At 36.6% G+C, this 72089-nt stretch overlaps 2 protein-coding genes and 1 long non-coding RNA gene across 3 annotated transcripts; 1 reads left to right on the plus strand and 2 right to left on the minus strand.

The window, feature by feature from the left end:
* The first annotated feature begins 1083 nt into the window (after positions 1-1083).
* LOC147514295 (uncharacterized) lies at positions 1084-2222 on the plus strand. Its single transcript, XM_086586172.1, has 2 exons — positions 1084-1600; positions 1675-2222. The coding sequence occupies exons 1-2, from the start codon at positions 1084-1086 to the stop codon at positions 2220-2222; spliced, it is 1065 nt and encodes a 354-aa protein (XP_086442298.1).
* Positions 2223-30822: 28600 nt separating this feature from the next.
* On the minus strand, positions 30823-35626 carry LOC147514296 (uncharacterized). The gene is made up of 6 exons (XM_086586793.1): positions 34931-35626; positions 33369-34427; positions 32446-32641; positions 31891-32244; positions 31103-31644; positions 30823-30981 (listed from the first exon to the last, which is right to left on the minus strand). The coding sequence occupies exons 1-6, from the start codon at positions 35624-35626 to the stop codon at positions 30823-30825; spliced, it is 3006 nt and encodes a 1001-aa protein (XP_086442919.1).
* A 27162-nt stretch (positions 35627-62788) lies between these two features.
* On the minus strand, positions 62789-65385 carry LOC147514297 (uncharacterized). The gene is made up of 3 exons (XR_015213176.1): positions 64313-65385; positions 63996-64139; positions 62789-63139 (listed from the first exon to the last, which is right to left on the minus strand). It is a non-coding gene; the product is annotated as an uncharacterized LOC147514297 (long non-coding RNA).
* Between the last annotated feature and the right edge of the window lie 6704 nt (positions 65386-72089).

The raw sequence follows: 72089 nt of genomic DNA on the forward strand, positions 1-72089 counted from the left end.
GATAGGTTGAATCTTCAGCCACCTTGTGCCTTCCAGGTCTTACTTCAGTCACCACTGACAGACGCCGCTACAACTTGCCATCAGCTGATGAGATTGCTGTTATTTTACCCAGAGATGGCAGTGAGCGGGACAGTATGCGAGACATTGTGATTTATCTTAAAGGAGGAAATGAATTTGTTCATATCAGTGAATGTCATCCAGCTTACTTACCTTTTCACTATGTGTTAATGTTTCCTCGTGGAGAGCTTGGGTGGTCACCAGATCTGAGACGTTCGGACCCCTTAACTTCAACCACCACTGCTGACCGCCTCACACAGATGGACTTCTATTCTTATTCTTTATTGTTTTTAGCCCCAACGAATATTCTTCTATTCTGCGAGGGAAAAAACTGTTTCAGAAATTCTTAGTTGATGCATGGGCTGCCACTGAACAAAACAGATTATGGTACTACAGATTTAGGCAAGATGTACTTCGTGCTGAATTATATCAAAATCTCACTGATGTCCCAGCAGAAACCTTAGATCCAGATCAAGTTGGAAGGTGGGTAGTTCTACCAGCATCATACGTCGGCAGTCCAAGGCATATGTTTGAGATATTCTAGGACTCAATGGCTATAACTCGGTTCAACAACCATCCAGATATATTCCTCACCATGACTGCGAACCCGCATTGGGAGGAAGTTATTAAGGCCTTGCAGAAGAACGAAACTGCTACTGATCGACCGGAAGTGGTAGCCCGTGTGTTTGAACTAAAGCGAAAAGCCTTAATGAGAGAGATCAGAGACAAGGGTGTGCTTGGTATTGCTGTTGCACATGTTTACACAATCGAATTTCAGAAATGTGGTCTACCACATATGCACGCCCTTATATATCTTCGACATCAAGACAAAATTCGTGTGCCTACTCAGGTTGACCACATTGTTTGTGCTGAATTTCCTGATCCAGATACTGAACCTGAATTGTTCCACACTTTATCAAATGTATGGTTCATGGGCCGTGTGGCTTAAAAAATCCAAGTTGTCCATGTATGGTAAATAGGCGTTGCAAAAATCAGTATCCCCGTGCTTTCGAAAATGTTACGACCATGGATAAGACTGGATATCCTATCTACCGTCGTCGTGACACTGGCAAGAAATATAATGTTAGAGGGCATGAAGTTGATAATAGGGATGTTGTTCCATACAATCCTTATCTTTCTAAGATGTTTGATTGCCATATTAATGTCGAAGTTTGTGCCAGGATACGTTGTGTTAAATACATTCACAAGTACATATTCAAAGGACACGACAGGACAACAGTAGTGTTCAATGACTTGGATGAGATACCACAATATTTAGATGCACGATATATCGGGCCACCTAAAGCGGTTTGGAGGTTGTTCGGGTTTTCTCTTCACCAAGAGAAGCCGGCTGTTGTGAGATTAGCACTTCATCTCCCTGGAATGCACCGAGTGGTTTACAATCCTAATGAATCAACGGATGCTATTCTCTTAAGGGCTCAACAACAAAAGTCAACTCTAACTGCATTTTTCGAGCGGTGTGCTTCAGATCCTGATGCACGAGGGCTTACATATCAAGAATTTCCAGAACATTATGTTTGGAGTAATGTACTTTGCAAGTCCTAACTCTGGTGAGCGGTTTTATTTGCGGTTACTTCTAACTGTATGTTGTAAAAGGTCCGCAATCCTTTGATGATCTAAAGAGAATTGGGAATGTTCCTCCGCTTTGTACTTTCAAAGAAGCGTGTGTTATGCGTGGACTTCTTGAAGACGACAGTGAATGGGTGCAATGTTTACAAGAGGCTGCAATCATGCAAACTGGGTATCAACTTCGTCGACTTTTCTGTACTATTCTCACGGAGTGCAATCCGGTGCAACCCGAAGCCTTATGGAATGAATTTTGCAAAAGCATTTGTGATGACCTCCCATACAAGCTTCAAACCATGTTCTTCATTCCTCATCCTACAGATGCACAGGTACAAGATTATGGCTTATTTCTCCTAAATGATATTCTCTACGAGTCAGGTGGTAGAACTCTAGCTCATTTTCCTACAATGCCGCTCCCAATTAGAAATTGGAGCTTGGTTGTTGGGAACAGACTTATATGGGAGCAAAGGCAATTTCAATTTGATCCACACAATGAAGAGGCACACGCCAATGCCATCCACTTAAATGCTGAGCAACACTTTGCATATAGTGAAGTGAGTGATTCGATTAGCTCATAACAAATGGACTACTATTTTTTTCTTGAATGGAGCAGCCGGCACAGGAAAAACTTTTGTTTACAACACCATTGCTACTATGTGTCGTACTCAAGGACACATTGCAATTATGGTGGCTTCATCCGGAATAGCTTCTTTGCTATTGGTAGGTGGTCGGATTGCTCACTCAACCTTTTGCATCCCATTAGATATTATGGATAACTCTGTATGTGGGAAGCGTTCACCACAAGCTGAATTATTCAGACAAGCTAACCTAATCATATGGGATGAGGTCCCGATGCAAAACAAGTTCTGTTTGGAAGCTGTTGATCACACACTTTGTGATATTCGAGACAATGACAACCCATTCGGGGGGATTACTGTGGTTCTTGGTGGTGACTTCCGTCAATGCCTACCAGTTATACCCAGAGGGGCCCGAGAGCAAATTGTTCGTGCTTCCTTGCGATGCTTTTTTCTTTGGAATCACGTCAATGTTCTCACCACCGTACGAACATGAGATTAGAGCGTGGCACTTATGAGAATTTACTATTTGCAGAGTTCTTAACAAAGGTACAAACATTTCTTTCCTAATTTATAATATTCCTCTCTATTAGAATTCTCATAATATTCTATTTCACATTTTATGTCATCAGGTTGGAAACAATCCTGAAACGGTTATTGAGCTACCCTCAACGATCCATCATTGCACACATCTTCTTGGGACCTGATTTACTGCTACTTATCCTCATTTGGATGAAACTTCCATTTCACCCTACTATTTAATTGGACAATTCTTTCTGCGAGGAATGATGATGTCAATGCCATTAATGCGGCAGCTTTACGATGTTCCCGGGAGAAACTATGACTTTTCTAGTCACGACAAGTTGGATGAGGCGGATGCAAATAATCCAAGAAATATTAATCGATATCCAAATGAGTACCTAAACTCACTTGATCCCACGGTTACGCCACCACCATTTCGACTCAAGCTAAAAGAAGGTTGTCCAATAATGTTGCTGCGCAATATTGCCCCCAGAGATGGGTTATGCAATGGGACTCGCTTGATGGTGTTGCAATGTCAACCACACGTTATCTGGGCCAGAATTCTTACAGGTGAAAAATCGGGTAACCGTGTATTTATTCCAAGGATCTCTTTGTCACCATCCTCTTCAGATTTTCCTTTCAATATGACACGAAGACAATTTCCTATCCGTTTGGCTTATTCCATGACTATAAATAAATCACAAGGTCAATCTGTGAAGTTTGTGGGAATCGATCTTCAAACTGAAGTTTTCAGCCATGGCCAGTTATATGTGGCATTATCTAGGTGCACTTCCGTAGCCTAAATAAGTATTCTTTTACCTCCAAACGCTGAAAAACTTACTACAAATGTCGTATACCTTGAAGTCTTGCTTTAAGCATTTGTTAGGTCAGTGCATAAGTAGTTTCTTTTCCTTATTATTAGTTTTATTTTCTTTTCATGGTTGTTTACATTTACTTATTCAACAAGTCCATCTATTGGCACTCACTTTATTTAAAAACTTTACTTCCTGCAGTTGAATAGATATTCAATTTTTGTTCACACTAGCCAAGAGTCTTTCACAACCAGTTTTGCAACGTGGTCAGTTTCTATTTACTTTTACTATAACATCGCCTTCTGTCTTTGTTTCACTTTGAATATTTAGTTCCTATTTTCACTTTCTACTTACGCTCTTATTTAATGTTTTCCAAGTAGACATACAAGACAATTACTTAATTCTTCAATTAAGTGTTCTTCAGGCATGGGATTTACAACAGAGGTGCTGACCTTGGCAACTCAAATTAAGGTCCTCATGGGGTTTATGAACAAGTTTTGATCGTAAATAATGATATTTCTCCTCGGGGCATACTTTTTTGTGGGGTGCTCTTACGGCCCCTTTCTTTGTAATATTTTTTTGGCTTTCTCCTTAATGTACCCTCACTTTGGTGGAACATTGTTTTATCTATTACTCTATTATGCTTCTCATATCTTATTGATATATATGCTTGTATTAGTGTTGTTTTATGTTTAAGTACATTTAGAAGATGGACGAAATTTCGCATTTTCATATATCCATTTAATGCATTTATGGTGATACACTTGCTGGATTCAATCACGCGTTAATTGTATGCCCAGCCTTCTTCTGATATTCAAAATAGTGGGAGAGTCGCGATCGAGTCTCATGGCCCGTAGGCATGGGCATAACTGATAACTGATAACTAATAACATTGATTGATAGGTTCTATTTTCATTCATACCCACAATAGGTATGAACATTGATTGTTCATACCTACCCATGCTGAACATCAGCTATGAACATTGATTGTGGCTATGAAAACATGAACCCAAAACATATATGAACAATAACTGTTCATATCCCAAATTATGAACATTAGCTATGAACAATAGGTATGAACAAAACAGATATGAACAATAAATGTTCACACCCAAAACAGATATGAACATTGATTGTTCATACCCAAAACATATATGAACAATAAATGTTCATACCCAAAACATATATGAACAATAAATGTTCATACCCAAAACATATATGAACAATAAATGTTCATACCCAAAACATATAGCTTCCAGGATCTGCAAATTGGAGAGAGATGGTGACGTCGGGATACCACACCCAAAACACGCAGCCGCACAGGAACCATTGCCTTAGCTGTTGCACCACTGTCTAGCAGCTCTAAAACCGCGTCCTGACTTGTGCCTCCAGATATATTTTATTAACATCACTCAACGTCTCAACTGTCTGCTACTTCTTACGCTTGCAAACTTGACTTTCATTCACACTCTCTTTGGTTGCCCAAATGACAGTTGCAATCCCGTAATATAATGTTTACCTTGGTTGCTGGAGAGCATAATATCTTCCCTCTGTCATGGCGTATAGGTAAAAATTTTCAACTTTAACTTGCTCATCAAAGCCGTTCGAGTCAAAGGGCAAATTTTACTAGGAGTAGTACTCCGGAGTACACAAATTAAGTAACATTACAATCATGTGAGAAGGACAACAATATTGAGAATTTGACTTGTCTTTGGACCAAAAAGGTTCTTGTATTTTGAAAGGGATATTTTTTGAAATCTAAATGATACACTACTATCATAGTATCATCACGCGTAAATACGTGCTGTCAAACAATCAAAGTTTTATAAAACTTTTGCAGTGTTAGTGTGTTGCTCCGCCAGTCATTTGGGAAATTTATGCAATGATGATAATTAACCATGTTATCTTTTAGAATTTAGAGGATGTAACTACATTCAATCAACTAATTAAAACACTATACTGGCCTTAATATTGTGCACAAATATGAACATTGATTGTTCATACCCAAAACATATATGAACAATAAATGTTCATACCCAAAACAGACATGAACATTAATTGTTCATACCCAAAACATATATGAACAATAAATGTTCATACCCAAAATATATATGAACATTGATTGTTCATTTTTCGGGTCCGTAATGGTATGGGTTTTCAGAAATTCCAATATACATTACTGAATGTAGGATCTGAAGTCACTACTATTGACATTAAACATATACAATATGGTGCCTTCCCATAAACTCAATTTGACTAATGCAATTCTCCTTATCTTTAAAATGAATTTCAGTTTTCCACACTATGGTATATGGATATCATTATTCTAAAATAGCATTGAGATCTAATTGCTAACTTGGGTTTCAGGTTACCAACGCCATGCAGGCTCAACCAATGCTTCACGAAAATCTATCTGCTGTAGTTTCTCATTTTCTTAGTGTTGTCCAAACAATGCATCAACGTTGTGATTCATTGGTGGAGGTATTGTATCATTTGTATGTTAACTAAATAATCATCATTTGATTCTTTATTAATAGATTTAACATGCCGGTTCATAATTAATCAATCAGAGTTTGTTTCAATTCTGGATATACATAATTCATATTCTTCTGGAGGTCATGATGATCCCGGAGATGGTCAAATTCATCTTGGTTTGTTAGAGGTGAGTGAGTGTCTGCGGAGGCTGGGCATATGCTTCATTTTATACTGTAACATAATACTCTCTCTCCCTCTTTTCAGGTCATGGACTTCATTAATGATGCAGTTGCATCATTGAATGCTTTTGTTAACGCATACAACCCTGTAGCTGTATACTTTTCTTGTCCTGTTGAAATGAGGTAGCATGTTCATTTCCGAACCTTGGACATTGCATAATCTATTACTGCACTATAAATTCGGTAATCAATGAACCTCAAAAACACAGTATTAGGATAGTTTGCAAATAAAGTGCTCATATTTAACAAAAAGATAGCGATGTACCATGTCTTCATTCGGTTTCATCATTTGCCTTTTCCAATTTATTTTCTTTTTTTTAAGTATTGATCACTTAGCATTCTATGCATGTGTAATTAGACTTCTTCTTTTTTGGGTCATCCTCACAAGTTGGAAACATTTGCTTATTTTTTTTTATTATTGCCACAATTCCTTCTGTGTTTATCTCCTTAGTGCTTTAAACTGATAGACTATCTTTTCATGATGACTTTTATACTTACATGTGGCATAATGGTATTGCACTTAGTGTTATTTGTTTTGTTGTTGAAGCCATTGCAAAATTCTCTCTATTCTCTTTTTCTATTTTTTTTCCCTGGTTCATAATGACTAGTATGGAAGGGGTGACAAATATGCTTCTTTTTTTGTTCGCGATAAATGATCTAAAGTGGGCAATCGTGCCAAGGCATGGAGTTTGATCCAATCGGTGACACATACATTTTTGCCCATGGAATATGTCTACTGCCATGGTTGTCGAGGTGAAAACTAACACTTTACTGCTTTAGATCGTGAGATGACATCTTCTCGTCCATCACTCCCAGATTCACCGTCTTCATCCATGTTAGGTGCGTCATTGTTTTTGTGGATGGATACATGCTTAGCTACTTGGTTTGCTTCCTTGAACCATCATATACTTGCCTCCTTATTTACACTTCTGAAATTTTCACAGGCCAATGATTCCATTACTTGAGTCCAAAAATCATTTCAAGTTTCCATCAACAAAAATAATCAAGACTACCCACAACTCAAGATAAGTGATTAATGTCCACCAGCTAGAGGTTCATGCATGGATGGCTTGGTTGGGTTGTTGAAGAGGTTACTAATTGCATTCTTCACTCTCGATTTGGGAATAGTGTGTTCTCCGGTTCCAAGTTTCAACTCTCACGCCAATGTGCTTGAGATGGAAATTTCATCGCGAATGCTACAATCTCTTTATAGCCACATTTTGAATTTCTCATGATGATGATCCCGATGTCCCTTTGGTTTTGGTTCTTTGGATGTTAGAAGTCATTTTGTATGGTGCAATTTACCTGTATGGGAAATTTTCAGCGGATTGCTGCTTTGTCGTCATGAAAAGCTTCCTTAGTATTCATATTCACACATGCCTTAGTTTCCTTTGAAGAGGCACTATAATCTTTTATTATTTTTTTTTTATGGTGAAAAAAGCCTAGAATGAAGTTGGTTTTTGGTTTGAACTGTGAGACTTGACATGTTCTATTTTCATTCATACCCACAATAGGTATGAACAATCAGCTATGAACATTGATTGTGGCTATAAAAACATGAACCCAAAACAGATATGAACAATAACTGTTCATACCCCAAATTATGAACATTAGCTATGAACAATAGGTATGAACAAAATAGATATGAACAATAAACGTTCACACCCAAAATCAGATATATGAACATTGATTGTTTATACCTAAAACATATATGAACAATAAATGTTCATACCCAAAACAGACATGAACATTGATTGTTCATACCAAAAATACATATATGAACAATAAATATTCATACCCAAAATATATATAAACATTGATTGTTCATTTTTTGGGGTAGCGCCGCAGGCGCGTCGAGGTCTCGTGGGCCGTAGGCACGGGCATACCCTAGTGAGGAAACATGGGGGATCCCCTAGGGATGTAAAAAATAACTTTTCTTTCATGTTGCGAGCAAATGTGTTCTATAATGGGGCAGCAAGCCCAAGCCCTGTGTCTGTTACGATATCAGGAACACCACAAAAACTGAGACATGATCAGATTCCATCAAGGAATAGAGGCTCACCGGTGAAACGGAATTGGAATGGGACTGGGATCCTGGCGACACCACCAAGACGAAGAACACACGTGGAACAGTCCAATCGACAACGAGAACGATGGCAGGTGAGGAGATAGTCGAGGTTTGGCGATTGAAACGAGAATGGATATTTTCAAAAGGATGTGTCGGTGACCGTTGTTGGGTATGGGCAAGGGGCCCGATAATAAACAAGTCGGGGACATGGGCCAGACATTCAAGGCCCAACCCAAGAGGCACGAGAGGGACACATGGGCTCTACAAGTATGATAGGACCAAGCGAGGGGCCTTGGTGGTATGGAGCCCGAATATAGCAATCGAATCGGTCATGGATGTGGATGAGGTCATGGGTATAAAAAATGGTTCGATGGGAGACAAGATGGGTCTCCGGGTATGATCCGGCTTACGGAAGCAAGACATATAACCCAGACACGGAGTGTGTCTTGGGGAAAGTGGAAACAGGATACCTAGGCTTGGAGGATACTAGCTTGGGAAATGGAAAAGCTATAGGGAATGATTATACCTTGCCGAAAAATAGTTTTTCTTACCTTACCGAGGCAAATATCTCTCATCTTGATTATCAAAACTCAGATGGGACTAAGCGTGTTTTCAGCCAGTCTGGACCTGATAATCCTGGGTTTTGCTTCATTGGGCAACCAACACGAGGTAAAAGGGGTAGAGCTGTGGTGGCTCGAGGAGGAAAGCATAAAAGAGGTTTTTTCAGAGGTATTAGAAAAGAATCAAAAGAGGTTGGTGTGGGAAAGAAAAGGAAAAGAGTTTAGTGGTTCGAGAAACGACCAAAGAAAGAAAAAGGATGGGTGATAATGGATGGCGAAGGATCAGTTGGAGGCTGGCAGTACAGAAGTCCATGAGGGCAAAACTGGAAGCGGATGACCTCAGGGCTAGGGGTATGGGGAACTTGCTGATACCGGAGAATGCCCGAGTATACCCAATATCGAGTGGGTTTGTGGAGTCCAGTGTACCATCTGAAGGGTCGTTGGATTCTAGTGAGCCCTACGTGGATGAAGGAGGGATATCCCCACGAAGAAGGCATTCCCTCGGATGCTTTTACTGAGATGAAGAAGATGGGTATTCAACAAGTGAAGATGATGAAGTGGACCCATATAATGAAGAAGAGCAAGGTATGGTGGTGTATAATGGGAGCCATCAAGAGGGAGGTCTCCAGCGGCAATGCCCTCTCGTGATTTGGTCTATGAGTCGGGAGGATAGTGTCACACAACCCGACCTCGGCTTTTGATGATTCAACGGTGGGGGAATCTTCTCAACCCGACTTTTCGAAAGAGATGGAAAAGCAAGAAACCTAAGAAATCAAGGGGTGAGTGCAGTGGCTATGGTGGAAGTGCTAGAGTTAGAGGTAACAACAATGTGATTCAAACAACAGTGGGGGTCTGTGTAGTCCTCCCCCAGGGTTTGCGGCGGCTGTCCCCAAACAGCTGCCTCGACAGAAATGATAGAAGCCTGGAATTGCGGGGAATAGGTTCCTCCACGGCAATTCAAAATCTAAAGGATCTGGTGGTCTAGCTATGTTTTGGAAAGGAGTGCAGCTGGAGGTCCTTGGAGCCACGGCACACATCGGTTCTGAGGGAAACGAAGAACTGGCTGCTTTTGGGGCTTTGGCTTGGGATGGGGAAGGCAAGTTGGTGGAGGCAGCTACTCGTGATTTGAAATTTGCTAGTAGTAGTCTTGAGGAGGCTGAGTTGGTGGCAATGGAAGTGGCAGCAATGCTAGCAAGGACCACAGGCAGAACCTCTTTCCTTTTTGAAGGAGACTGTAGGCAGGTTGTGCAGTCTGCTTGAGAACTCCATGTAAATTAGAATACCTAAACTGGAAATTAGACTCTATTGATTGTATGATTTTGGGCTTGTGTCGACCTTTCACCTTTTGTAATTTTAATGCTCAAATGTTGAAGCTCATGATTTAGCTAGGTGGGCATCAAAGAACCTTGATGAGAGCCTGCTACGCTGAACATATGTTGAAATGTAGTACAATACCTTTGATGTATGAGTTATGGCATGTTTTCTACCGAAACAAAAAAAAAAATGATCACATTGCACTTTTTAGCTTTTTACTTTTTAGGATACACAAAAAGGCTCACACAAAAAAATCACACAAAATGATCACACATACTTTTTGGTTTTTTTGACGACTGTGATCTGATAGCCCATGCAACATGGTGGTTTGGATAGTAGTCACTATGGTTAATTCTCTAATTCATGTCTCTCTCTCTCTCGCTCGGAATGAAACGATTAACATCATGTTAGTTTAGATGGCGAGATTACTATTCTTAATCGTCGGATAGGCTCGGTCATAAATGAACAATATTTTTTGTCCTCCTTGTTGTATGTGATGGTGATGGTGATGGTGATGGTGTTGGTGGTGATACATGGTGTTAAACTAATAAAACAAGGCTAAATCATGGTGTTAAACTATGGTATGCTATCAAATCTGGGCCAAAACAAAAACAAATAATGCAAATAAAATAGATGGGATAACAAACAAATATGAGTAAACAAATAATAAATGAGGATAATAAATATAGAAAAATATAAGCTAAATATAAGCACTTAAGTTGGGAATGCGCAGTTAAATCGGTACTCGGTCACTACTCGTTTGAAGAGTGACTAGGTGTAATTGGTCGGGGATTAATCGACATTAATCGGGCGATTTTTCAAAACACTATATTTCTTTAACATCATAATGAAGCCAATTAAGAACTCAATCAATCAATAAACTGTTGGTTTTTTCCCTCACATGAGGAGGAAAGGAAAGGATTTCATTATGCGTGGAAATGTTTGAGCGCTACCCGCGCTCAGATTGGCCTTGACCAAGGCACGACCCGCGCCCATGCCGTGGAAGACTTCCAGTACTTTCAGCGCGACACGCGCTCAGTTTGTTCTTGCCCGAGGCGCGACCCGTGCCCAAGTCTATTTTCATAAGAAATTTGGGACTGCGAGTTTGCAATAAGAGTTAGAGTTTTTGGCAAAACCTAACACCAAGAAAACACAAAGTCGAGAAAAACAAAAAAGTCGAGAAAACCAATCTTGAAAGCTATCAAGATTGAGAAAGAACCTTTACAGAGAGACAACCCTGTAAAGAGATAAGAGTGATCTAGTAAGGTTAGAGACTGAAAGGAGAGATTGTAATCTTCCTTTCCACTTTATAAAGAACTAGCTCTTGTGGAAGTAGGCACCATTGGCCGAACCACGGTATATCTTTGTGTTGTGGTTTGCTTTTCTTTTACATTATTATTATTTGTTGTTAATAGTTGTTTTTTAGCGAAATTTGGGCATGTTAGTATAGGTTGTAGTTGATATTTAGAATTTGTCTGGAGTTGAATTGTGTTCAAATACAAGTTATCTGTGTAGTGGGGGAATCGATTGGTATTGGTATAAACCCCAACAAGTGGTATCAAAACACTCAATCAGCTAAAATAAATAAAGAGGACTGAAGTGTTGATTGATCGGCAAAATGTCGAGTTAGATGTTTAACAGGGGAATAGTCAAGTGAGCGGAGCGAACGATCTGGGCAGAAGGGGGGGTTATGCGGACAAAAATGAAATTGGTTGGTTTTTGTCTGTCTGTCCTCACCTATCCCTCTCTCTCTCTTCCTCTCCCTCTCCCTCTCAACCAAACCCTAACTCTCTCTCTCCCCCCCCATAAACCCATCTCTCCCTCTCTGTTCTCCACCCTCCGCTCACGCCCCAACTGCTTAGCAGTTATCTAGTTGAGTGAGCGGAGGCCGAAACGATCTTAGCGAAAGGAGGGTATCGCGGAAAAAACCAAATTGGTTGGTTTATGTGCAATGCAATGCATCCTCAACCTCTCTCTCATTTTTTCTTTCCCCCAATACCCTTTCTCTTCTTCTCCCCAATACCCTTTCTCCTTCCCCCCGACTCTCTCTCTCCCCAGCTCAGCTCCTCCCCCCATTGCCATGCGGTATACTAGTACAATTACTTTCGGCTAATTAGCACGTATTTAATCGGGAGTTGGAGACTTAGTCCAAACGGTGTGGCCATATTGTTGGGGATTTTTCTAAGTCCAAATCCCAAACGACATGGCCACATCGTTTTGGACTAGTCTAGACGGTGTGGCCATGTCGTTTGGGATTTGAACTTTGAAAAAATATAAAGTTCTGATTTTTGGGCTCTTGACCGGTGTGGGTACATCGTTTGGACTAAGTCCCAAACGGTGTGTCCAAGTCGTTTGGGACTTAGTCCAAATGACCTAGCCGGGTCGTTTAAATTTGGGGTTTTCGAATTCAACATTTTGGGACCAATGGCACACTTGTCGTCAGTGGCCGAGGCGAACGATTTTAGCTATCTTGAGACAAAAACCAACTTGGTTTGGTTTACGTTTCCTCAATCTTCTCTCTTATTTTTTTTTCCCAAATACCTTTCTCCTTCACCCATCTCTTCTCTCTCCCACCCCCCAACTCTCTCTCTCCTCCAACTTTTCCCCAACCCCACAGATATATAGGAATTGTTTTTTTTTTTTAATTTTTGGGACCAATGGCACACTTGTAATAATTGTTTTTTTTTTGCAATGACCACAATATAAGTCCGTCGATGCCAGGACCGAATGCATTACAACCAGCGTTCTCAAACTCAAATTCCCCTCGCTTTCGACTCAACTTTCCAAGAACTCCTCCCTCAACTACTCTCTCCCTAAACTATTCCAAGGTAACCCACAATTCTTTCTCGTTCTCCTCAATAATGATCCGCACACCGGTTGAAGTGCATTTTGACAAAGACAACTACCTTATCTCCACACTTCACTCCTCTCTTTCTTCTTGTCTCACTAGATAAAAACTAGATCTCTTTGAAGAAGAGCCTACGGTTCCTCCTCCTCAATGGTTGAATACCCCGAGTTGAAACTCCCCAAGGTATATATGCAATTTTAAAGTGAAAGTTTTAGTTTTTAGATTTTTTTGTGATTTGAGATGATGGAGTACAGATAATTTTGATTGTTAGCATTTACGGCGTGTCATTTGTCTAGGATCGATAATTAGTAATCCGTTGGTCATCAAATGTGAAAGGTAAAGAAAACTTGAATGGATTAATTTTCGAATGGATTAATTTTCCAATGGGCCGTTGGATGGTTTTTGCCATTAAATAAGCATATGAGTTTGTCGAATTACCCTACATCTCTACGCACCATAGATTTAGCCTAATTTTCCAACATATGGTTAAAACAAGCATGTTTTGAATTCATCGTGTTGCACAAACACAATTAAAATTTGAGTCTCGTGATGGTTCATCTAATTGTGTAATTTACTACAAGTGACTAATTGTATAATTTACTACAAGGTTAATGAATGTTTTACGCTTTCTATAGATATATTTGAAGTTTCTTGGTGCACACTACTTTCTTCTGATTACTCTGTCCAACTTATAATTGAGTTCAATGAAATATATACAAATTTATACACTAAGTTGTTCTGAACAATGTTTAGGTCCCCTTAAAGTATTAACCTCATTGAGACTAGATAAACAAAACTAAGGGACCCTTAAGGCCTTAAATGATGTTTGATGTATTTTGTCTCCTTCTCCTTCAAAAGGTTCTTGCGGCCATTCTTTGAGTCTCGTGATGGTTCATCTTCTTTGTATAATACCTTAGTTAGTATTTTAGATTCTCATCGCTCACCTGTCATGTGGAATGTAGTATGTACCTGACCTTGAAATAATTGGTGATCCTAATAAATGAGTGAAGTTCTTGGTACTATCTTGATGCGAAAGAGACAAGCGATTAATGCGTGGTAGGAGGAGCCATGTTACATACCAAGAACTTCACTCATTTATTAGGATCACCAATTATTATTCAAGGTCAGGTACATACTACATTCCTATTGATCGTTCATGAGACAAGCGATTAATGCGTGGTAGGAGCCATGTTACATGCCGGTTTGTAGTCGATGGATACAATATGTGTGTGTGCTTGAACAGACAAAAAGCTGTTAAATTTTGTAATCTCTATTGATGTAGGTGCTTGTTAAATCTCCATGGATAGAGTGCCAATAAATAGATCACATTTGTATATGCGGGGATGACCACATTTCTTCCTTACTCTTGGCTGGAGAGGTAACTATCCTCAAATAATTAATCTTATTATTAGTTTTTTAGTATTTTCAGATTGTTAATTTATTTTAGAATCAGTAACTCTTCTAATTGACTAACAACCTAGACCAATTGTGCGCACACACGACCACAATTTGAAACTAAAGCTATGGGAGCTGTCGAAGACCCAAGAGGAGATGATCGAAGATATGGGCTTCAAGCAGCTGAGGAACATTGGGCATTTTCAAGCAGATAAACACCTTGTATCTGCTTTAGTAGATCGTTGGAGGCGGAGACCAATTCTTTTCATTTTCCTGCTTTCGAGATGACCATTACGCTTGAAGATGTAGCGTATATACTGGGCTTAAATGTGTTTGGGAAAGCGGTGGTCGGAAATCAAATTATGCGCAAGTCGAGCATGTAAAAATATTTGGGTGCACAACCTCCAAAGACAATGATCATGAGGGAAGAGTGTTAAACTATGTTGGTTGACACAGACATTTTCCACAGTTCAAGCTGGTTTAAATGTTGACGAAAGACAACGCACAATAGCGTATGTGCTCTTCCTAATTGGAAGCACAGTTTTTTCAGAGCCCGGAGGCCATAATGTACAAACTAAGTACCTACCTCTCCTTGCAAATACGCTCAAGTGTGGTCAGTATGCTTGGGGCAGTGCTGTTCTTGCATTCCTATTCAACGCACTTTGGAGGGCGTCACTTTGTGAAACCAAACATGCATGGTCGAAGAAGTAATTGCATTGTTTCAAATCTGTGTGGCTCTTCTACTCTGTTGTCGGTAGGTATTTTTGGTTCCAAACTTAATCGTTTTAATTATTAACTGTGTATTGATGAATTGTTGTTCCCTAATGAAAATTTGGTTGTAGTCGTGGTTTTACGAGAGGTTTAGCAAATGGCAACCGAGGCGTCAACCAGCGATTGTATTCCCTGCTGCTTGCCGATGGAACAACTCCTTAAACCGACCTTGCAAGCACACATACGGATTTTTGAGTGAGGAGTTGGACAAACTTTGGGAAGATCAGGTTAGTTGTGTGTTTGATTCTCAATTCAACTTTTTAGTGGTCATGTGAAAAAGTAGTTAATAATACCAGTCATATTATATATATCTAACATGAAGCCATCCTTTATGATTATGAGTCGGGTATTCTTGAATTTGAAATAAATGTATACGTTAAATATAAACTAACGTGTATTTCATTAGGTAATTTGGCTGCCGTGGGATTCATGGGGGGATGCTCCTAAGTTAGCCCTGGATTCTTCTTGTATTCAACCCTTGTCTACATGGTTGATCCACTTTGACATCCTCGAGAGGTTTATGCCTGAGATGTTTTGAGGCGATATGGGTTACAACAACACATACCGCCTAGCCCACTTAGATGGAACCGGAAAGCAAAAGGAGCTGATATGACGGCCGCATGCACAGAGTGGGATCAGTGGCGGTTGTGGGACTGTGTCGAGGCGGAAGTAAGATTTTCTGCGGCAACACAGGCAGCGTATCTTGAATGGTATGAGATTCATAGTGTCACTCACATCAGACCATTGTCTAGTCGCGAGTCATTGCTAAAGGATAGACTAAACGAACAGGTGATACTTTTATAAATCTGCGAGTTTGTTTGCTTCCGGTACTTCTTTACTAATTTATTCAATAACTAATTGGTTATGCAAAATCGGCGCTTAATAGTACTTAATGTTGTGGTCAGTGCAAAATATCCATAGCATGTTCTGCTGTGTTCAAATTTGTAGAAGTAGTACATGTTGTGGAAATATATGCCTTTGTGAGCAATAGTAAATAATCTCTTAAAACCTCTGCACTTTGTGTTCATCGTCAAATTGAATGCCTCATGATTTATTCATTTGCCTTATTGCCCGCAGATCTATTGATTTTGTATTGATTGAATGCCATGATTTCTTTTACACGACCTCTGATTAATCAAACTTGATCATTCATGACTTAAGGGTTTAAGTCGTTGAGGGGTCAATTTATATATATATATATATATATATATATATATATTTTTATTATTTTTTTTTTTTATTTTTTTTTTTTATTTTTTTTTTAATTTTTATTTATGGTATTAACTTGATCATGCATACACATTATGGGCAATGGGCCTAGGCAGTAGGCCATATAATATGGCATAAATCAGGTTATATATGTAGTAATTGTGAATGCATAATGCCATGCTTTTGTGATTTTATAAAAAAAATTGGATTTTGTATCTTTATAAAGCTTGAACTTTGGCACTTTTATAGTTAACCTTAACTACTTATGTGAGTTTTTCTTGTCCTATGGTTTATACCTTGCATATGTGTCAAGTCCCAATATCTTTGTAACTAACACTACTTATGCTTTCTAATAGAGTAATCGTTGTTTTCGCCTAGCGAGAATGCTTGAACCTGTTTTTCAGCAAATCCCTGGTGTCATTATCCCTCAAGAGTTGAGAGACTTGCACAATGAAATATTAAGAGATGCGGCAGAAGGCGTGACGGTTGAAGAAAGTGGTTTGCAAACGGACCATCTGGAAGTGGATCCTTATGCGGCACCCACTTATTCCTCCCCAACTAGTGGTAGTGACACTGATGGATAGGCTGAAACCAACCGTCACCCAAAAACTTCCATGCGGTCACCACTTGAGCATGTCCATCTTCCTCAAGGTAAATGCAGTTGTGCATTAAACATGTTCTGTCCATTTCTAATGCATCTGATATTTTTGTGTAGATAGCAATAATAAAAACAAATCGATTGCAAGAGAAGCAGTTCAGGGGGATAGTGGAATGGGTTTGTTGAGTGAGCATGGTGCTAGAAGGTCATATAGTGGTAGAGACTCAGAAGAAGACACTGATGAAGCTGGAAATGGTCAGTATCACTTTTCAGTTGTCAATACTTGTGTATATAACATGTTTGTCTATAACAATCCCTTTTCTTATATAGATGTTCCATTGAAGAAAGGAACTACAAAAACCCAAAGTAGAGGTGATCCAGGAAAGATTGCCACCGTCGAGGGAAATGAAAGGCTCGGTGAGCAAAGTTTGGCTGCTTGTACTAAAGGTAAGTTTTTTTTTTTTACCTAATTCTTACTTTGTCAGTTGCATATTGTTTACTCTTTTTTTGTTGTATGCGTCACGGATGCAGTGTCGGGTTTGGTCACGGTATATAGGGAGTCATACGATGAGGTCGATCGTCTGAAATTGTTTCAAGGAGTGATTGTCATATAGATAGTCTTATCATATATATAGATAATGTCTTAAAAGATTGTTTTGGCGACACAATTTTGTTTCGACTCCTGACTCCTGAGGTTTTATTTCTTGCAGTTTTGCAATGTATATACTTGGGAAAACTGTCATACTCTTGTTTGTTATTGTTGGTTGTGTGTGCTGACTTCAAGTTGAACCCATATTGCTCAAGTCGAAATTCTTAAACCATGTTGAGTCATGTGGGGTTAGGATAGCTGTTATGAATTATGACCATGTTGAGGCTTACACAATTCTTTGGCATGGCGATCCAACTCATTGAGCGAATGGCGAACTATTTACTTTGAATGCAGTAAGAATGTAGTTAGTTAAATTTCTTATAAGTCTCACTCATAAGGAATTGTGTCATTGTGATTTTTTTTGTACGTCGTTTCATGGCTTATTTTATTAGTCTTTCTCCGCGGAAGTCCATCTATTGCGGGATCCTCACAAGAAGTAGTGCAAGAGCAACAACCATCGGACCTCTGATTGAAATTGGACCCACATTGAAGCCACCCGATGGCGGAGTAAGTAGTTGTAAAAAGCGGTCTTTGCTTGTTGCTTTAGAAGAAACCACGTCTATCTACTTCTTCACCAATTGTTGGCGAGAATAACCGGATCAAAGAAGGGTTTCTTCATGTATCCGGGTGAAGCGAGGGAGCAACAACGAAGTGGTAGGGGAGAAAAACAAGAAGAAAAGGATTTCTCTTGAGAAGAATAAGAAAGAGGTCAATGTTATTGATCTCGATGATTTCACTTTCGTTAGTCGGCGGGAAGTGAGGTTGAAAAAGCTAAAACGATCAAAATGCTTGAGATATATCGGGGGCGATGGCCAGAGAAAAGATTAACGCAATGCTATAAAAACATTTTCAAGAGCACAATATTATGGGAGGACAAAGAAGGAGAAAGTTGTTTGGCGGGAGTGGAGCTTGAGCGGTTCTTTGCATAGTAATATGCTCTCGAGCAACGTAAGTTATTACCTAAATTCTCAATCATACACTCTGTAATTCAACATTTTACTAAGTACACAACTTTTTCTTTTATTTTATTTTTTTTTCAGTTAGTCAATGAGATGCGGAAGTTATGTTGAAAATAACCCAAGAACCGAAATCAAATGCTCGTGTTTTAGTTCTTGGGCATTACGTAAGAACATCAAACTCAATTCCACATACTTATAGTTTATGAGGGCAATATATAGTCTATAACACCTGACATCTAATATTACAGTTTTTTTTTTTTTTCCCATAGAGATATATATCACACGGCGAAAGATCGAGAAGTTAAGAGAAAAGTGTTTTAAGCGCTTGGTGACGAGAAGGTTGGAAATGATGGCCAAAGACCATAGCGAGGTGCATCATGTGCTCTTCCCTATCGTTGTGGATAGCCACTTCACACTATTGGAGCTAGATTTGAGTCTAGCAATGAATTGGAAATTCTACAACTCCATCAAAGCAAGAGGAAATCCAAATAATTGCCCACAGTACAAAGTTTCACTGCAAATGGTAAACAATGAAAATAGAATAACACGTGTAATATGTCTTCCATAACCAAATTTATTAGTTAGCTCCTTCAATCTAATATTAAGCTTAATATTTATACGTGTATTTTCTCATTCAATAGAAGGCAAAGGTTTAGGAAGAAGTTGCAAACACTCAGTTGGAACCTCCACATCATGATCAGAATCTACGAAAAGCCATATCGATTGTTGATTGCCCACAACAACCTTCGGATTCGTAAGTACTAAGAACTATTTCATTTCATCCCAAGATATAAAGTTTTGTGCTGAATACTACTAGTATTTGGTTTGTTTGTGTTTTAGTCTAGTGGTACTTGTTGTGCAACGGAAGTCTAGTGGTACTTGTTGTACTAAAACAATGTTCCCTTATATAGTGTGGGTACATATGCGAGGTCTAAGTTTTGTCGACCATGACATTATAAAAGCCATACTTCAATGTTATGTCACTTCAGCAGGCCACTTTTCTCATTGGAACTGAAACACGAACAGGACATAATTCTGCATGTATGTTGCCAACATGTCATATTTTTCATTTGGATTTGTTAGGCTCTGTAATGCGAAACAGATTCAAACATATGTCGCCAACAAGTGGCATACTCTAACGATCTTGTGGTAAGGACTTACAAGATATTAAGATTCATAGTTATCAAATGTATATCATTATCATATATCGTTTTCCATTCTTAAATTTCTTAGCCTCATAATTATAATAGAAAAATCCAAATTTATCTTTGCTATAAAGTGTGACATACATCGGTTTGAATTCATTAACTTATTACTACGTGGCGGAAAAAGGTAAATAAGCGAATATTCAATAACGAGTTATATCATGCAAGTTATTGAACCTATTTTGTAACCTAGTTAGGAGCAAGGTTGAAGGAGGATCCTATTGGGGGCCTTGAGAATTGAGGTTCGAGTGGGTGCAACACGTGTGGTTGGTATACAAGGATCACGTAACTAAGTGTCAGCGACCTTTGTCAAAAATCGACAACGCCCCCTTAGTTTTTCTAGTATTAGTTTATTTTAATTTCTTACCAATTAATGTTGTCATGTAGTTCAGTAGTTAATAGTTTATCCCCTCAATAGTTTATATTTAATTATTTAGAAAATAAAATTAATGGTTATTTTGAGTTCTACTATTGGTAGGAAGTTGTTTTCTACCAGTTTACCTAGTTGAATTCAAGTCTTAGACAACACATTAAAAGGAGACTAAGCTTTGAAAACGTACACAATTTGTTGATCATTAATAGTATTTTTTGTGCCCCTCTCCCATTCAATTACCTTATTTAACTTAGTTGAAGTGTTCTTCACTTCTGCTATGTGAAATGACACCATTGCTCAAGGGTTGGTGGAGTTTCTCATGAAAATGGGCAACTAGGTAACTTTATGATCAAACCATTGAAGTTTAGGGGCCTGAATGGCATGTCATGGGCTCACCAAAGTTGTAGATCAAAAGTTGACATGGTAGAGTTGAATTCATTGCTTTTGAGATGCTTTCGGCAGGTTTAGGGGCCCAAATTGGTTAAGATGATTTTGATTATTCTTACGAGTCTAAAGTAAGAACTCTTTTCATATTTTAGAAGAATATATCATTTGATGAGTCATTTGTGGCTGTATATTAGTTTTTTTGTTATCGATTTGGACTATTGAAACTTTAGCTTCATCCATGGTGGCTTGGTCATGCAAGATAGAAGGAAACTTGAATGGTGATAGTCTTTATATATATATATTCTTTGTGTTTAGTTTGGCTTTTAGGTGGGATATTCTTATATCCTTTTATATTCTTATATCCTTTATATTATATGTATGCAGCGTGTATTAACTTGCATTTCAAATCAAGCGTGTGTATGTACATACACATGTCATATATTCTGAGTATCTTAGAGAATTTATTAGAAATCTTGAGTTTCTTCGATATTAGAAAATCTTGAGTATCCGCAGTATCTTAGAAATCGTCATAGTATCCGCGAGTATCGTCATAGTATCAGAAATTTATTAGAAAATCGTCATAGTATGACAAAGTATCTTCTACTAAAAATTCTCATAAATTCTCGAGAAGATATCGAGAAAGAAGCTTTCTAGTCAAGGATATTTTACTTTCGGGATGACTATATTCTTCAAAGTTACCCGTCCCCCAAATTGCATGTCAATACCGAAATTTCGATGGAATTAGCATGATGTCATCTGTAAGTTCTTACTTAATGTCATGACTATAATTTCCCAAGTTATGGAATGGTGCTTTCAGGTCTTGGTGGTAAACTATTTCTTGTCGACCAACTCTTGTAGGTGAACCTTATTTAGTTCGTTACCTTCTCTTCAAATGTAATCCTTTGGGCAATTTCGGTGGCAAACCAATTTCCGGGATCTTTATCAATACTCGGAAATTTCTTAAACAAGTGGAAATTATAAAGAGCTCAAGATTGGGTCATCCAAATTTCAAGTCTCATCGGGTTGAAGTGAATAAAATTGGTGCGCGCCACTTTCGAAATTGCTGAATGGATTACATTTGAAGAGAAGGTAATTGAGCGAAATAAGGTTCACCTACATGAGTTGGTCAACAAGAATTAAGAACCACCAAGACTTGAAAGCACCGTTGCATAACTTGAGAAATAATAGTCGATGACATTAAGTATGAACTTATAGATGACATAATGCTAATTCCATCGGGTTTGCATTTCGGTATCGATAGGCAATTTGGGGAACGGGTAACTTCCTCGAGAATATAACCATCATCGAGTAAAATATCCTTTACAAGATAGTTTTTTTTTTCTGGTTTCTTCCTAGTATCTTCTGAATTTCTGAGTAGATAATGTGTGATAGATAATGTACACATGTTCGATTTGAAATGCAAGTTAATACACTGCGTCGTGTATAATTCATGGTGGTTTGGTCAAGCAAGCTAGAAGGAATGGATGGTGATTGTCATCTTAGCTTTATATGGATCATACTGTTATTGTTAGAGATGTTTAAGAACTAGTTCATTTCATCGCATACAGATAAAGTTAGGATACTAATAATATTTTCCATGTAACGGGGGTGGGTATGGCGTATTTATTTGTGTGTAGGATTATTATCGCGAAAAATTGCCAATTGTAAAGAGCTCAATAAGAGTAGCTTCACTCCACAGAAAATGTTGAAACATCGTGCAAAGATGGCTATGAAGATTTTGAAATGTAATGAATCATTGTGGTGTTAAAATGAGTCTTTGATAGACATGATACTAAGATTTGGTGGAAGTATGGGTTCATGTAAGCTAAGAAGATTAAAGTGAATTATATGGTGTTGATGTGATGATAGTGGTGGCTGGGAGGGTGTTATCCTAATTGACTAGGTCTGATGTATTAGGCGGGGCTTGTAATCCCATGTGCGTGGTTAAACTAAAGCTGTCTGGATGATGGCTTGAATCCCTCAATGGATGTATGCAATCAAGGCTTCTTTTCATTTCATGTCTGATGCATGAGTCTCTGTTGGGTTTGGTTTTTTGGTAAATGGTGGTACAATTGATGTAGGGAGGATTGATTGCAGCGGTTTAGCATTAAGTTAACATAAAAGTCATATACATGATGATTGATTGATTATAGGTTTTCATGGATTTTCATGGCTTAGAACATGCGGAGATGTCTCAATAGTAACAGAATTGAATTTCAATTGGGACATATAGTTGCCATGGAATCTATTTGATTATGCATTGATTAAACATCTTTCTTTAGTTTCCAAGTCTTGAAGAAGCTTACAATCTTCTGGATTTGCATCGGCTACTTCAAACTCAGATTGTAACTTTGTCACCTGATTATTTACATTGCCAAAATACTTGATGAAGAGAAACACTCATCTGTTTATGAAGAGAAACACTACGCCAATGTAACATTGCTTTGGCGTAAAACTCCACAAATGTCAGCCTTCCAGACGCTTCATCGATCTTGTAATCCTGGCAACTTTAGGAGTGGAATTTGACTCTTCAACACCAAGCTTCTGCTTATTCTCCTTCTTTTGTTTGCCAACGTCAACTACATCTCTTTGTAGTTGCTGCACCAAGGGTCCTTCTTGCTGAAAATCTGATGCCCCTTACCTTTGTCGTTGCACTTTTGCTTGTGTTTCCTTGACAATTGTGGAATTAGGCAATGGAGTTTGGATGCCTCGAGAACATCGATATATGTGAAAAACAATAAAATACAATTAAGAACACTATATTGTCTTTAGATATATTGTCAAAATATATCGGATGTTCTCTAATATACGAAATAACAAATTGAACTATTTAAGTAAAGAACAAATTCACGATCAACCCGAATCTCAAGCGGCCGAAATATAGATATAGGGAAGGGATCGGTTTACTCACTTTTCGTTACTCTAAATAGGCGTGTCGGATCAATTAATCTAATGGCTAGTTTTTTGCTTAGGTGGACAGCCATGTACTTTGTTCAAAGGAATATGACTTTGAGCTTGAGTCGAGAACTCAAGAGCCGAAACTAGTAATGAGTTAAGGACAATCATGGGTCCCATTTCTTCTCTCTCCTTCCTTTCCTTTGTTGTTCATACTTTCAGTGTTCATAGTCCACTAGGAGTTTGAGCACTGAATGTTCATACTATTGTTGGACTATGAACATTCAGTGTTCATACTCTTAGTGTACTATAAACATTGAATGTTCATACTCTTGTTGGACTATGAACAATCAGTGTTCATACTCCTAGTTGACTAAGAACATAGAATGTTCATACTCTTGTTGGACTATGAACAATCAGTGTTCATACACTATGAACACTGAATGTTCATACTCTAGTGGACTATGAACAATCGGTGTTCATACTCTATGGACTATGAACACTGAATGTTCATACTCTTAGTCTTTCAGTCCTTCTCAGTTTCACCCACTGAACTTAGGAAAATCATGTGACAATGACAAGTGAAGATGGAAAAGGAATACTCACCATCTTGGCTGGTTGGTTGAATTCTTGGTAGCACCGTCTCTGTCAGATCTTGCACAAAGTCCACATAAATATGAACGAGCCCATCTTCGTGAGGAGCCGAATTGGCAAAGAACTCTATCACCGCGTCGTCAGTCTCTAGTGTAATTTTCATGCCCCTAACCAGCCAACAAATAGTAACATTTTCATCAGAGGGACATTTAATAACTTCTCGTATCCAATTAAACAACTTCACTCTTGTCATTTCATTAAGCTGCATCTCTGGAGAATCAACAACTTGACCACCATTGTACACCCACACTTTCATCCCTCTCATCTTTTTACCAACCCAAATCCCTCCATAATGGGCCCTAATGGATTTGCTATCAAGATGAGTGGCGAAAGTGCCACCAGTTAGAGCATCATCATCACTGTCATCTTCAGCCTCTCCATCCGTGTCACTGCCACTATCGGAGCTTGTATAAGTTGATACCAATCCAGGATTAGTTGTAGTCAGGTCACATTGCTCGCTACTCGTACGTGGGTTTTGCTGTATTGAGGAATATTTTAATATCTCCGCAAGCATCGAACGAACCTTATTGTGGAGAGGGATTTCTTGATCCGCGAGTATTTAGCAGTATTGTTTCAACCAACTTTGCAAACTGAACAGAGCACTCCCTCTGCAAGAAAGACGAAACTTACAATAACCTATTAATGATTACATCAATTATAGAACTAACCATAAGTAAACAAAAATAACGAGACTATTGTAATGACACGTCCATCATAGATTGACAACAATAGGGCATGGGTAGGTCACCACCGGACTATTTATTTGAACACCAATTTTAAATTTTTTTTCAAGTCATTCGTCACATCATAGTAGAAGTTGGGGTATAAAGCAAACTAATAGATTCACAAAAAATCACCTCTCGATGCCATCTATCCATGAACAACAACTCGCCAAAAGCCAGTGGTGTAACTCGAGTCAAACAGTGATCCAGGTACCAATCCAGATACACTTCACTCGTATCCTGAGGGTAGTCTACTACGTGTTCACAATGACCCATCCACCAATCATTCCACTCCTAACACATCTTTCCATGAATTCGATTTTGCTTCCACGGTCCCATCTATCCGGGGGGCTGGTATATGTTGTTGAAACCCAAATTGCCTCATACAACGATCGGGCATATACTTCACTACATAATCGAAGTGGATCAGCCATGTAGGTGTCGGGACCAAGAGTGAAGACAAAAGGCAAAATCGGGAGTATTGCAGCCACTTATCCCATGGCTGCGCGGACAACCTAAGAAACAAATTAATATTAGTAACGGTATGCGGACATAATGTGTTTTATAAATTGTTGATGCGATAAGGCGCTAACCTGATCCTCGAAGGTGTGTTCAACTCATCTCGATAACTTGATCACGATTGCTTTTCGTGAGGTCGATCCACGATATATTTCCATCGCAAGCGCGCAGGGAATACAACTTTTGGTTCACAAGTCAATGGATACAAAGCGGAACCTCTCATAAAACCAAGTCTACAGTCAAAAATTTTAAAAGTTACATCAATTCCACAATATACAATTAAGGCTAAATCTAAAGGCCCATACATCTTGCGTACCATACGGCAAGCATGCGGAAGACATGCTCTACAATTAATCCAAAAAAGTTCAACTATACCCAACAATACGTACCAACAACAATGTAGAAGAACCATACAAGTTGAGTCGAAAATTTGATTTTGTTCCTCTCTTGCACTCATTTGGTGTACAGCGGATTGATGCTCCCTTTAGGGCCTTAAATAAATCGCCAAAGAGCAAACACTAGCCCAAGCATACATGGCACAAGACTCAATATTGTTCAGAAATTGTAGGTACTTGGTATGGACCGCGGTTGCCCCCCTCCTTCAGAAAAATATGGTGCTTCCAATGAGGTACAGGACATATGCAATTGTGGCCCTTGTCTGATGTTCAGATCCAACATTGGAAAAGGTATCTGTCAACCATCGGTTATCAACGCTTTTCCCTCTTACTTTGTCTTTAGGGGGTGAAACGCCCAAAAATTTTGAGCAAGCCTTTTCTGCACTCCAGTCCAAGTTGTCAACAAGGGCATTCCCAAAAATGTTCAAGCCTAATATATGACCTACATCCTGAAGAGTAATTGTAAGTTCAAACGATGGGAAGTGGAAAGAATTGGTTTCAGGTCTCCATCGGTCAATCAGAGCAGATATCAACTCTCTGTCCCCTTGGAAATGTTGAATTTTTCTAAGGTATTGAAACCCCATTTTTGAAACCATCTTCGTTTGGTTTCCAGATAACTTCCACTGATGTAAATTTTTAGTGTGCTCATGGGTATGAACCACTGGATGATCCTGTTTATCATTTACACGAGTTATTGGTTGTGAATCGATATGTGCAATAAAATTAAAGCAGAGTAGAAATCGAAATAAATTACCACTCCCTCCACAAGTAACGACGATATATGGTCATCTTGCATATACAAGTGACTGCTGGTCCCCCTCGATATGACCGTTCCCATTTCATGCAGACCACTTCTTTTGGTTCTAGTAGAAGCGCTGCAACGTAATCATTTAGATGTCAGCTATAACCAAGTGAGGATCATCTCCCATCACTAGAACGTTTACAATAATTTTGTGATGCATAATTGTATTTGTAGGTGTTTACTGTTTATATTAAAACATAGTTTAAACTGTGCAACCACCTCAAATAAATAATAATTAAAAGATTGAGTATACTCCAATAAAACTATCTTAAAATGAATGATCAGTTTGGATGCTTATATGTAACACAAAAAAACACATTAACAGGGGCAAACAAAAATAAGAGGAAAAATAATCAACCAAATAAGTTAATAAGTTAATGCCCTCGTATGTTAATAAAAACAATGCAACAAAAGAAAAAAATAAAATAAAAAAAGAGTTCGAATGGTGCGGTGATATCTCCAAATCCCTAATTCCAAGTATATATGTTTAGAAACAAGAAGAGTGAAAAATAATTAAGAGACTAAAGAGAATACTTGTTACCTTTTGAAAGCCGGTAGAGTTTGGAGAAGAGTTTAAAGATAAATGAGAGACCGAAAGTGAAATAATCACTCCCAAACCCAAGCTTATTTCATAATCACTCTCAAGGACAGGGGCGGGGAAAGTTCAAGTTTTCCCTTGAATACGTGTACACAATCAAACACCCCCCCCACAAAAAAAAAACCCCACAAACTCCCATAAAAAAACTCGACAAACCCCGAAAACCTAAGCAAAATCTTAAATTTCCATCAAAACAAAACAAAATGTCAAAATCACCGTTGAGAACTGAAGAGAACACATGCAACACTGAAAATTGCACAATAGGTCTTCAAAATCAAATTTATTGTGAAGAACACCAAGATAAATTAGACCAACAAATTGTGTTATTTTCACAACTTGGACGGGGAAGAAGGCAAACTACCATTATGGGTACATTTCAATGATGTTGAATTATATTTTTCATGTTATAATTATTGAAATTCGTGATTTTTTTGCTAGAAAAAGATATGAACATTATTTGTTCATATCACTATTTGGATTTTCATGGTAACTTGCACAGTTTACATGTTAGGATATGAATGTTAGGAAATATATGTATGAACATTCATTGTTTATACTCTTGTTGGACTATGAGCATTCAGTGTTCATACTCTTAGTGGACTATGAACATTGAATGATCATACTCTTGATGGACTATGAACATTCAGTGTTCATACCATTGAACTATAAACAGTGAATGTTCATACCTAACCATACATCAACAGACTAATGTTTGTAGGGTACTTTGCTATTTTTTAATTTCGATATCTGATGTTCATTTATTTGTAGGAATTACTCCAAGGGATGAAAAGCAAATCAAAGAGGAAGAACAAATCAAAGAAAAATAAGTCCCCAGGGAAAAGAGCATGTTCGAAATCTGCAACTAAGTAACAGAAGCCAGAATCGAGTAGCACTCCTACCAAGAAAAGGAAGAAAGAGTCAAGAAGCAAAGTAGTTCCTAAAAAGAAGAGTAGGAAAACAGTTTCTAAAAAGAAGGCAGAAGAGGAGAGTGAAAAGGAGAATGAAGAGGAGGAGAAGGAAGATCAGGGAAAGGAACTAGTATCGACCAAGGCACAGGCACCTCAGCTGCGAAGCAGCCTCTCCTGTATGATAAAACTAGTAAAACTTCTAAAGGAAAAGAAAATTCCAGAAAATTATGTTGAGGCAATGAAGAAGACACCATTCTGGTTGTTGTTTAAAGCATTGTGGGAAGGGGAGATTGTAGAAGGTAACGTAAACAAGCCCAACAAAGAAATATTTAATCTCTTGGACAAATATGATTTCAACTCTAATGAATTTCAGATAGATGGAAAAAGTTTAAAGCTGACTTATGAGGAGATAAGTCTAATGTTTGGGCTGCCTGTAACAGAAATGTTTTTTAATCCAACGGAGACTATTGGTTCTAAAGATAAACAAACAAGATTCATATCAAAGTACTTGGGTGGTGGGGAGAAATCAATAATCAACAAGGCTGATATAAGGGGTGCAATATTGCAGACCTTGAATGAGACAAATGATGAACATGCAGCTGAAGATTTCTCAAGGCTGATGTCGCTTTACATGTTCACCACTTGCTTCTTTGCTAACGCTAATTCCAGAGTAACTTGGCCCTTAATCAAGGCTGTAGAAGACTTGGAATCATTGAGAAAGTTGTCTTGGCCCAATGCCATACCACGGCCAAATTGATTGATTTCGCAGCTAAAAAGCACAAAAGGCGAAGATAAAGACGATCGATGGATGCACAATAATGTTTATGGTATAGTATTTCAACTGCATCTCCTTAATATATATGTTTGTATGTGTGTATAACAATTGGTGGAGTATGAATAATGATTGTTCATATATGAAATCTTTGTAAATGCCTGTTTGTATAACATTTTTAGCACTAAATATGGGTTTCATCACACACATTGCAGTTTTGGATATGTGAGCACACCACACTCATTAAAAAGGTGGAAAATCATGAAAGAAAATTCCCAAGGTGTGCGAGATGGAATCTGAAGAAATTGATTGGACAATTTCGAAGCACAGCACTTAACATGTTAAAAGATGATCAGGTAGATTTCAACCTATATGAAGTGTATAAATACACACTATAGTATTAGTGTATAACTAGAATAACTGCATATATAGTAGTAGGGGCGTGAGCGTAGCAAGGGAGGAGATAAGAGGAGGGAGATGAAGAGATGAGAGGAGGAAGATGAAGGAGGGAGGAGATGAAGGGCGGAGAAGAGAGAAAGACTATTAGAGAGGGGGGGTACGGTACAGACAGACACCAACAAAGTGGATTTTAGGGGGGCTTTTGAAACTGACCTCAAGAGTTCGCTATGCTCACGGATGAACACTGAATGTTAATAGTCCAATAAGAGTATGAACATTGATTGTTCATGGTCCAAATTTCAAACACTAATTGTTGATGCTGAATTTTATCAGGTAATTGTTGATGCCGAAGCTATAACAGATGAGGAAAGAGCATTGCTGCAAAACATATCCAGTGACGTTGTACCCTCTGATCAGGTAGATTTCAACCTATATGAAGTGTATAAATACACACCATAATATTAGTGTATAAATATACTATAGTATTAGTATTATTAATATCCAATAGTAGTTATGAACAAATATTGTTCATACCACTAAACTGGCTATGAACAATCATTGTTCATACCCCCAAATAGGAATGAACACTGAATGTTCATAGTTCAATAAGAGTATGACCATTGATTGTTCATGGTCCAAATTTCAAACACTAATTGTTGATGCTGAACTTTATCAGGTAATTGTTGATGCCGAAGCTATAACAAATGAGGAAATAGCATTGCTACAGAACATATCCAGTGACGTTGTACCCTCTGATCAAGAAATGATTGTCCAGCCTACGACTGAAGAAGATGATGAGGCCATGTCAATAAGACTGGAGAACCAAATTTTGAGGGAGAAGGTCAACACACTCGAACAAGACCTTCTGTTGTGCAAAGAAGAAATTGAACAATTGAAGGAAGAGTTGAGGGAGAAGGTCAACACACTTGAACAAGAACTTCTTTTGTGCAAAGAAGAAAATGAAAAGTTGAAGGAAGAGTTGAAAAAGAAGGTCAACACACTCGAACAAGACATTCAGTTGTGGAAAGAAGAAAATGAAAAGTTCAAGGAAGAGTTGAGGGAGAAGGTCAATACACTTGAACAAAAACCTAAATTGAGACTTCTAGACCTATTTCATCATCGAAAGGGTATCAAACATTTATTATCATAAGAATCCCATAGTTGAAATCTAGAACACCATTTTTTTTTTAAACAAAAATCATACACATCAAAGAGAAAATTTTAAATCTCAACACCCCCAAACCTAAATGAAACATTGTCCCCAATGTTGAAAACTAAGCCACCAAAATGACAATAATGATGTTAAGGACAAAATGAACGTAATCTTGGAAAGAGAGAAATTAAAACATTTTACCTTGTTTGATGCTTATTTACTAATCACATTTCCTGCCAATAAGAATGAAAGCACAAGGAAATGCAACTATACTACAACGATTTTATATACAAGTGCACCCCCAAACCTAGAGTTTGGAATAGGTATAATACTTTGGGTTGCCTCCTAAAAATCGCTAAGGTTTACGTCGTCAGCCCGACATAACGGTGATCAAAGAGATGATCAATCTTGATAGACAGGATCTTCCAGAAGTACTTCCTCTACTTCTGGGGAACATAACTCCAAAAATGGCTTCAAAGGTTGACCATTGACTTTAAAAGTACTACCATCTTTTGGGTTCTCAACTGTAATTGCTCCATAAGGAGTGACATGCATGTGTGACTATGAAAGAACCAGACCAACGAGTTTTCAATTTCCCAGGGAACAAATGAAGACGGGAATTATAAAGTAAAACTTTTTGACCAACGAAAAATTTATTTCTCATGATTTGGTTATCGTGCACCCTCTTCATATTGGCTTTGTACTTTTTAGAGAGGTCATATGCATCATTCCTAAGCTCCTCGAGCTCATTCAATTGCAACTTCCTATGGTCGCCAGCCTTAACAAGGTCAAAATTAAGGCTTTTTACGGCCCAATAGGCTTTATACTCTAACTCTACAGGCAAATGACAAGGCTTACCAAAGACTAGACGATAATGTGACATACCAATGGGTGTTTTGAAAGCAGTTCTGTAGGCCCAAAGTGAATTAGGGAGTCTTAAACTCCAATTTTTCCTATCTGGTTGGACCGTCTTTTCAAGGATTTGCTTAATTTCCCTATTGGAGACCTCGGCCTGGCCATTGGTCTGGGGGTGGTAAGGTAAGGCAACCTTGTGAGTAACCCCATATTTCTTCGTTAAACTTTCAAAAGCCTTGTTGCAAAAGTGTTTTCCTTCATCACTAAATCTAGCAAAAATGTGTTCCCTTAGAAAATTGACAACAACTCTGTGGTCATTGGTCCTACATGCAATAGCCTCAATCCACTTTGAGACATAGTCAACTGCCACTAAAATGTACTCAAAGCCATGAGAGTTAGGAAAAGGTCCCATAAAGTCAATACCCTACACATCAAAAACTGCCACAATCAGAATAGGGGTAAGAGGCATCATGTGTCTACGAGACATACGCCCTAGGTGTTGACATTTACTACATGCTTGACAGTAAGTATGGGCATCATGAAATAATAAAGGCCAATAAAATCCGCATTGCAACACTTTTGCAGCGGTCTTTTTGGAGCCAAAATGGCCACCACATGCATGATCATGACAAAATGAGAGAATAGCTCTCTGTTCCCACTCAGGAATGCATCTACGTACTATCTGGTCTGGACAACACTTAAAGAGGTAGGGGTCATCCCAAACAAAATATTTGGCAGTGGCCAAAAACTTAGACCTGTCGTGCTTACTCCAATGATTGGGTAATTGAGTGGTGACAAGGAAGTTCACTATGTCAGCATACCATGGGGTCTGGGCAACAGCCATCAAGTGCTCATCAGGAAAACTCTCAGAAATAGGCCAGTTTTCAATGGCCTTAGTCATTAGCCTAAACAGATGATCGGCAACTACATTTTCAGTTCCTTTTTTATCACGAATCTCAAGATCAAACTCCTACATCAACAAGATCCATCGGATCAATCGTGGTTTGGCATCCTTCTTAGAAAGAAGATGCCTTAAAGCCGCATGATCAGAGTAAACAATCACTTTGGAACCAATCAAATAGTGTCAAAACTTATCAAAAGCAAAAACAATTGCTAACAACTCTTTCTCGGTGGTTGAGTAGTTAAGTTGGGCATCATTGAGAGTTCTACTAGCATAATAGATGACGTGAGAGAGTTTATCAACCTTTTGACCTAAGACTGCACCAACCGCGTAATCATAAGCATCACACATCAACTCAAAAGGGAGTGACCAGTTAGGTGGTCGAATGATGGGTGCAGTGGTCAAAGCATTTTTCAGATAGTCAAAAGCTTTGTTACAAGCCTCAGTGAAATCAAAAGGAGCATCCTTAGCAAATAAGTTACTCAGAGGCCTAGCGATTTGACTAAAGTCCTTTATGAACCGACGATAAAAACCCGCATGCCCTAAAAATGATCTAACATCTTTAACAGCTTGGGAATGGGTAGAGTAGAAATTACATCAATTTTAGACTTGTCAACTTGGATACCCTCACTAGAAACAACGTGACCCAAGACAATGCCTTTCTTCACCATGAAGTGCCATTTCTCCCAATTAAGGACTAAAATTTTCTCCTCACATCTTCCTAAGACAAGACTCAGATGGTTCAAGCAATCATCAAAAGAAGAACCAAAGATAGAGAAGTCATCCATGAAAACTTCTAAAAACCTCTCTACCATGTTAGAAAAGATACTAACCATACACCTTTGAAAAGTCGCAGGTGCATTACAAAGCCCGAAAGGCATGCGTCGATAAGCAAATGTACCAAAAGGACAAGTAAAGGTAGTTTTTTCTTGGTCTTCTGGGGCTATAACAATCTGAAAGTAACCTAAGAAACCATCTAAGAAACAATAGAAAGCATGACCAGCTAATCTATCCAACATCTGATCAATAACTGGGAGAGGAAAATGATATTTTCTTGTTTGTGCATTAAGCTTCCTAAAATGAATGCACATTCTTCATCCGGTTTGAACTCTGGTAGGGACCAACTCATTCTTATCATTTGGGACAACAGTTATCCCAGATTTCTTGGGTACAACTTGTACAGGGCTATAACCCACTGGCTATCTGAGATGGGGTAGATGATACTTGCATCTAAGAGCTTCAAAACTTCAGCTCGGACTACCTCCTTCATGTGTGGGTTCAATCTCCTCTGGGATTCTCTAGAAGTTTTAGCATTATCTTCCAAGTGAATTTTATGTTGAATCACTAAAGGATTAATACCTTTGATATCACTAAGGGACCAACCAATGGCAGACTTATGCTTTTTCAAAACTTCAACTAACAAGATCTCTTGTTCATCTGATAGATCCGAGGCAACAATAACAAGGTATGTCTCATTAGGTCCTAAGAAAACATACTTGAGTTCAGCTGGCAAAGGTTTAAGTTCTGGGCTTGATGGTGAAGGAGTAGAAGCAACATTGGGCTCACTACTAGGCTCAACCTTGGAATCAACACTCAAAATTGTTTCGGGAATAGGAAGGTGGAGTGGTTCTACCTTAGCTTTCCAGTTTTTGGTCTCTAGAATAGGTGTAGAATCTAATAACTCATTCACAATAGTAATAAATCCATCTATGTCAAAGTCACAAGCAAAATGGGTTAAACAGGCTTCTAATGGGTCATCCACTTGTGGGGTAGGGGCCAAACTATTGAGGAGACAAACTTCACCAATATCCTCATCATCACTGTGTTTCTTCATAAGGTGGAAAACATTCACATCTGTAGACATATTCCCAAAGGACATCTTCATCTCACCATTTCTACAGTTTATCAAGGCATTGGCTGTGGCTAGAAATGGTTGGCCTAAAATGATTGGAATTCTATTATCTATCAACTCATGAGTATCCAAAACTATGAAGTCTACAGGGTAGTAGAAGTCAGCTACTTTGACTAAGACGTCCTCAACTATACCACACAGAATCTTAACAGACCGGTCTGCTAATTGCAAGGTGACTCTTGTGGGCTTTAAATCTTGTAGGCCTAACTCCTGATAAACATAATAAGGTAACAGGTTGACACTAGCACCAAGATCTAACAGAGCATTGCCCTTGAACTTGTCTCCAATGTGGTAAGAGACTGTAGGGTTCCCAGGGTCTTTAAGCTTAACTGTGGTTTTCTAGTGGATTAAGGATGTGGCTTGAGTAGGAAGAAAGGCTTGCTTAGGGACATGGGTGTTCCTCTTAATAGTGCACAAGTCTTTCACAAATTTCGTGTAGGATGGGATCTGCTGAATTGCACTGAAAAAGGGAATATTAATGCTCATATTTTTTAAAACCTCCATAATCTCAGAAAACTGTTTATCCTTCTTATTTTTAGCAAGTCGCTCTGGGAAAGGGGCTTTTGGCACGACAGTTCTAATCTGGGACTCTGGCTTAGTCTGGGAGTCATCTGGCTTTCACTTGGTATCCTAACCTGATTGTCAATTTGTTTCCCTGATCTTAGTGTTGTGACTACTTTCATCTCCCTAGGAAAAGTATTATCTTGAGAACTTGAAACTTCAAAGGCATTTTCCTTGGTGTTCCCCTTTGGGTTAGCTAATGGTTGACTTGGGAACGTTCCTTTCTCTCTAGCGGCTACAAGGTTAATGAGTTGACTAATCTGGTTAGACTGTTAGCTTACTTGTTGTTCAAGCTTATGGAAGGCTTCTTCCCATGGTTGTCTTTGTTGTTGTTGGGATGGAACATATTGGGAACTAGAAGATGGGTTGTACTGGCCTGGGTTCATCTGCTGGTTCATGGGGAATTGGTTTTGTTGCCTACCTTGGTTGTTACTAGAAAAGCTTGGTGGACCTAACTGTTGGTTTTGGGGCAAATTCTGTCTCCAAGAGAAGTTAGGGTGGTTTCTCCAATCCTTGTTGTATGTTGGACTAAAAGCTCTTGGGGGTGTTCTCCTAAAATCATTAAAGGCACACACTTGTTTCATGGTGGATTCACATTGGTGAACAAAGATGGGACATGAATGGGCAGTGTGGTCTGGACCTGAACAAATTGTGCACGGAAAAGTGTTTGGTTCATTGTGCACACTCATCACGGAACTAGAAGCAGATGTCACTTGTTGACTTTGGGCCTTATTAGATGTTAAGGCAAAAGCATCAAACTGCTTAGTCAAATTGTTCAGACTATCCAACACAGTTTTGAGTTTGTCGGGATCTCTCTTCACTTCGTACATGCCTCCTTTCCTAGGTTCACTAGTCTGTCTCTCGTAGATTGGGGTGGTACTAGTACTAATACCCCACTGTTGTGAATCCTCAGCTAAGTCTTGGAGGAATGTGAATGCCTCTGATCCGGTCAAATAAGTGAACTTTCCCTTGTGCATGGATTGGATCATTTGGCATTGATCTTGCAAAAGTCCGTTAGTGAAAAATTAGACTAATTGCCACTTTTCATAACCATGGTGGGGACACTTCAAAAGGAGAGTGTAAAAGCGGTCCCAACACTCATAGTAATGCTCGTCCTCAACTTGCTTAAAATCCATTATCGCCGCTCTCATCGCATTAGTTTTCGAAATGGGATAAAATTGTCCCATGAACTTTTTCAATAGCTCATCCCAGGTGCTAATGGGCTTGTCCGGGAAAGAATTAAGCCACAAAAGGGCTTTGTCCGAAAGGGAGAATGGAAAAGCCTCAACTTCACATTGTTCTCATCCAAATTTTGATTTTTAAAAGTACCACAAATGTTGAGAAAGTTGATTATATGGGCATATGGATCTTCATTATCCAAGCCATGAAACTAGAGCTGAGCAAGCATATTAATGATGGGTGGCCTAATCTCAAATTAAGCCGCCTCCACGGGTGGGTAATTGATGCTTGAGGGTAGGTTTGAAGCAATAGGGGCAAAGTAGTCCCTTAGTTGCTTTTCAGCTGGTTGATTATTTGCAGCCATGGTGAATGGTCTTGGGCTGACTGGTGGAGAGAAACTTTTGATTGTGGGAGAAAAAGGTGGATTTCGCTCAGACTTACCGTATGGAGTCCAAGATCGAGTTAGCCGTTTGTTAACTCGTTTCCAACGAGGCATAAACGAATGCAAATTCTAACTTATATGCACACACACTTCCTAAACATTCACCTAGCAAACAATTTTTTTTTTTAGATGCACAATACAAATGCCAAGCAAAATGCAATAAATCATAAAGTCTGACTGAAAGGGTCTACACTTGAATCTCCGTCAAGGGAGTTTGTGTTCCTACCAAGAGCAGGGGTCTCGCCTGGGCTTTACCACTATGAATAACTGCTCACACCCACAAGGTGGTCAATGGTAACTCCAGTGGGGCTATGCGTACTCTAAGTTCACTGAACTTTCCGCATTCCACTGAAATTTTTTGGCGGTTGCACCAGTAGTCACCGAAGTGAAATCATGTGTTCCAAGAACTTGAAAAATGTTTACATCCAACAGTGGGGTTTTCCCGGCACTCTACCCTTTAGTTGAACACCGATCTAATTATTTGGCTCTAATCTTTGTCAAATTTTAAGTCCAGGTCAAAAACTCAAACAAGTCAGAATTAGGTGATCACTTGTAGGCTGGGTCTGCCTTTAGTTAAATTGGAAATTTAAATTGACTCGCGAAATTTAAAATACCCAGCACACAATATGCATTTGAACACAAAAAGAACTCCTCTGACAGGGGATTTGAGGAGGGCTATTAAAAAGAACAGTGGCAAGTTAGAGTCGAGCCACACCTTGAAATGGAGAAATTCAAGCGAAGAGAATTAATGAACCAATTACTAACTAGATTGATTTTAAAACAATTTTTGGATTTTTGATTTTATCATAAATAATTTAATCTAAGAATGAAAATTTAATTTCTAAATATTTTAACTAATTTAACTAAATAATTGTTGTTCAAGAAATTAATGAATGAAGAAATCCTAATGGTGAAAGACTTCAACCCTAATTAAAGAAAATATAACTTTTATATTTCCAAATGTTCATTCTCCAATATTAAAACTACATCAAACTACGACCCTTGCCAAAAGTTCGATGAATAATTTTCAATTAATGATTTTCAATTAAAACAACATTTATAGACGCTAGTCTCATTTTAATTTCTAAGATATATATGTCCTCCAATTCTTCTAGCATTGATATTTTCGCTATCTAAGCATGGAAAATCACTTCATAGAAAAATGTATTAACCATCAAGGATAGTAAATTAAACAATAGTGAATCATGCTCTAATTAATATAAAGAAATAAATGAACTATGAGAAATACCCCAAAGTGGTGATAGAACTCATGAAAACTTGTCTCAATATATTAAATAAGAAGAACATCATTGGAACGCATTAAACACAAAATAAATATTGGAGAATTGAAACATATAGAAATATAAAAGTTAATCTAACTCTTCATGTTGGGGTATTCATCTTCCACCATTAGGGTGGAGATTTTAGCCCGACATGCTTAAAGAATGCATAAAGGAATAGAGTAAAGTAACCATTGAAACTTGAACCGATTCCTTTATTGAATTGTACGTCGAGAGCAAATTGTACACACTCCAAAACTCTTCCTCACTATGTAACAAAGGGAACAAAAGATAAAACTAGCCTAACACTGTGATGTATTTTTCTTCTCCTAACTTCGATGCTTTCAATGTAAATTCTCTTCTCTATTTATAGCTTCTACAAAGAATATCTTGGTGCATAATATCTTCACATGAAATGGAAACAATCTTTGTGATATGGAAAGAGAATATAAGATAAAGAAATTTTGGAAATGGAATATAGAAGAGATATTATCAAGGCATGATAAGGGAAGGAAATATAAATTGGTAATCAAATAAAGGATGAAGTAGAATGATATGGTTTTGAATTAGGAATGGAGTGATTGGCAAGAATATGGAGGATATGGTGGAATATATATGGTGGCAAAAATATAAGGTATTAAGGAATGATTTGATGTGATAAAATTAAGGGAATAAAGGATTAATGGAAATGGGGATATTTAATTGGGTGAAAATGGTAAGGATATATAGTGGTAGTTGTGATTATCCTTTCTTGATTTTCTTCCATAATTATCAATTCTCTAACATTTCCTTCCATTCTTGATAGCAGAATTTATTCCATGAGCTCTCAGTTATTGATTCTTTAAGTGATCCTCTTTGGTTTATGGGATCGGGCTTTGATCGGGCTTTGACCACCATCTTTATTTCCTATAAAAAAAAAATTAAACCAAATTAAGAAAACATATTTTGCATGGGATTTTTCCAAAGACATGCACATATATGTAAATAAACCTTTATGACCAAAAAATGTGCATAATGCCATGGAATAAAGCAAATGTATGGTTTTACATTAAAAATACGCAATTAATCATAAATGATATTATAAAGTGCCTATAAAACTATATATAAAATATACCATTTTAGGCAATTATCAGCATGCCTTTCATGCAATGCCAACAATAAATAAAATTATATCGATTATTGTTCATGTTAGCCCAAGCACGATATGTTTCTCTAACAAGAAGTTTATCAACAATAATTGTTTTGGATTTACCTGTATATCTATGCTTTGAAAAATATTCTTCAACTAAGTGAATCCAATAATCAATATGATATTGACCTTCAAAGTATAGAAACTTGAATTTTGGATGGAGTACGTTGAAAACCATTGCATTGATCTTCCTTGAATTTTGTATGATCACGAACAAGATCTCCATGGAGACGAGGTTGAGTGACAAGAGCATTAAAAATCATGATGTCACTCTTAGTGTACCATAAATCAAGATGTGATAATAAGGAATGGGTAGAAGAACTCAGCTTTATTTGTTTTTCTTGTCAAACTTGAAATCTGTCTAAAATTGACACCTTAGACAAAAACTGATGTATCTTTTTACTCCGATATCGAAACGTGTATCCATTTTTTTTTCTTAAAAACTAGATTCAACAAGCTTCGTTTTGATATATGGATCGCAATCTAATTCAAAGTATTCCGATCTGGAGATGTTTTCAAAGACGGCATTTTATTTTTTGTGGTGAAGATGTAAATGATGAAAATTTTTAAGTGAGTTGAAGGTGAAAGTGAACGGAAGCGATTTGATGATGAAAAAAACTAATGGTGATGAGGTGGTGGGCAAATAAAAATAGGGTGGTGATTGATCATTTTCTAGATGGGAATCGAGAAAGTGTGGCTCTGAATACCAATAATGTAGAACAATGTAGAGATTTAAAAGAAAGAGATACGAAAATCTCGATTAGAAGAGAAGTGAAGAAGAAAGATAAGAGATTTAGATGAACAAGAACAATAAGTAAGAAGAAGATGAAGATTTAGAGTAGAAACATAGATAATAACAAAGATAACTAAATTGAGAAATTTTTGAATAATAATCAAATCATAATAATCATAATGGGTTGGTTCACAAAATACTAGAGAAGAAGCCATATTTATAAATATGGTTTCTTGGACTCTAAGCAATACTAATTAAAAACTACTTCTAATTCTAATTATACACAAAATAAGAAATAACTTAACTGCTAATTAAAACTCTTCTAAAACCAACTAGAGATAGCTATCCTATCCTACATCATCACTTACAAGTTACCACATCTTGATCATCGTCATTCCTTTTTACTAGATTGTTTAGCATTTGTGCACTCACTTCATCCGCTCATTTCATCGATCGTTTGGTCATATCCGCAATGGCCTAACCAAATTGTTACCATATTTCATTATTTCAAGATATATTGCTCTAGCAATGCAATGAGTAGATAGAATGGGGCTAATCAACCATGTATCTTACCTTACACATAAAATTTTGATAGAATTTGAACAATAAATTTGTAATCTGTTGCAGCCAAAAATAAAAGCTCAACATGCAAATATCGGTTCACTGATTCGAGAAGGGTAGCAAAAGAATCTCTTTGTCGATCAGCTGATCATAAAATAACCAAAAAGTATCTACCATATCGAAGACCAAGAGATGTCAATGGTATCTAAATTCGTAATGACTAGATTCATAATGGCTTTCTAATATTAGTAAAGCTCAGGAAAAACAATTCGCTGTTTGAAGTATACACCTACACCTACATTCGCTGAAAACATTGATCTCGGAACTTCCTCAACTGTCGGTTCTCTCAAAAAAATACAAGTAAGCCATGTCTTTAGGCGGGTTAATGGGTGCCCCAACATTGTCGTCATTGAAGATATCCCATGTCTTTTAGGAATTGAGTCTAATTAGTGTTTCTAGGTGTTTTAGGCTATTTCTATTTTTGTGGTTATTTTAATTACGAATTTAATGTTTATATTTTGATTAGGGTTGGTTTTAGAATAGGTTTCTAATTTTGAAGTTGTAGGAAACTATAAATTGAGTTGTAGGCCATTGGCCATAGTTGGTGTTGGAGATTAATAAAATTTAAGTTTAGAGAAAGATTTTCTATGTGTGAATTCTTGTGTGAGAGTGTGTTCTTCGCAAGGAACAAGGTTGTCGAACCCTAAAATCAACAAAGGTTTCGGAATTCGGTTCCAAAATCATATCTAAGTCATACGTGACCATTATCCCCACTCACCCAGCAAATGATACCCGGTCTTTCCCTTTGTTATGTCTCCTCTTTTTACAAGTGTCAAATTATATATGTGTTGGTACAACTTCTGCCAGAAAACACCAATGGTAAACCATTACTTTTTCTATAAAGGACTGGCTTACAATCTCCAAGTCTAGTTGTGTTGTAGTAGACGCACGCAAGTCGGAAAGATCCGAGTCTGTAATATCATTGAACAACACCACAAGCGGTTCAGCAGGCACACGCGGTTCAACCGGCACAAGCAGGATAAGTTTATCGACATAATCTTTCAAAAGTCCATATAGTGATTCCATTACTGATTCTGCAAAAAATAATAATTTATAGTGAAAAACCCATACTAATTTAAATATAAACAATTAAACAAAGTACAGAGTATACGATATGTTGGGCCAGCTTCCACAATCTGCACAGACAAACCCGACTCCCACAAGGCTACCTGAGCTGTAGTAGGCAGGCCATATTCTGAAGAAGATTCTTCACGAATGCCTTTCGACTAGAGAATAAAACAAAAAAAAAATAATCAAACAACAAATCCCATCAAAAAATTAACCAAGATAGATATGGAAGGTTAGTAACCAAGATAGATATGGAAAGGTTAGTTACTAACTGGAAGTCCCCAAGTGCATCTATTATAACATTGCACAAAAGACAAAAAAAATTACCTTCACGAGAATACAGAGAAACAAATTCCATAAACACCTTAATTTAAGAGGCCAAAACAAACAAGAAAGATATGATAGAGATATGAAATAAAAAGTAAAAATTAAAGCACTCGTAAACATATCCAAAACACCTAAACAAATTTTATCAACTACAAAATTTTCAAAAACAAAAAGACCTACAAAATCTATGATTACTTTATTTTCTAAAAACAAAAATATAATACCAGATTTCCAACAAAAACAAACTTCATAAACAAATCTAAGATGATACAAAGCAGATTTTAAACAGGAAAACTAAAATAAACACATCAGCAAAAAAAAAGAAAAAAGAAACAACAACAACAACAACTTTAAAACTTTTGACAATTCTCAATAAACTTCAAACAAAACCGACGAGGTGGAAAACATCATCTACTATCTATATACTAAAGCAGAGACCTTTAAAGGAAGATTTTCTCTCTCATATGTGGCACTCTAATATGAGAGATATACTAAAGCAGAGACCTTTAAAGAAAGATTTTCTCTCTCCTATGTGGCACTCTAATATGAGAGTTAGCCTTTTTTCTATCATATGTGACACTCTAATATGAAAGATAGTATTTTTTAATAGCCTACAATCCCACGCACATGGAACATCTTTGGAGAGTTTGAGTGTATTTTTAATTCCTATATTTGGAGAGTTTGGGTGTATTTCCAATTCTTATATATTTGATCAAATAAAAAAAAATTACTAAAAAAATAGGTAATTTGTAGAAGGTAATTTTCTATTACTACGAATCAAACACTTTTAGTGTTCCAATTCTTATATATTTGATCAAATAAAAAAAATTGCTAAAAAATAGGTGATTTGTAGAAACTAATTTATATTTGATCAAATAAAAAAAAATTGCTAAAAAATAGATGATTTGTATAAACTAATTTTCTATTACAAATCATACAATTTTAGTATCTATGATAAAACACCGACTTATTTCGAATATATCCTTAACATGGCCTCAAAACATAGTTAAAAACAATTATACAAAATATATAATAGAAAATAAAAAAAAAATTACAGCAAAGCAATAATGACAAATATTTTAAAATATATATAATAATTGAATGAAACTAACGACAAAAAAAACAATTAATGGGGAACGGAAAACTGGATGCAAATGCATCAACTAACCTCAAATAATATTTAACGGAAATCGGAAACTGAATGCAAATGCAAGCATTAAACTAATCTTAAAAAGTAATTAATAGAAAATCGAATACGGATACAACCTGTATTAAACTAACCTCAAAGAATAATTAATGGAAAATCAAAACTTGGATACAAATACATCAAAAAATTATTGTCGAAAAAATCGAAACGGATGCAAATGCATTGAGCTCACCCTCAAAGATTAAATTAACGGGAAATCGGAAACTGGATGCAACTGCATTGAACTAACCTCAAAGAAAAATTAATTATAAATTGGGAACATAATGCAAATGCGTGGAACTAATCTTAAAAACTAATTAATGAGAAATCGGAAACCGGATGCAACTGCATTGAACTAATCTCAAAAAATATATTGGATGCAAAACCTCAAGAAATAATTAACGGAAAATCGGAAACTGGATGCAAACTCATTGAACTAACCTCAAACAATAATTAACGGAAATCGGAAACTAGATGCAAATGCAACTTTATCAAATAATAAATACGGAAAATCAAAACCGGATGCAAATGTATTAAACTAATCTAACATAATAATTAACGGAAAATCGAAACCGGATGCAAATGCATTGAATCCGACCTCAAAGAACAATTAATAGAAAATTGGGAATTTGATGCAAATGTATTGAACTAACCGAAGAGAATAATTAACGATAAATCATAAACTGGATGCAACTGCATTGAACTGATCTCAAAAAATAAATAACGGGAATTGAAAATTTGATGCAACTGCATTGAACTAACCTTAAAATATAAATAACGGAAAATCAGAAACTAGATGCAAATGCATTAAACTAACCTCAAAACATAGTTGGGTTATATGTTGTGGGAATGTCTCGATAAATATAGTTTTGTATTTAAAATGGTGTTTATCTTATCTCTTTTCGTATTCAAGTAGCTTCAATATATATGAACTTCGCTTTATTAGGCAATCTCACAAAACATCAATCAAACTTCTATTATTAAACAACAAAATGAAGTTGAAGGATTTTATCAAATGCAAGTTTTTTTTTAAATGGAGAGTGAGGTTTTCACGTTATAAGAAATTTGGTTTAGTGATAAATATAGTATTAATATATAATAGTTCTCAAGATATTTGCAAATATTTTTCAGAATAATTAATATAACAACACCCGCTAAGTAGATAATCTTTGAAGATCGATTCCATATAGTGAGTCATGCATAATTTAAAGAATAATTAACTGGAAATCGAAAACTGAATAATCTTCGATGATCCCACATAGTAAATTAAGCATAATTTACTTTTATGTCATATTTGCAATGACACTACAGATGGATCAGTAGAACTTGGTATTACACACCACATTAGATAATTATAAAGAAATCGAAAACTGGATTCAAATACATAACTGAGCTCAAAGAGTAATTAACGGTAAATTAGAAGCTTTATACAAATTGCATTAAACTAACGACAGAGAATAATTAATGGGAAATTAGAAATTGGATGCAAATCTTTGAAAAATATTTAACGAAAAATCGAAAATAGTATGCAAATACATCAAACAAACCTCAAATAATCATTAATGGGAAACCAAAAACTTGATGCAAATGCATTGAACTTAACTCAAAAAATAATAAACAAAAAATAAAAAACTGAATGCAACTGCATTGAACTAACCTCATAGAATAATTGGTAGAAAATTGGAAACTAAATGCAAATGCATTGAAATAACCTCAAAGAATAGTTAACGGGAAATCAGAAACCGGATATAATTGTATCGAACTAACCTCAAAGCATAAATAATCAGAAACTAGATGCAGATGCATTGAACTAACCTTAAAGAGTTATTAACGGGAAATTGAAAAATGGATCCAAATGCAATGAAGTAATCTCAAAGACTAATTAACGAAACATTGAAAAATGGATGAAACCGCACTGAACTAACCTTAATGAATAATTAACGAGAAATTATAAATTTGATGTAACTACATTGAACTAACTTCAAAAAAATAATTAATGGGAAATCGGAAACTTGATGCAAATGCATTGAACTAATCTCAAAAAACAATTAACATAAAATCGGAAATCGGATGCAACTGCATTGAACTAACCTCAAAGAATAATTAACGGAAAACCAAAAACTGGATGCAATTGCATTAAACTAAAATCAGAGATTAACTAACGGAAAATCAAAAATTGGATGCAAATGCATTGAAATAACCTCAAAAAATAGTTAACTAGAAATCGAAGTCGGATGTAACTGCATCGCACTGACCTCAAAGCATAAATGTCCACTTTTTTAACCTTCTCACATGAATAATTACGAGTAATTAGGAACCCAAAACGAAAGTGAATTTATAAAAACAGACCTTTACATATATGTAAACTGTATAGAAATTGTAAACTATCGAACTAACCTAGAAAAACAATTAATAGGAAATCGAAAACCGGATCTGAGGATGTATTAAACTAACCTCAAAGAGTAATTAACGGGAGATTGGAACATGGATGCAAATACAATGAACTAATCTCAAAGACTAATTAACGAAACATCGAAAATTGGATGCAACTGTACTGAATTAACCTTAATGAATAACTAACTGGAAATCATAAAGTGAATACAATTGCACTGAACTAACCTCAAATAATAATTAACAGAAAATTGGAAACTTGATGCAACTGCATTGAACTAGCCTTAAAGAATAATTAATGAAAAATTAGAAACTGGATGCAACGTACTACATTAAACTAATCTCAAAGAATATATAATTAATGGAAAATCAAAAACTTGATGCAAATGCATTGAACTAATAACTCTAAAACATATGTGTATTATATGTAGAGAGAATAAATGTCTCGACAAATATAGTTTTGCATTTTAAATAGTATTTATTATAATTTTTTTTATTGTGATTGGGAATGTCTTGCTATTCAAGCAGCTTCAATATTATTTTGGCCACATTGGACATTCTCACAAAACTTTAATCAAACTTATATTATTAAACCTAACAATAAAAAGAAGTCAATGAGTTTTATCAAGGTTTGGTGCTTCCTTTTTATAGAGAATGGTGCAAAAAATTTAAATGAGTAATTAATATAATTTTTATATTTTTCATAGTTATGCATAATTGCTAATATTTTTTAGAATAATTTAATATAATGATACCCGTTCATAGGACACGTTCATGTGATAAATCTTTTCAAATGAGAGTAGTGTATTTTTTGATGATATGAAAATAATCAATCTGTTTTAGTGATTTGTACACATTAGTACATAAGCTGAATGGTGATGATTTACAGCTAAATCACCATAAATCTAATAAAACTATTATACAAGCTAGATTAAGTTTAAGATAATTCTATTTGAAAATTATGGATTAATATTCTAAACCATAAAGTGAAAAGGTTATCTCAATTTAATCCCTTAGTTTCCAAGTACTTATACACCATAATCGCTGCTCATTAATATATTTCGGTTTATTTTCAATAAAAATATATTCTGATTCGAAAATTTGCCGCTAAATCACTATAAATCTAAGAAAACTATTATACAAGCTAGACCGAGTTTAAGATAATTCTATTTAAAAATTACGGATTAATATCCTAAACCACAAAGTGAATATGCTATCTCAATTTGATCCCTTAGTTTCCAAGTACTTATGCACCATAATCGCTGCTCATTAACGTATTTTGATTTATTTTTAATAAAAATATATTCTGATTCGAAAATTTGTGTGAGACATTTTGTAAAGCTTTTTCAGCACACAAAATATTTAATAGATCCCGGGCGTATGCCCGGGTCCAAAATCTAGTTATAAACTAATTTTAAGTGTTCAAATACATCCACTATAAAACAAAAACCCCTAATCTCAGTAGATTTCAAACAACCAAAAAAAAAAAAAATAGACGAGAAACGCAACATTATAAACTCACAACTTAGAAAAACACAAAAACTCAACTGATTTCAAACCTTACAACTCATAAAACACCTTCTATAACTTCCAACATCACCATTTGTACTACAAACACAATAAAACATCATAAACCACATTTTTATACAAATATAACTTAAACAAAATATCAAAACCATAAACACACAACAACACAATATTTCAACAAAACAAAACACTTTAAACAACATCAGTAGATTTCAAACTATTTCAAAATATTTAACAAAACTAGTCTGATGCAGGTGCTACGCACCTCTGGCCCCATTCTATAAAATAATCTACAAAAATTGAATTACTTATTTAACCTTTTTGTATGTAGTATTTATTTATTTTTATTTTGCTTTGGGTGTAGAGGTAAATTCGTAATTATCACATAATTATAAGGGCAAAACAGTCACAAAAAAAGTGACCAAGAGTCACACATTTTTTAATATTAAATTACTATTGCAGCACTGTAGGTAGACGTCAGGATTTTTAAAATAGTAAAAGATAGTTTGTAGCTAAAAACTTAGAGCATCTCTAGGTGGAGTAATCAACTACATATTTGCCTCCACCATTCGAAATTTCGCCAAAAACCATCTCTAGGTGGAGGCAAACATAGAGGCATCAACTATCTAGATGCATCCGTGGAAGCAAATTTGTGGTTTTGGATGCGGATACGGCGCGACACTACCAATGTTGTGCAACAGTGGGAGTGTTACGTTGGTTTTTTTTTAGGTGGAAATTTTATTGATAATGATAACGAGGATTACAAATAATTAGGACAAGCGTGCAACAAGCTGCGCCGCAAGTCCTTTCTGAATAGCAAATCCTATCCTTCTAAACACAAACTCGTTGGAACCAGCTGTCATAACGTTACTGTCCATAACCTTCTGAAGTCTCTTGAGAAGCTCAACCGACTGTTGTTCCAAGAAACCGAAAGTGTCAAAACTAAACGGAATGAAACAATGTTGGTTAGCTATACAAGCTTCCTCATGCTTCTCTATCTTCCCTGCCGCTGCTCTCTTAGCTGCTTCTCCCACCTCAAACAATGTTGCAAACTTTTTTTTTTTTTTTTTTTTTTTAACTTTGACCAGAACAGCAGCCATGACACTAGTAGTGTCGTGCTGCATTGGGAGTGTCACGTGGATTTTTTTTTTTTTACTTTTAATTTGGAATGGTGTATGCGACATTGGTAGTGTCGCTCCAACACTTTTTGCAACTATTCACCATTGTTTGCAACTGTTTGCTTTTGATTATTTTAATTTTCTCTTAGTTTACTTTTGCACCTGCCACACTACAACTGTCGCGTGGGTTAGTCCCTTGATAATTTGCGATTTCCCACCTAGAGTTGGTCATTGTTTGCAAAAAGTTGCCTCAAACATGTAGTTGATGCCTCCACCACCTAGAGATGCTCTTTTACGATGTTTCGACAGTTTTTATTTTTTTATTTTCTACCTTTTTTTTTCTCTCTCACTTTCTCTCTCCCCTACAATTTTTTTTTGGAGAGAAAAAAAGTTAAGTGGGAAGGAGGGAAAAAGAGGCTGAGCATCTATTTATGAGCAGAGAGATATTATCTAATACACAATGGGTTTAAGTGGTTTTTTTTTGTGGAGGATGCCCCTTGATTTAAGTAGAGAGTGAGGCAGTTAGGAATGGAATGGAGGTGTGAGATTTTAAGATAGTGATGTAGCGGATTTGAAATTTGCATTTCAATTTGGTTTTTTGATACAATTGTAAGAAAAAGTTGTGTTACTATTTTGGGTAAATGTCATTTTTATTGTGTACGGGTGAAATCTGAGCCATTTGTTTTGTGATGGAAATGCATGTTTTGATTTAAAATATTCTACCGGTGCGCAGCGAAAGATTAAGGTGATGATATTGGTAATGTGTGGTTTAATTTTATTCCAAAACTTCTCTGTGCTATCTACGTGGCTACATAACCCTCCTACACACTCTGGCTAGCAAGCATTCAACGCCAATTCGAGCATGTTGCAAATCTTCAACCAAGCACATTGCACCATTTTGTTGGTGGCGCGCAATATTAAGGAGTTTAGCACTTTGGCACCATTTAAAAACCAAAATTTAGGGCTTCCAGTATCAATTATATAAGGAAAATAAATCCTAAAAAAACACGATTATCAAAAATACATTCTTTTACCAAAATAATTAAAAACCGTACTACTATGGAATAGTGAAATGGTAGTGTGTGTATTACTCATATAGAAATACGACTTTATCAAATTTGAAAGTGGTCAACCGTTGGTTCCTGGCTTTCTGCCAAATGTCCTTACCTTGTACTCTACTCCTATGCATGATCATATAACTAGATAGCTCTGTTGTTGAAGGTAGGTACTTTTCTTATATATAGCTTCTACGCATTGGACTATTGGTGTTGTGCATACTTAAGAGTTAAGAGTTAAGATTCATTATTTGTTTTTTGTTGTGGATACTGACAAACGACGGATCATTCTTCATGCATGGTGGCCGATTTAGTTTCTCAGTTGTTCAAATGATTGGTTAAGCGTGCGAATAGCTTTGAATATTACTCTAGGTGTGTTTTTTGTATAACTTATTTCAGTTTAGGATAAGATAAAACATGTCTATGTTTAATAATTTGAATCTTACTCTTCCTGCAGAGACACAACACCAATTTAGTGCAAAACATCCTAATTGGGGATTTTGAAATTTTATTCCCCTCAGTGAGCTAAGGGACCCTGACAGAAAGTTTCTTCTTGATGATACTTTAATTCTCGAGGAGGAGGTTAAGGTCATGAATTGAAGTTTTTTGATGGTACGTTTTTGTTCATTCGAAATCTAAATATTTTCTCATAGATCGAAGAGTTTAAACATGTTTTGATTTGCTGTCTTTTTCTTGATTGATGGATAGTGCAAGCTATAGCAGCTGCTAGCATTGTGGTCATTTAGCACACTATTGATCTTCCATTGTCAAGATTCACATGGACTGTTAGAAACTTTTCTCAGTTGAATAACGAAAAGTATTATTCAAACATCTTTCTAGCTGGCAGTTTTAAATGGTATGTTATTTTCTCTCCCTCTATTGAATATCTTTAGGCTGTTGGAAATATCTGTTATAATCAGTTATTTTCCTTCTCTGATCAGTGCGTGTTTTTGTTAGAGGAGTGCTGATTTTTCCAAAGGGGAACAATGTAGATCATTTGTCTATGTACCTAGATGTACCAAATTCATCTAATTTGCCTGATGGTTGGAGTAAATATTCTGAGTTCAGTTTGTCAGTGGTTGATCAAGTGCACAACTATTGTTCGTATTAAATTAACTATTCCATTTGGTTTGAGTTCGTATTAAACTAACTGTTGTTTGTTTTCTAGAAAATTGCCAGTTTCATAGAGTTATAGGTATTTCTTTCATCAAATATGGATGTGCTCATCTTCATTGGCTTCTTCATGGATCTAGCCCAAAGTACCACCTTATGTCATTGTACCACAAAGCCTTGGTGTACTTTTCTTTCTTTAGACTATTTTTTCCCCCCCAGAAGTTAGAGTTATTGGGTTTTGGTTTTTAGGGTTTATCTTGAATTGGGTGTGGATTTGAGATAATCTCTCCTCCTTTTTGTATTATATTGGCTTCCACAATTTAGTATGCATCTGAGATCCTCTTCGTGAACAGGTTGTTCGATAGACTACTGCAAACTTTTGTTGTAAGGGTTTCACTTCGAGTAGGAACGTAACTGTGTTGTTCCTGGAACCTTTTCATACACTATTTTTAAAGCTTATGCCTCAATATCATGAGGTGTTCTTTCAAACTGTTCTTCCCTCAAATAAACCCGATATATGGATACTAATGGGCATGTGGTCGATTTGGATGTTCAGTAAGTTCTGCTCCAACTTTTATTTAATAGTATTGCTTCTTATTTTAATGATATTATATATTATTGTTCGCTTCAATCAAAATAGATTATAAATCTCTTTAAAACTGAATTTTGTGGACTGAGACCATTTAAATTGGTAGCTAGCCAACTATATATGATCTACTCATTGTTTAATTGTGCTGCACACTAGCTAAGATTGATGACCTGGTATGTTCATTAGAGATAATACAAAAGGCCCTTCTAATCATCCTAGGATTGGTTATGTCTCATTTTGGTTTAGATTAGCAATTATTCATTTTCATCTATATATTTGAGATTTCTTCTGAATTTGCTTATCAACTTTGATTACATACGTTTTATTTGATAACTTTGTATAATTTGTTTTATTTGGTTGAGCAAATTTGAGTTTTGGTTTGTCTTTTCTAATTTATAGTTTTCTTGGTTTGTCATCTGAATATGCTTAACCATAACACTACCTTTGAACTAATTATCAGTTTCTAATTGAGTAGTTGAAGGAAAACAAGTAATGAAACACAACTGGGTTTACTGCAGCTCACGTGAGGCTAAAGAACTAACACTGAAAATACGAACAATGCACTAGGTGTGCTCTTTCATGTATTTAATGTTTCTTATGACACCAGACAACGAGATATGATATGTTAATTATTGCAACTTCATATTCTGATAGTCTACGGACAATTTATGCTTCATTGATATACCATATTTAGAATATCTACATAGAGCAAAAGCCCTAATCGTAATGTGCCTTTACCGTCTTTGGTAAAGTGTAGCGCCCCGATTTTCCAGACAATTGAATATTCAGATAAAAGAGCTCGATCTAAATATTTAACCATCTAATAAACCAAGACGTGTGCAGTTTTGACTCATATGAGTCCAACTATAACTAAAATATAAAACACCCCTTTGAATATCGCGTTCAAAGAAATTTCGACAGAGTTTCCTCTGTATTTCCAACATTTCATAAATTTACAACCTGTCATAACCTGAAAATCAAATAATATACTTCCATTTAATATATTAAAACCTCAGCCGTAAACCCAACTACTAAAATATATTGATTCGTGGCACCGACTACTTAGCCATCTCGACAAATGATAGTTAAATCAAGTAGCTGTAGCGCCCCAAAACCAATCTCTTACTCTAGATCAGTCTTTCACACTTGGAATGCTCATCAACATCATAATTTCTACCTACTAGATGCATTATAATATGGATTCATTCTTAAAGACAGTAAAGAAATAATAATTTATTAGAACACACTCTTAGAATGAATAAATTTGAAATTAAAATAAATAGGTAAAGGAACCATTGTATCACTCAGAGTGAGCTTCATTCACGTTATATTGTTCTTAACTTGCCCGTACGCCTGCTTTTCTTGTCTTATGGGAGCACTTGTTCATCCCTGTGAAGATACTCCAACGCTCAACATTGCCAACGTAGTCAATATATAATAATCAACTTGAAATGAAATTGAAAACAAAAGACAAGGTTAACACATACATTTAGCTGCTTAATACCACTTACCGTTTCCTTATTAAATCCTCGTGAGTTCATCGATTAACATAATCTCAAGAAAAATGTTAGCATTCAATATATCCATGCATAACACGTACAATTATATATTTCTCATGCCCAACTTCAACATCAATAAAAAAAAATATTAAACATTCGGTTTCCTTTCTCAAAGGGGTAGGGGTCTTCCTATGGAAGCGGCTGAGCCGGGTGGCTGCCTACGTACCCATTTAGGGATCAAGCCAATCGTAGTTCTCCTATTGATAAGGTGGTTCTAGAGGAATGGATTAAGCCATTTCCGATGAGGAAGGTGGTATGGGTTCCGCACTCATGTTCTAATTATGTATCGTCCACTAATTAACCGATTTCCTACCTTGAATCGGTATACTATATCGTACATCCCTTTACTTTAAATCTTTCGAGGATTTTCCCGAATCCTCAAGCACACGAACAAAATCTCAATACCAATAAAAGAATATTAATTCATTACTAATCTAACTAACATATATAGTTACGCGAGAAAAATCAAACGATAATTAATTAACTAGATAAGAGAATAGAAATCTGGAAATGGCCTGGGGTGGCTTGGCATGTGGCCTGTAACTGCTGGAGACGACTTAATGCGGCTAAGCAAATGGCCTGTAGCGGCCCCAATAGCAATCGTATGAAATACAACGGAAACTATGGTTTTCAGTATTAGGTGGTTTCTTCCACTCAATGATTTCTCAGCTCAGTTGGTTTCGTGTTATCTACAATTTTTATTCCCCGCTACTTAATTGAAACAATTGATCAAATGCCTTACGTACTCTAAATTGCCATAAAATTGAGATATGTAGTAAACTAATTAAATGAACCTCGAGGAATCCCCTGATTCTAAACTTCACTACCATCTTAATATCTATTCATAGAAATCACTAGAGTGGTTAAATGAACTTAGCTCTTATAGTGGACCACACAGTGGAAATACGAGAGTTGAATCTCTATGTTGAGGCTTTGAATTCGTTCCCCTTCTATATATGTAATCTGGTGGAGATTCAAAGTGAGGCCAGCAATCCCCATCCAGCATCTCTCCCAGTGTTTCTTTTTTTCCTTTCTCACCGCTAGCTCCTCCCACCAATTACTAAACAAGCAAGTAAAGAATTGATTTTAGAGCATTTCAAATAAAAAGTAAATGCTTCCCAACCAAGAAGGTTCGTTATTTTTGACTCAAAACCCAACATTTCGTGAAGCAAACAAGAAATATCTACAACACAACTTAACAAAAAAAATTCATCAAACATTCATAGTCCAATTCTCTAATAAAATATAATTATACTAGTTTTCAAACCCGTCCTATGAACGGGTGCCGTTAAATATTACATTATTTTAAAAAATATTTGCAACTATGCAGAGCTATGAGATATAAATATTATATCGATCTTGCAATGTGAAAACCCCAGTTACCATAAAAATAAATAATCCCTTCTACTTTTTTTTGTTTTTTAATAATAGGCATTTGATCAAAGTTTTTTTGAGAATGCCAAATTGAGGTAAAGATCATATTGCACCTAGTTGAATAGCTAGGCATTCCCAATGATACGAATAAAGATATGGTAAACATCATTTTAAATGCAAAACTATACTTGTCGAGACATTTCGACTACATATAATATGACTATATTTTGAGGTTAGTTCAATACATTTGCATCCAGTTTCCGATTTTTCGTTAATTATTTTTTAAGATTAGTTAAATGTTTTTAAAAAAAAATTAAGCTAGGGTTAGGCAGACCCCCACTTGTATTAATATAATATATCCTTACATTTATAGTACCACTCGCATCCTCGTTTACAATGTTCTGTACAACAAATCACGAGGATATGCAAGTGAACCATGGAAAATTCAACATCTTGGTGCAATTAAGTAACTATGTTGGTACTAACTATGTTGAAACCCCGTTAGGCAGAGCTCAAACTAGGTTCAAGCATAGGAGACCAAAAGCTGGTGAAAATCCCCTTAGCCAGGCTTAAGTCTATGCTCTAGATATCAGCTAATAAACCGGCCCAACTATTCAGCTGGGGACAATGACCGATATCCAAACAACCCGAGCCCAACCAATACAACCCTTTGAAGAAGATGGGATCGATCGAGACAACCCACCACCATCTTCTCTACCCGCCAACAAACAGCCAACACCAACTATGGCAGCAGCTCTTTCCAAGTGCCACCAAACAACCAACCAGCCCCTCCATTCAATGTCATTTGCCCCACCTCCTGACAGAGCCCCCAACCCACCATAAAAACCAAATTTCAACAGCCAAGAAGCTAACTCTCGATCCCAATCCATAACAAACCCATCCAGAGAGGTTGTAAAGGACATCTCCTGCCAATGGTCACCTCCAGAGTTCCAACCAGTCGCATCTTTAAGTTAAATGTTGTTGCATCCAGCTTCTGATTTTTCGTTAATTGTTTCGATACATTTGCATCTAGTTTTTAATTTTCCATTAATTATTCTTTGAGATTAGTTTGATGCATTTGCATTCAATTTCTGATTTCTTGTTAATTATTTTTTGAGGTTAGTTCAATGCATTTTCTTCTAGTTTATGATTTCCCGTTAATTGTTTTTTGAAGTTAGTTCGATGTTCCCGTTAATTGCTCTCTAAGGTTAGTTCGATGCATTTGCATCCAATTTTTTATTTTCTATTAATTATTTTTTGAGATTAGTTCAATGCAGTTGCATCAAGTTTCCAATTTTTCGGTTAATTATTTTTTGAGGTCATCCTGAAAAATATTTGCAACAACTATGTAAATCTATGAGATATGAATAATATATTGATCATTCATCCAAATTTTTCGCAATGTGAAAACCCAACTCTCTATAAAAAGAAAGAACCCACCATTGATAAAACTCTTCAACTTCTTTTTGTTATTTAATATTAGAAGTTGATTGAAGTTTTGTGAGAATGCCAAATGAAGTAGAGATCATATTGAATCTACTTGAATAGCAAGACATTCCCAATCATACGAAAAGAAATATGATAAACGTCATTTTAAATGCTAACTATACTTGTCGAGACATTCCCAATATATAAACTGTGTTTCTTTTAGGTTAGTTCAATACATTTGCATCTAATTTTCGATTTCTCGTTAAATATTTTTTAGGTTAGTTCAATGCATTTGTATCTAGTTTCCGATTTTTCGTTAATTATTCTTTGAGGTTAATTCAATACATTTGCATCAAATTTTTTATTTCCCGTTAATTATTCTTTGAGGTTAGTTTAATGCAAATTTTTTATTTTCCATTAATTATGCTTTAAGGGTAGTTCAATGCAGTTGCATCAACATTTTGATTTACTGTTTATTGTTCTTTGAGGTTATGCATCTAATTTCCTGTTAATTATTCTTTGAGGTTAGGTCAATGCAGTTGCATCTAATTTCCGATTTGCCGTTAGCCGAATGCAACTTCCGATTTCTCATTAATTATTATTTGGGGTTAGTTCAGCCTTCCCCTAACAACTACCTTAATATAAATATATTTATCAAATTGGTTTTATTTTCAAAGGACGTTTCTGAATAACCAATGTTAAATATTTATTTCCAAATTATTATCACTGTGTACGATTTGATTTCCCAATAATTATTCTTTGAGGTTAGTTCAATGCACTTGCATTCAGTTTCCGATTTCCCGTTAATTATTCTTTGAAGTTAGTTCAACACATTTACATCCAGTTTCCGATTTCCCGTTAATTATTCTTTGAGGTTAGTTCGATACAGTTGTATTGAGTTTCCGATTTCCCATTGATTATTCTTTGTGGTTTGTTCGATTCATTTGCATCTAGCTTCTAACATATAGTTATTTATTCTTTGAGGTTAGTTCAATGTAATTGCATCTAGTTTTTGATTTTTTGTTAATAATTCTTTGAGGTTAGTTTAATACATTTGTATACAGTTTTCAATTTCCCGTTAATTATTTTTTGAGCTTAGTTCGTTGCATTTGTATTGAGTTTCTGATTTTCTGATTTTCTGATTTTCTATAATTATTCTTTCAGGTTAGTTCAATGCATTTCCTTGTTTCCTATTTTCTATTAATTATTTTTTGAGGTTAGTTCAATGCAGTTACATCCAATTTCCGATTTCCCGTTAATTATTCTTTGAGAGTAGTTCAAAGCATTTTCATCCAGTTTCTGATTTTCCGTTAATTATTGTTTGAAGTTAGTTGATCAATGCAGTTGCCTTTTGAATTTCTGTTAACTGTTATTTGAGGTCAAGTTCTAGTTTCCTATTTCACTTTAATATTTTTTAAGGTTAGTTCGTTGCGTTTGCATGTAGTTTCCATTTTTTCATTAATTATTCTTTGAAGTTAGTTCGATGCATGCAGTTGCATTGAGTTTTTGATTTCCCATTGATTAGTCTTTGAGGTTTGTTCGATGCATTTGTATCTAACTTCTGATTTACAGTTATTTATTATTTGAGGTCAGTTCAATGCAATTGCATTCAGTTTCCGATTTTCAGTTAATAATTCTTTGAGATTAGTCAATGCATTTGCGTCCAGTTTTTTATTTATCGTTAATTATTTTTTGAGATTAGTTCGCTGCATTTGCATCCAATTTCTGATTTTCCCCTAATTATTTTTTGAGGTTAGTTGGATACATATTTCCTTATTGTTTCCAATTTTCTGTTAATTATTTACAAACTCAAGTGCTCTTCCAATTGTGCTAAATATCCACTTTAAGAGGCTCAAAAGCATCTCATCAATTGCATTATTCTAGTGGCATAATGTGGGAAGTTGGACTAAGTTAGCGGTGTATAGGACAGGGTGCAACATAACGAAGGAAAAGGAGGAGCATGGTAGCGTAGCCGCCGAACCCTAGACCGCGGACGTGGCAGGTGTGGAGAGCCATGGGATGATAAGACAGATAGACGGTCCAGATAGAAGAGGGAGGATATAAAAAGAAGAGAAAGAGGAGAAAAAAAGAGGCCGCTAGTGAGAGAAAAGAGAGGAACAGTGAGAATTAGTGAGAATTAGTGAGACCGATTAAGCGTATTATATAACTTGAGATATACATCAATGGGGACCATATTAGATGCGACTGGGTGTGATATTACATAAGCTGCGCTTATGATCCTGTACACCTCTCTTTTTTGCCGCTTTTAGCAAAAACAAAAGATAAGAGACTCTTCTCTATCTCCTCAACTCTCTATTCATAGCTATTTCGGGTAAAATCCTACACTAAACAACAGTGTTAGTTCTAGAAAATTCTTCTCTCCTTGCCTTTTGGGTCAAATCCTTCATTGCTTACAGTGAAAGTTCTAAAAAGGCTAGTTTCTATTCTCTCTATGGTCGGTTTCTTCTAGGGTAAAATCCTCTACTGTGAACATTACCGAGTTTCGAAAAGAAACAGGACAAACATGGATATCTATGAGTTCGAAAGCTCCTTTAATGGGAAAAGAAGCATACAAAAGGAGATGAGAAACACTCAGGGCATCGACATTGGTAAGGAACCAAATCAGCAAAGTCAGAATATGGTACAGGAAACAGCGCCAAAAATCTCTTATGCTGAGGCAGCAAAGAAAGCCACACAACAACAAGCAGAACTTCAAGAGCTTCCAAACCCTGAGAAGATGGGGGACTATCCAGCCATCACCATTCCAGAAAAGGCGTATGAAAAGGGGTTGCTCTATTGTAAGTTCTGTTTAGTGGGTAGAATTGATTTACAGAAAGTACCAATCGAAAAAGTGCATGAAATAGCAAGGAAAATCTGGCAGCCCTCAGGTGAGTGGATTATTACTCCCATTGGTAAAGGATATCTATTTCTGCGATTTTCAAATGCTGAGGATCTGAATAGGGTGTGGGCGAAAGGAATCTGGGACTTTGATAAAAGTCCAATGAGAATAAGTCAGTGGACACTGAACTTTTGTCCGGATAGTCAGAGGCAGTCCCACGCTTTAGTATGGTTTCGGTTTCCAGGACTTGGTCAAGAATTCTGGGAACCAGAAATCCTTATGTCCATTGCAAGAGGGGTGGGTTATCTGATACAGATTGATGAGAAGACGCTAAGCCGAGAATACGGATATTATGCGAAAATTCTGGTAGATGTAGACCTTTCAGAACCCATACCTGACCAGATTTATGTGCAAACAAAGTCGGTGAAGTTTTGGCAGACAGTGGAGATAGGGAAGTTACCAAAGATGTGTACCCACTGCAAAATTGTCACGCATCTGGTTACTGAATGTAGGAAACTAAAAGGTGATATGCAAACTTCTCGAGGGAAAGAACATAAAGGCAAAGATGTTGTGATTGACCTTACCCCTGATGCCGATTTTCGAGGAGGGAAGACGAGAAGGAAACGAAGTCGAAAACAGACGCAAGCTGAACCTAGTAAACAAGTAGAGACAATTTGGAGACCAAAATCTAATGAGCAACCGGTGGAAACACAAACTCAGAATAGGTTTGAAAATCTTGAGATTGAGGAAATACAAACCATAGAGGTGCAGGAGCTAGGCTGCCAACAACACAAGGACAAGCAGTAAATGGGGGGACATACAAAGATAGAGAATCATTTCAGGAAGCAGACCAAGACCAAAAAAAAATGCAGAGTCAGTCAGGGAGGAGGAAGTAATTTCTCTGGAGAGAAACAAGGAGACTGACAGTGCTGGAAACGAGGGGACTGAGCATGAGCATAATCCCAACTCAAGAGCGGCGAAAGCGCATCATCGCTCGAATCCATGAAGTTTACGCTGAAAAAACTTTGGTCGAGACTGAAGCGGAGAAAGTTCTTCAAATGATGGTACGCAAACAGCATTCTGGAGTGGATGATAAAGAACCTCCTGACCCAGAAACCCCTACTTCCAGATGGGGAGACATGGCGGAGGATGATGAACAAGAGGAACAAGATCCTACTGTGGGCTTGATGGTGAATGACACTCAAGAATCCGATATAATCTTCAGGAGTCGAAACAGACCTCAATGGCAGATGCAACAAACATATCCCCCAGTTACCAGGTCCAAATCACGATCTCGGGCTGGGAAAAAGGGATAATTAAAGGTGGTTTACACCTTCACTCACAATAAAAAAAACCTCGATCTCAATGAGGTGCATATTTTGGAACATCAGAGGAATTGGGAACGACAAGTCACAAAATAGGCTTTCGAAGCTCATCAATAAATGGGATCCTGACATAGTAGGTATTGCCGAACCTATGATCAGCCCTGATGATTTCTCCAAGTCTTATCTCCAATCACTGGGAATGAGCTCTTGCTTCTTCTACAATACTAGTCCAAATAGAGTTCCTAACATTTGGCTTTTCTGGAAGACAACAGTTGCTACTCTGAATCTGATACATTGCTCCAATTAACAGTTAACAGTGGAGATAGATGGAGTTCTTTTGTCTATTATTCATGCTCATTGCATCTATGTGAATCGGAGGCAACTATGGATGGATCTTCATCAGCTAAGCCTCATGAACCTTCCATGGCTAATTCTTGGTGATTTTAATGCTTATCTGAGTTAGTCAGACAAACAGGGAGGCCATCGACCATCTACAGCAGCGATGTCTGATTTCAGAGATTTTGTTGGTTCCAATCACTTGATGGAAGCTCCTTGCAATGGGTTTCACTTCTCTTGGTGGAACAAGCAAGTCATGCGACTTAAAATTCTGGGTAAACTGGACAGGATGTTCTTCAATATTCTATGGAGCTCCAAACCCGGGATGGAACTATAAGGTATGCAACAGGCAATGCTCGGATCACTCTCCTATAGTGGGTTGAAGCGTAGATATTCCTCGACCAAAAAATATTCCCTTCGAATTTTTCAACATGTGGTGTTCACACTCAACTTTCAGAGATACGGTTCAAGCAAATTGGGATGTTCCTGTGTCAGGACATTCAATCTATATTCTGACACAAAAACTTAAGCGACTGAAAAGTGCTTTGAAAGTTTGGAACAGGGAGATATTCGGTAACATCAAATTTCAAGTTGAAGAAGAATCCAAGAGTCTAGAGCAGATGCAAAAACATTTTGAACAAGGGAACATGAATGAGGAGTTCACTATGCAAATGGTGAATCAAGAGAACAAGGTTGAGCAATTGCTAGAACAAGAACAGATGTTCTGGAGGCAGAAAGCAGGAGCCAGCTGGGATAATGATAATGATCGAAGCACCAAGTTCTTTCACGCAATGGCGAATAGCAATAGAAGCAAATCTATGATATTGGAACTGAAAAACAATGAGGGGAACACACTCAGCACTCAGGAGGATATTGGAGAGTTCTTGGTCAAGCACTATGAGGATAAATTCAAAAAATCGGAGCATGAGATTGATTGGAGTCTAATTCAAAATATGCCTCAGGCAATTTCAGATGAAGACAATGAAAAGATATCTTCCATCCCATCAGCACAAGAAGTGAGGGCAGCGGTTTTTCACCTTAAAAGCGGATGACTCCCCCAGGCCCCGATGGTTTTACGGGCTTTTCTTTCAACAATGCTTTGGGACATTGTGGAATATGATTTGGTCGAGCTATAAGATATTTCTTCATCAAATCTCGGCTACCTATGGGGAGTTAACTTCGAACTTCATTGTGTTAATCCCTAAAGAAAAAAGAATGCCAACCGGGTTAACAAATTCAGGCCTATTTGTCTTTCTAATTTTGTGTTCAAGATCATCACCAAGATTCTCGCCATAAGATTGAGCCCAATTGCAGAAAGGATCATTAGGAAGGAGCAATATGGTTTCATCCCAAATAGAAACTCTCAGCAAGCCATTGGGTTAGCCTCCGAGTTAATCAATGAGCTGCAAACACCTCGGCATGGGGGAAGTTTAGCAATCAAGATCGACATTTCTCAAGCTTTTGATACAATGGATTGGGAATTTCTATGGGCAGTCCTACGGCATGTGGGATTCTATGATATATGGATTCAATGGCTACAAGGAGCTTTCTCTAGCAACTCAATGTCTATAATGCTCAATGGTGGACCGAAAGGTCATTTTTCTGCTGAGAGAGGGCTGAAACAGGGTGATCCACTATCTCCAATGCTTTTTATGATAGCAGAGGACTTAAGCAGAAACATCAGGAAGCTTGTCCACGAGAAGAAGATTCGGCATATGGTGGTTAATGGTAAATACTGCAGTCCATCACACCTAATGTTTGCCGATGATATTTTCTTGTTCATCAGTAATGCTAACATGAGATGCACCAGACAGATTGTCAAGATTCTTAATAGATATCAAGACTCGTCTGGACAAATCATTAACAAGGACAAATGCAAGATTTTTCTCAGCCCAATGACAAACAGACGGAAACAGCTAATACAGGAGACTTTGAATATCAAGGAAGGAAAACTGCCTGAAAAGTACCTAGGGGTACCTCTAGTCATGGGGAGAGTAACGAAAGTAGCACTTGCTCCTTTGGTGGATAAGATCAGAAGAAAAGCTTCGGGATGGGCCGACAAATTACTATCTTTCCAAGGAAGGGTAGTCCTTGCACGACATGTTCTAAACAGCATCCCACACTACACCATAACAACCAATTTGTAACGGATATGCATCCGTTACAAAAAATATTAGTAACGGTTATCTTGCGTTGACACAAAAGCGTGACTAATATTAATAACGGATATTTGTAACACTTATTATCCGTTACAAAATTTACTAACGGTTATAAAGTGTCACTGAAATTAATTTTAGTGACGGATACATAACCGTTAGAATTTATTAGTAACAGTTATCAAATTTGTTTATCATCTGTTAGTAACGAATATAAGCGTCACTTTGATTTTTTGTTGCTAACGGTTTTATATCCATTACTAATGAATTTTCATTGTATAAAAAAAATTATGTTACTAACGGTTCCGTATCCGTTACTAACAAATTTTCATTGTATAAAAAAAAAAATTGGTTTCTCTGGCTCTACAATTCAACCAGAATAATCTCTTCAAAGTGAACCAACAGTGATACTAACAAAGTAATTACTAAATTCCATCAAATAGTATACATTTTTCATCCAACCACGATCCTAAAAAAGTAGAGACGGTCAAACCATAAATTTAAGTTTGTCACAACAAATCAATAAACAATTCTTACAAATATGTTGTTCCACACTCACTTCTTGGCATTGTATTCACGACGTACTCTTCTAAGATCTGCGGTCTGAGGGAAAGACCCAATAGTGGTTGTTGGAAGGATGGGAAGGTTTAACTTCTTCTGTTGAGCATCCAACCTCACACTCACATTTGTAGCCCTACGATGGTCAGAACCCTTAAAAGCAACAGCCTGCACAAGCATGAGAACAATAACAGGGTAAATACCAGGTTTATTTTCCGTACAATGATGATACCACGAGACGTTTGACTAGCCCATGACATAAAGCGTAAGGCGTAAGCCTCAAGTGCATTACTTCTTTTTTCAATTCTCAAGACTTTCTATTATACGCATATAGAATTCTAAGTCTTACAAATTAAAAGTAACACAAAAAAACATAAATAAAGTGAAGTAAACTAAATAATAGAATATAACAGCACAATGAGCTCTTCTAATATGGTGTTAGGTGTTATAACCATTTCAATTATATATAACAAAGCCCAAACTAATTGAAAGATCACAAATGATATGAATCTTCATAGACAAATGGAAACAGTAAAAGCAAGTTAAGACAAACTGTAGAAAAGCCCCAATGAACATACCGCCTTGGCCTCCTTGTACTCGATTCTCTGCCTTGTGAGAAGCATAAGTGAACTTGGTGTCGGGTCCCAACTTCGGGGAACGATGAAATGGCTGCACCAATAACAAAGCATGTCAAATAACATTTACAAATGAAAGTAATGAAATAGGTGAAAAGAATCGGTACTTACTAGTTGGTGTCAAACCACTTGGTCATTTCCATAGCAGGTATAGAGGCATTTCCTCTAGCCATGGAGAAGTAAGTGTCAAAGCCAATCTCACCACCAGTCAATTGTACCGGAAGGAGCAGCTCCAAAGCAATGCTGTGTCGTGTCAAGTACACGGTCATAGTACGAGAAGGTGTTGTTGGGGATATACTTGATCCGGCCTTTGGACATCTGTTTCGGATGGACGATCGAAGATCAGCAGAAACCTTTTGTAAATCCTCGGCACTGCTCTTTCCATCCCAGAATGATTCCAAAGCAAACTTGAGCTCTCTCTTTGTCCCCATACGAGGGTATCCAATATGTGATGCCATTATACTGGTTCATCAAATAAAGCCCAAGAATAATCAGTATCTTTTCTTAAACAAATAACTCAATAATAAGATTTCAATAAGCCAGATCCAAATATCTCTTTTAAATAAATCGGATCCAAATAGTAGCTTTTTTACTAGATTCATGAAAACGGATCTAAATCAGATCTAAATGTACCAACTCAAATAAGTTATACTCACCAATAACAAGTATACTTTATAAACAGAAAATCTTTATTACAAATGCTAGCAGAAGAGATCTAATGGTTTCCTCCAAGAGAACGAGAAGAAGAAACGAGAAATATATCATAAAAGAAATATATCATAGAATTTGATCCTCTGTAGAAAATATATCATAACAGGTAGTTTTTCAATTAGTATTTGAAGAGATCTAAATTTGTTCTATTGCATTCTCTTGCATCCACAATTCAGATTGAAGTTAAACCTACAGTCAAATACAAGGGGCAGACAACACCCCACAAAAATAAATACACGTGGCATCACCAATCACAAGTATATCTACACTTAAAAACAGATTTGAGAACTACAATTCAACAAGAACAATCTCTTCAAAGAGAACCAACAGTGGTGCTAACAAAGTAATTACTAAATTCCATCAAATAGCATACATTTTTCATCCAACCAAGAGATCAAAACAAGATCATTAATTAAAAATTTAAAGTTTTAAAAGTTTCCAGCAAGTTTCTAATTTATTGCTAACTATATGAAATCTTTGCTTTATTTTCTCCAATAGGTTGTCTATCATTGAATTCTACTAGTTTTCGTGGACCTAGGTAATTCAGACAAACACTTTAGCAAGCAATAAAAAACATTTGTAAGAGAATTAATGAGTAACAGTTTACCTCGTTCTTAGGTCTCACTGCCTCTTTCATCTGGTGCCTCACTTTGGTCATGCCGAATGAATGATATAACGCCTTTAAGGTATGTATGGGAGATGAAGTCGGTTCTTTCATCCAATTCTTGCTTGGAATTGTCGAAGACATTATCTACTTATATAGATTCAAAGAAAAAGAAGGAACAATATTAATATGAAATTAGGTGGAATATACAAGTCAAAACCTTAAAGGTTTTAGCAAAATCAAAGATCCTACGAAATGCACAAATTAAAAACAAATAGTAAATAATAAATTAACATTCATCCATTAAAACAGATGCTCACCCTATTGAGATCTGGAATACCTCCATCTCCTTGATCAGCTATGTTAAAGCTTCCAAGTAATACTCTATGAGCTATGTGGGTGCCTCCATTTTGGCCAGCACTTACAGCAGAATCACTTGCTGTGAATTCCATAGTGTCTTAAAGTTAGAAGTTGTAAAAGGTAAAGAAGCCTTTCAGTTGCCATAGTGTCTTAACCATTCAGTTGTTGGCCTTTCTTTTTAACTGAAAAATCTCATATATTGATATATTAAAGAAATGAAATTAATGCCAAGATGGCAGGCCAAGGCTGACCCCTACCCACCACAACCCCTCCGAAGCAAAGATACCATAATGAAAGGCACAATTGTTGACCACATATAACAAGTTAACAACGGCACTTGTCTAGGGTTCAGTGTGATACCTGTTGCAACACAGGAGCTATAGGGACTTTTTTTTTCATAGGATAAGATTAAGACTGATTATATTGATCTAATCAAAAGTTGCTTCGGACCACACCCCAAGAAAAACAAAAATAAAGCGCCAGACAGAGATATGCCCATCCAAAGCAACTCTTTGCATCTTGAAAGTTGAAACACAATATGACGTAAAATTATTTTTATAATACCAAGTTTTGGAAAAAGAAATATACTAGGGGAAAGTTGTATCATGTATTTTGGGTGCACCCTTAAACGGCTTAGAAAGTGAATTTCCTTATATAAGGGGCATAACATGTGAAAAGCAATTAGTGAAGGGCAAAGCAGAAAAAGAAGCTAAAAACAAAACAAACGTGTTGCAGATAGATGTAGCATACACATTGTAGAGAGAAAGCCATTATACGTTCTTAACCCAAATTTTGGAATAAATGTTTGGAAACACTATTTAGAATATTCAAAAAAGGATAACAATGAATACCAAACTTTAAAAAGGCAATCAGCCTACTTTGAAAACAAGTAGCAAAGGCACATGGATTATACATGGGGTGCCAAAATATCTTAAATCTTGCTCTACGAATAAATTCAAAGGGACATGTATGGCCAACTGCTAGTACATACATATGAACTAGGTTCTGAATGGAAATCAAGATTTTGGACATGTTTGTTTCTGACTGGATCCCTAAATAGTACTAAAAATAACAATATTATTAATAGTAATAGTAATAGTAGTAAAAACTATTCAAGGGGAAAAAATTATTAACTTTCTAATTGAAATTACAGATTCACAAAGAACATTTGTTCGAATTTGGATCAAGCAAACTAATAAGCTTTAACATAGAAAACCCGGATTATCGGTGAGCTCTCGATGATGGAGGAATGGGTTGTCTAACAACCAAATGCAGCGTGTGACCATCTTCCACATCTAGATAGAGTCAAGGACAAAACTCAAAATCCACGCAGTTAACTAAAATTTTAAACACATAATAACCTTAAAAGCTTACGATACATATAACTGCACTTCGAATCGTGATAAAAATGACTTCATGCCCATGCACCAATAAATCAAACGGGAACAAAAAAGGCATCCGCTTAAATGGGTTAAAATTATGATTCTTAAAAGTACTCTGTTTGTGCCCAGATCATGAAAGTAATTCCATTCACATTAAAATGTACTTTATCACATCTGATTAGAAAAATAATACGTAAGCACCAAATTAGACAGTAGATGGGTCTTAAATCCTATTTTCCACAATAAACTGTGTCTGACACCTCTATCCATGTTGGATTATGACATACATATCATTGCCCATCCCCATAACATCTATATGCCTATGACACTAGGTTGGTCCCCTTACACCACTTATCCGGTGATTTCCTTTCTGGAAAAAAAAGGCGGGGGCAAGAGGGGATGCAACCAACCCCACTCTACAACACCCTTAATCTTGGAGACCTCTTACTGTGTCTCATTGTTTCCAATCAACTACAAGATCCTCTAATAAAAAAGTCCTCTACTCAACGCCATTCAATGTCCACCAGCAAGAAATGCTTTGAAAATATCATTAATTGTGTTCGAGACATCCTTAAAATATTGCTCTATTAGTCTATTTCTATCAAGCCACCGGACCAGCACGTAGTATAAAAGCAAAATCTTCCAAATACCAATCTCATAATTTTAAGTTGCGACTTTGGCCCACCCTTACCAGAATAGGCCTACAAATCTTAATCTCAAATCAGAACATGTACACCAAAGGTCAAGCAGCTGAGTTGCTGAAAACAAAAAGCTCGAGCAACCAAACAAACCAAGAAAAGATGATAGATTCCTCGAGTCAGTACACAAAGAACATATTTGGTATCCTTATTCGCCTCTCCCCTAAGATTCATAATCAACATTTTGCCTTGAAGGGAGTACCTTGAGCCATTGAGTCTACTCAGCCAGGGAAGTTGCTCTATACCAAGTTTTTTTGTGCATATACATATACAGTGGCCCTTCTGCGTTAAAGAAGAATGTGCTTAAAAAATGGACAAATGGAGAAAACAATGGTAGCAGAACTTCAAAAACTTATTATCAAAACTGCAAAGAGAGCAGTTTCCTCAGAGCCTATAATGCACATCATATGATATAAAGCATAAAACTGAAACGAATTTGTAACAAATTTTACCAAAAAACTAAAAAGTTGCTCGATGACCATTCTTCAAGAACCAACAATTTTTTTTAAAAAAAAAAAAATCAGCTTAGACTTCACATATGAATCGGAATCAAAAGAATATATAATGCATATTCTCTAAAATACTGAATCTATAATGCCTTAATATTTGAACTTCCATCATCACCACAAACCAACAAAGATCACGCATATCTAAGGATATAGTATGCTGAAAGAAACTGATTATCTTTCAAACACAAATCTAAATTTGTTTTCAAATCAAACAACTGATAACCATAAAAGATACTTCTTTGATCTGATAATTCGAAGTGTAACCAACCCTATAAGCTAAACACCCAATTTCAATAAATCGGTATATAAAGTTGTTACCTTGAGCAAATTGAACTCTTTTGAGAATCGAAAATCTTATGGATCTATTCAAAGCTTTGTGATTTCCATCGATCTAGATTTGAATAACCAATATTCTATCAGCATTCAAGCCTAATTCAATCAAATCTCACAATCTCCAGCAGGAAACTTGTAACACATGAGAAGAGAAAGAACAAAAGGAGGGAGAGAGGACGACTAACCAAAATCAAAACCCTAGCAGCAGCAGCGGCGTCAGCGCAACAACTCATTTCTATTTTTCTTTTTGAGGGCATATGTTTCGTTTTTTATTCCAATGTGATTTTTATTTTGATTTTTAACTTTGTCACACATTCGTAAGCGTTACTAAATATCCAATAAATGTTACAAAATATAATAAGTATTTGGACTGATACTTACTAACGGTTAGAAACATTGCTAACGGATAAAAAGTGTGACAAATTACCTAACGGATCAATATGTGTTACAAATAAAAAATCCCAAATGTTGCAAAATCACCCAAATGGTGTAGTGCCAGTGCATAATATGGCTATATACAAGTGGCTGAAATCAGTGATAAAGGAATGTGAAGCTAATATCATAAATTTCATTTGGAGCGGAAACCCGGCAGAACGGAAATCTATCACGGTATAATGGGAGAAAGCATGATATGCAAGCCTACAGAGGAAGGGGGACTGGGGTTAAGGAGACTGCAAGATATAAATCTCTCAATGCTTATGAAACAAGCGTGGAGTCTTCTAATAGAGGATTGTGATTGGGTGTCCTTCATGAAAGGTAAATATACCAATCGAACAGGGGGATGGTCAAATTACAAAACCTCCACTGTTTGGAATGGTATCAAATGGGCACTAAGTGAGATGAAACATCTTCATGGATGGACGGTGGGCAATGGCACCTCTATCAATCTCTGGAGAGAGAACTGGATGTTGAATAAACCGCTCTACGACTTCTTTCAGGAAGAGCGAAAAGAGATTGTCAAGTTTCAGTCAAAGCTCAGTGAGTGTATTCAGGGAGATAACTGGAATTTTTCGGTAAACATGACTCAACTGTTGCAGCAAATGGGCATAGAACTAGGCACTCTCTCGCAGCCAAATAGTGCAAGAGAGGATACAAGGGTATGGGTAGGTTCTTCTACTGGGAACTTCACAGTTTCGGAAGCTCATGACGCCATCAGAAAGAAATTAGCCAAACTAGCATGGTGTAAATTCATATGGGGCTCAAAAACTCTACCGAAAACACAAGGGATTGCATGGAAGCTGGCACACGGCGCAACCCGAACAGATGATCAACTCCAAAGGCGAAAAATGCAGCTGGCTTCTAGATGTTGCATCTGCCTCAATCAGCAAGAAACTCTGGAGCATATTCTCTTTCAATGTACTCTGGCCAAAACAGTATGGAACTATGCTCGAGACATTTTCAGCACTTGCAAGAACCCAGAATCATTTCAGGATGTGCAGCAGCAAGGTAAACACTACAGCTCCCTCATACTTGATATGTGTAAAGCTTGTTCTATTGCTACGATGGTGAGTTTTTGGAAGAACCGAAATAGAGTGCTTTACGACAATAAAGCCTCAAGCTTATCGCACATTTGCTCACCACAGATCTACAGGGCATATGGAGAACTTGGTTCATGATTTAAAGATTCTTAGAGTCTTCAACCTTCAACACAAGCTGAGAAGAGCACCGAAAATCATTGAATGTTTCTGGACTCTTCCTCCACCTGGAATATTAAAGGTAAATACTGATGGGTGCTCGAGAGGGAATCCTGGGAGATCAGGTTGGGGAATGGTTATGCAAAACTATAAGCGTGAATTCTTAGGTCTCTGTGGGGGAGGTCCGGGGGTCAATACTAACTACATGGCTTAAACGATTAATGCTATTGTGGAAGCCGCATACCGTATATTTGGACTTGGGATGGAAATATATATGGGTGGAAAGTGACTCGAAATCTGTAGTCCAAGCTTTTCAGGAGAATAAAATACATTGGAGAGTCCGAGAAAGGTGGCAAACTATGATGGAGCAGGCAGCATGGATCAATGTCACAGCCACTTAGAGAGAGACTAACCTTGGAGCTGATAGCTGCTCTAAACATGGGGCTAACTTGGCTCAAGGTGAAAGAAAATGGTGGGATAGTAGACCTGCACTCTTCATGAAGAATCTAGAAAATCACTACACCACTTATTTTCGTTTTGTCCACTAGATCATTGATGTTTTAGTAAAGGTACACATATGATGTAACCTTCATTAAGCAGTTCTTAATATGTAACTTCCACTTTTGTAACCCTTATTCTTTATTAATCGATTACCTTTAGCAAAAAAAAAAGAGAATTAGTGAGAAAGAGAGAGACTTGTAAGTTTGAGATATTTTATGTTCATACAAATTATTGTGCTAAATATCCGCTTTAAGAGGCTCAAAAGCATAATATTAAAGACAATTGACTATGCATTTTTTTTTTAACTCTTAAATAACAATCAGTAATTTAGTCAATGTGAATATTATATTTGACATAAATCTTAAACCCGTAATTACCACCGTTGTTGTTGTTGTTGTTTTTTTTTTTTTTTTTGTTTTGTTTTTTTTTTATAACATGAAAACTATAATATTTATGTTGGTTTCTTACCCTGCATATGTGCACACATCTTCCTATTGCAGAAGAATTCCGTAAATTATTTAATAATTTAATTCATTTTCTTACTAAGTACATTTTTATCATATAATGTTTTCGCATGTATAATTTGTACAGGCGGCGGTTTTATTAACCGATGATTCAATGTATGAACTTCTTTTCTATCCTTCTCCAAACCAAGAGCTAGATGAGGAATGCGTATTTACATTTGATAATTAGAATATAAGTCGTCCTTTTAAGACTGCATGTAGCCTCAGACGTACATACGACACCCATGCATGATATAACCTGAGTTATTTATAATAATAGTCCCTTTTTTAGCTCTATTAGATTGTCCACGCCAGCTTCTTTACTCACGACAATATAGGGAAAAAAAGCACATAATTTTGACAAATATTTGACGAATATTTAGAAATCTCCTTTATTTACTAAATAAAATCTTAGAATCCATATAATTTAACTTACTAAATAAAGGGTAGTATTAAAGTTCTTCTACATTCAATCAATTTTCTTAATTAGTGGCCGTTTGGCAACTATTATTGTAAGAACTAATTTTATTCTTAAAATCAATTTTCACATAAATGATTTTGAATTAAACCTTTATGGAAGAAATGATACCAAACAACCAAATACAAAAAAAAAAAATTATGATTTAATGACTGGAACAAATATAGAAAGAGAAAATTACTAAAAAAGGAAAAAAAAAAATGAAAATAAGGTAACTCATTTGAAGAGGAAAGCTCCACAATTTATGTTTCTTTTTTTTTTTTTTTTTTTATTATTATCTCATTTTGAGAATGAGATGATGGTTTTAAAAATTCTCTACCAAACACATGTTTTTATACTAAAAAACAATTATGATAACTATAATAGATTATTTGTCATATAATCCATTATCATAATGGTTTCCAAACGCCCCTTAGTCAATCAATTAAGCTTGAAGAACAGGTATTTTTTTCCCCCAAATTTGCAACCTACTCATATACATATACTAAAAGTCTCTTCAAGTTCAATAATGTTTGGGTGTCGATCAATCTATTTGTACATCACTAAAGAAGCAGATCGATCAGAACCCAATATCAATATGGATGATTAGTTTAGTAAAGGGTCGAACTTTCGATCGAGGTAGAGGTAACATATAGTCGAAACTACTCCTGCATGAGGACTGTTTCTTCACATTTATGCAGCTTCATGTCAGTCATTTGTGTTTTATTACTTGAACACTGTCGTCAGCAAATTGGTAAATCAGGGGAGACGGAATCCCCGATTTTTTTAGTCCCATAACCTAGCCAACTTTTCGATGAATGATCGCTACTCCCTTGGACTCCGGCCACCATCCAGAACGTGAAGCTAGCTAGCTAGCAGCTAGGTAGCTTTAACTAAAAGACGATGGGGAAGCTCAAAAAATGAGAAAGTGTAAAGCTTCTATTCCTTCTCTTTGAGGCGATCTGATCATGTTATTCACATGTGCACTGATATATTCACTCCCATGAAAAAAATAAAACTATCAGATAACTCTAATGGTCAACTTAAGCAAACTTAACAGACGATGTTTATGCTAAGATAAAATGGAAAAATAAAAAATTAGTTACATGAAGGAGGGAAGAAAGAAGTACGTATCCTCATTTACTTGTCTACCTTTGGTTGATATAGTAATGCTTCAACTTCGAATGAGCTTGTGATTCATGTGATCTATGAAATGATATAATCGCTACCTTAAATTAGCCATTGATTAATGGAGTCATTCCATAAATGCCATCTGTGACCAAGGAATTTATAAGCATGGCCCTTAAGACGTTTGTAACGATGGGGTTGTGGGGTTGTGATATCAATTGCTCTGTGGGTAAAATTAACCTTTTGGTCGCATGCTCTGGAATTTTTAATGTAGAACATAGCTTTGGTCCCAGTAGAAGTGAAGGAAGGTGAAGCTCACACCTTGATTAAAGAACTAACCGAAGCCTTCCGTAGAAGGTTTTAGAGCAATTAACTTCATTCTGACCAGCAGCAATGCAACAAAGAGCAAGAAATAACCACCTCTCAACTCGGTTATAGAATCAACTAGAAATTCAAATTGCCCGGATACAGAGAGTGCAAAGGTAAGATAGTCCATGATTTCAGGATCCCAACATTTTTCCTCAAATGTGATCTTCCTCATCAGTATAAACAACAATAAGATCGCTTCTTCCATGTTATTTGTAGGGGTAGT

Source organism: Coptis chinensis, chromosome 2 (assembly GCF_015680905.1).
Source record: "Coptis chinensis isolate HL-2020 chromosome 2, ASM1568090v1, whole genome shotgun sequence".
Classification (NCBI taxonomy): domain Eukaryota; kingdom Viridiplantae; phylum Streptophyta; class Magnoliopsida; order Ranunculales; family Ranunculaceae; genus Coptis; species Coptis chinensis.

Coding starts and splice junctions, on each gene's coding strand:
- LOC147514295 (XM_086586172.1), top strand. CDS start 1,084: ATGGATAAGACTGGATATCCTATCTACCGTCGTCGTGACACTGGCAAG. Junction 1,601..1,674: donor TCCAGAACATTATGTTTGGA/GTAATGTACTTT, acceptor ATGTTGTAAAAG/GTCCGCAATCCTTTGATGAT.
- LOC147514296 (XM_086586793.1), bottom strand. CDS start 35,626: ATGCACAAGGGAAAGTTCACTTATTTGACCGGATCAGAGGCATTCACA. Junction 32,245..32,445: donor TCACGTCATCTATTATGCTA/GTAGAACTCTCA, acceptor TGTTGATGTAGG/AGTTTGATCTTGAGATTCGT. Junction 30,982..31,102: donor ACAAAGCCAATATGAAGAGG/GTGCACGATAAC, acceptor GTTCTTTCATAG/TCACACATGCATGTCACTCC.